Raw genomic sequence first — 72,089 nt, 5'->3', positions numbered from 1 at the left:
GCTGCAGCAGGTACCCTCGGCTCATTCATAAAGAGACAGCTCAGCTGGCCGCTCAGTGTGACACGCAAAGTGTGTAACACCCCCAAGTATCTGTCCAACTGTGTGCGTAGCCGAGCAGAAGCCCTGGCTGTACACCTGAGGGACAACTCCCAGGACTATACCTTCCTGTATGAGCTGCTGAGCTTCAGTCTGCCCCTGCTGCTTGTGTTACAAGATGTTCTGGTGCAGATGCATGCAGAGGATGTTCCTGACAGGCCAAATGCTTTACAGCCCGTGATGCTGTGGCTGCAGGAGCATATTGGCCAAAGGCTCATCTAGAAACTCCTGCTGTTAACATCAAACCCTGACCGCGCTCCAAACACAGAGGTGCTTTTAGCTGGAGCATTCTCAACATCATGTTTACTCACCGCTGTGTAGATTTATTCAGTGTGTTAGATGTGCTCTTGCAAAAAACACTGCACATTTAGAATGTTGCCCAAAAAAGTATCATGAATTTTAAGGATGCACCAAATAATAGGGCAGTATCTTTATAGAAAGATAAGTTAAACAAATTTTTGCTTTACTGCAAATAAATAAGTGAAAACAAGTCAAAGTCAGTGCATATGAGACATGAGCCTGCTGAAATTTCAAATCCTAATTGCTGAATATTTGTTAAAAACTGTCCTGTAAAATGGATCCTGCAGTTCAACTTTACTCAGGTCACCGTGACTGACTGAAAGACTTCATGCACTTTATCTTTGGGAACTGCCTCGTTAGACATTGACACTGAACACTAGGCAGGTTTGATTTTTCTGGTTTGAGTTTTTTTTTCTTACATTTACTTCCTTTGTTATTATTATTTTTTGTGTGGAGGTTTTGATACTGTGGACTCAGTATTTAGTTTTACTTTGCTGCCATCTACTGTTCACTTTCAGAAAAAACATGAAGGCTGAAAAATCTGCCCGTTCATTTTTTTGTCCTCCTCCCTGTATAACAGGGGTAAATATTAAGTAATTGCTTTAGTAAATATCCTCAGTTTTACTGTAGACAATAGAAGCTGGCAAGCATGCTGTGAAGTGTCTGTGCTGGCCACTCTTGCCTTACACTTCTTCGACTGGAAGCCGCCCAGTTGCTTCCTGTTCAGATATCTATTGATGCTGATAATGCACTTTAGATGATCTTGTTTTTATTTAAAATGTTTGGAATCGAGCAGTTTTATATTTGTTTACCGCATGCAATACTGCATAAGAAACACACTCTCCTAATTTTTACATGAATTTACAAGAAGGGGATTCATATCAGGTTTACATGTATCAGTATTTTCTAATACCAAAGATGTTTTCTTACAGTTAACAGTCATGAAATCACCCTATGTACAATGGTGCCAATATATCTTTTTGCTCCTGAACATCAGTATTTTGTTTTCATAAACATTTACCCCTTTAATGCGTTGGGGTTGTCTTTATTCACGTGTCTTTCTCTCTCTTCCTGTCATCAGCTGAAGCCTTGTATGAAGTGTGTGAGCCGGCGGGATGGTTAGGAGAAATGTCATGTTGAAGGTGATCGCTTGCATGGTCACTTGCGTGTGTCGTAGTTGTGCTTTGGCTGCAGAAGGAGACGTTTGAGAACAGTAGTGGAAATGCAGAAGAGAAAATAACGACAGATGCCCCATTAACGTTGACCTCTGAACCCGTGATGACTAATGAAAAGCTTCGGTGTTTGTCACTGATCCTCTGGCTGTTTAGGGAATGAACATGAACTAACTTCCTGAATTGCTGCCATATTGTTTGTTCGTAACTGATTCAAATGAATAACGACGGTTGAGTTTATATCTCTGGTGCTCACAGGTGAAGAGCTTTTACTCTGATTTACTCCTCTAAATGGAGGAAATAATATTAAGGGTCTGTGTCAAGAATTATCTCAGAATATTAGTTTTAACGTCATGATAATTGGAACTCGAATGAAGTTCTGCTCACGTTCTTTTCCTGTAAAAAGGAACTTCTTCCTGTCACTAAATTCTTTGCTCCCAGAAGAGTCGTTGGGTTTCTGTAAATTATTATTGTATAATTCCGTTGAGCCTCTAACGCTCTAACAATTCCATGTTCCAAGGTCAGGTCTATCAGCTGTTCTGCAGTTTTTGATCATTTATGATTATGATCTCTCTCCATAGAAGTTACTGCCTGTTGGGATTGATTTACAGAAATTCAAATGTTAATTTTCTGAAAAATACATATTTTCACATCGGGATTCAACAACTTCAGCTGAATGGTCCGGAACAACTGATTCATTCAGTATCGGAATTTCACGATCATGCTTAACTCACAACATACATCGTGACTACTGCACGCGTGTACAATACTGAAAAGATTTTTCAATTCAATCCAAGAAGACAGAGTACAAAAACAGTTGAAAAAAATTGAGACAAAATAATCTAAATGAAAAGATGATAAACTAAAGCCGATTTTGAAAATGTATTTAAATTTAAATGCAACATCATTAATATTTGGATAAAAGATGCCATATTGATGAGTAAACACGCTATATTGTAACATAAATACAATGGAACGGATCGCTGTGAGGACTTTTAGTAGAATATTCTGTCAAAAGGGGTGAGTTTGAAGTTTACATCAACACCTGGAGCTGAGAGGTCACACACTTGGACAAATGTGTTAGATGAGCAGGCAGATGCTCACATTTACAGTGGAGTACTGGAGTTTGTACTAAAGCTAAACAACAGAAATCCTGGCAGAGCAAGTATGGACTTCTGTGAGTTTAACTTGCAAAAACGCCCTCTTTATTTGTGCAACTCAGACTGTTTGAGCCTCAATTGAGCTTAAATGTAGTTTATGAAAACACCAAAACAAACTCATAGGCCCAGCTGCCCAGTGGTCAGCAGACTGGTTTCACTGGGTATTTCTCCCAAGGAGAGTGCTGCTGCTTGGTTTTAACAGCGATTGAAAACTTTTTCCTGGTGATGTTACAGTACAATGAACCACTTTCTCTCTGAGCCATTGACCTCCAAATCTCTGTGTTTTCATTGTACAACAGTGCTAATACTTTCTTAATAGCAAAACACCTATTATGTATTTCTGTCTTCTTCCCTCTGTGTTGAGCTGAAAGCTTCCCTCTCAGTTGTGTCGTCAACAGCTGAAGAATGCATCTGCGGTTTAGAACACTAAACCTTCACTGACTTAACAAATACTCTGGTCAGGAGAGAACAGTTTTAGAACAAGTGCTGCATGATTCCATCTATTATGTCAACTTAAAGAAAAATCCTAGATTTTTTTTAAGGCCATTTAATATAGTGTATGTTATATTATGTATGTGTGTGTGTTACCTTTGCTTCCACAGTGTTGTCCATTTTTTAAATATTTCAAATGGCACCTTCTGTGAAATGCCTTCCTCCTGTCCTTTCATGACTGCTCCCATAATAAGAATAATACCAAAACAAACCTTCCGTTATCCCCTTAATTGTGTAAAATCCAGGCGTTCAAGGGCAATCTGACGGTGTACAAAAATCTGCAATACCTAGATAAGATAGCACTTGAGCAAAAAGTAAAAGCATTCTCGTGTTCAGTAAAGCACAATGACGTACACAAGCTATTTACAGCTTGCAGTGAATTCAGTCTTTATCAAATAAACCACAAAGAAACAAAGACAATTAAGTATTTGAAATAGATTTTAGTCAAATATCAAACGTAAAAATATATAATACCTAATATTTGTGCATTGCAGTCCATTGTGGCATTCATGAATAGAATCTTTAGCTTCTGACAGTTGCATTATCGTGTGTTGCAGTTGCGCTGCTCTGATTCATTCTTCTTGATGTTGCATGGCAGGCTTCAAACTGGAAAGCAGGTTTTTTCAGGTTTTCGAGAATGTTACCTTTGATTTGTTGTGGAGAAAAAAACCACTCATGTTTATATATGAATACGATATTAACATGAGCGTTTTTTTTTTCTCCACAACAAATCAAAGGTAACATTCTCGAAAACCTGAAAAAACCTGCTTTCCAGTTTGAAGCCTGCCACTCATGTTGATATATAAATATGATATTGTACTCAAGCAACAGAGAACAGTACTGTTACTTGTACAGTACTGTATACTTTCCGCTCCATTTTAATCAGTATATTAAAGTAGATGGGCTTAGATAATGGCATCCAGAGTCAGGCATGTTATTAATATCGTGAAAGACACAAAGGTTTTTTTTTTTTACTTTCACCTTATAAATAAAAACCTCTGTGCTCTTAACTCTGGGTTCTCTGACAAGCTCACAAATCCTCTTGATAATCCATCACAAGGTAAATAATACAGTGAAACACACTCACTCTCTCTCTCACACACACACACACACACACACAGTGTTAATAAAACCACCACATCGTCAGATTAACAGCTTGACTAAATCTGAATGATCTCTCATTCTCACATATGAGTGTTGCCAATGACACCTTTGTTTTGAACCTCGTGGAGAGGTTATAACAAGGATTTGAGTCAATAATCTTCTGAATAAATACTTCCACTTTCACAGCACAGAAGGTTGTTTGATCTCCATTTTCCGATGTGTCCTTTTGTTTGTCTTTGTAGAAGCTGACACAAAACTGAGGTACCCCTGCTTCTTCTCAGGAACGGCAATTATATCTCTGAATACTGAAAGTTTTCATAACGTTTTTATACAAAGTGTGTCATTAATGGCAACTTTTTGAAGGTGCGTTGTAAATCTGTAGCTTTTGTGTTTCTGTACTGCCTCTTGCGTAATAAATACATGCATTGTTTTAGACTTTTTGGGGCATTTTAAGATAAAAAAAAAAAACTGAATAGTTTGAATAATCTTTAGCCTCAGTTTCCTTTCACTTCCACACCTTCACTATGGGGTGACCGATGCTTTTATGTGTAGGTTTTTTTTTGGGGGGGGGGGGGGTCTTTATTGTGCAAAACAAGTCTTTAATTGTTTCAGTCAGGCTTTTTGAATACCATACTGGAATACCAACATGATGATCTGAAACAACTTTGTGCCAAAACCATTTAAAAAAATCATCAGACTCATGATTATAGCACAAATACTATTTTGGTAAGGTTAATTTTTGAGAAGACCTGAAGCGCAAATTTTCAGAATCTAAAAGTTGGTTGTTCAAAATTGTCACTGTGCACATGTTGACTTAGCATGTGAGTTATTCTTCAAGATAATAGCCTGATGTATGGGTCTCCTAATCTGCATCTCCTCTTTAGTTTTTCTCAGTAACAGGTGTGTCAAGGAATGCTCAGCTTTCAAAACTAATCCTCTGCCACTCTGAGAAGAGGGTTGATTATACTTCTAGAATAGGTATTCAACAATTACGCTTCAGAGTTTGAAATAAAAAGTCCTTGACTCATCAATGACTTGAGTCATTTTTCTAAATTAACACGTGTTAAGCAGTAGAGGTGCCTGGAATTGAATTACAGAAAGAGAGAAAAAAAAAGAGAGAGAATACTGTCAGGTATGAGATAAGGGAGTCACTTCAGTTTATCCGACTTTATTTAAATTCAAAGGCCATTCACCGCAAGGGAAGCTACATTTCTACATTATTTCTGATAACAGGAAGTTGCAGTGTATGAAGCTACGATACAGACTGAATCTTTATGTTCTGGTGTTCATGATGACTTCAGTATGAAAAACCTCAGATTGCTTTTTTAAAGATTAGTTTATGTCAAGTGTCTTAATTGGCTTTACAGAACTTTCCACATTCTCATGTTGAATTTTTCATGTTTGGATTTGGTGTTTCACGTCTTTGAGGGCCCCTCCTCTTTTCCAAAATGTTCTGCATCAGCCTGGTAAGATCTACACTGCCCTCCTGGGACTTTCCCAGCCAATCAGCTCTATCCTTGCTCACCTGTTCTCACTCTCCTTATGGCTCAAGGCCGTTCAGTGTCCATCCTTCCATCCATTTTCTTCTGCTTATCCTGTTAAGGGTCTTGGGGGGGCTGAAGCCTATCCCAGCAGCCTTCAGGTGTGAGGCAGGGTTCACCTTGGACAGGTCACCAGTCCATCACAGGGCCAACACATAGAGACAGACAACCATTCACACTCACAGTCACACCTACAGTCAATTTAGAGTATCAATCAGCCTCGTCCCCTCTTGATGTCTTTGGACTGTGGGAGGAAGCTGGAGTACCAGAGAGAACCCACACAGGGAGAACATGGAGACTCACACAGAAAGATCCCGTGCTGGAGCCAGGACTCGAACCTGGAACCTTCTTGCTGTGAGGCGACAGTGCTGACTACTTCACCACCGTGCCGCCCCCATTCAGTGTCCTCTCTTCTTTCCTTCATGCTCTGTTGTCTTCTTTGTTCTGCCGCTATTATAAACTGAAAATAAAAGACTAAGATTACGCTACTGTGTTTTCTGCTATTTCCTGTCTTCCAGTGGTGAGTGTAATCCACAAGAAATGATCAAATCACAATAACAACGAGAATTTTCTATTTGGATTTCAATTTTTCATCTTTCAGAAAAGTGAGATATTCAATATTCCTGATTATGATTTAGACTGAGGTTATATTTAACAGCAATGCACACATCTTGAGTTTGACCGACTGCAACAATGAGCTTGTGCACTGAAAGTTTGGGAGCTATTCTGACACAAAACAGCTCCAATGTCTCCACACTCTCACTCTACCTTTAAATGGACCTCCGGAACTCAATAAACCGAATCTATGTTTGAGTACACAGTTTAGCTTCTGAACTCCAGTCTGACTGTAAATGTTTAATTTTGAAAAATAAGTGAAAGTGTAGAGAGTATCATCTGCAACTGAAGAGTGTCATGCTTAATGCAATGTTTTTCTAATACAAGATGTGCTATTTTTGCATTTTCAGTTATGGTTAACTATCAATTATCTTCTATATACACTTTATATTTAAAATGTCACTTATTTAAGTTTTTTGTTTTTCTTATTTAGATTATTGTAATTTATCCATCCATCCATCCATTTTCTTCCGCTTATTCCTGTTAAGAGTTGCGGGGGGGGGGGGGGTGGAGTCTATCCCAGCGTCTACGGGCAAGAGGCAGGGTTCACCCTGGACAGGTCACCAGTCCATCACAGGACCAACACATAGAGACAGACAACCATTCACACTCACAGTCACACCTACGGTCAATTTAGAGTATCAATCAGTCTCGTCCTCTCTTGATGTCTTTGGACTGTGGGAGGAAGCTGGAGTACCAGAGAGAACCCACACAGGAACAGGGAGAACATGGAGACTCCACACAGAAAGATCCTGTGCTGGAGCCAGGACTCAAACCTGGAACCTTCTTGCTGTGAGGTGACAGTTCTAACCACTGCACCATCGTGCAGCCTATTTTTGTAATTTGTTCTTAAAATCTTTCATCATCTTAATTAACGTGTGAACAGCTTCAAGTTCCTGGGAGTCCACATCTCTGAGGATCTCACCTGGACGACCAGCTGCTCCAAGCAGGTCAAGAAGGCTCACCAGCACCTCCTCTTCCTGAGGACTCTGAGGAAGAACCACTTGTCCTCAGATATCCTGGTGAACTTCTCCTGCTGCACAATCAAGAGCATCCTGACCAACTGCATTACAGTATGGTACGGGAACTGCTCTGCCTTGGACAAGAAGGCGTTGCAGAGGGTGGTGAAAGCCCAGTGCATCGCTGGAGCACCACTTCCTGCCATAGAGGACATCTACTGGAAGCGGTGTCTGAAAAGGGCTGGGAAGATCATCAAAGACTCCAGTCACCCAGCACACGGACTCTTCACCCTCCTGCCCTCTGGGAGGCGCTACAGGAGCCGCCGGACTAAGATCAGCAGGTACCGGAACAGCTTCTTTCCCATAGCTGTCACACACCTGAACTCTGCCTCCTGACATCTGAACAACATCAACACTAATGGACTGAACACACACACACACTCACAACCACCAAATTACTTACAATGACCTGCACTTTATATCTGTTAACTACTGTAAATCAATCCAACATTGCACTACTGCATAATTGATCTGTCATATACTTATATTTATAATGTATTATATTTATCTGTCATATACTTATATTTATAATGTATTATATTTATCTGTCATATACTTATATTCATAATGTATTATATTTATCTGTCATATACTTATATTTATAATATATTATATTTATCTGTCATATACTTATATTTATAATGTATTATATTTATCTGTCATATACTTATATTTATAATATATTATATTTATCTGTCATATACTTATATTTATAATGTATTATATTTATCTGTCATATACTTATATTTATAATATATTATATTTATCTGTCATATACTTATATTTATAATGTATTATATATATCTGTCATATACTTATATTTATAATATATTATATTTATCTGTCATATACTTATATTTATAATATATTATATTTATCTGTCATATACTTATATTTATAATGTATTATATTTATCTGTCATATACTTATATTTATAATGTATTATATATATCTGTCATATACTTATATTTATAGTCTGTTTACAGCCGTCATATTTATAAACATATGTATAATCTGTTCATAGCCTGTACATACTTACAGTTATAGCATATTCATAACAATGTTCTTTACCCGTGATATACCCATGTATATATCCCCTTCATACTTTTACATTTGTAAACATATTTATTCTTGCTAAGCACTTCTGGATGGATGCAAACTGCATTTCGTCGCTCTGTACTTGTGACATGTGCAATGACAATAAAGTTGAATTCCATTTTATTTGATTCTATTATAGAGGATTATTTGCAGGGGGAGATCTACAGAACAAGTGTTACTGGAGAATCTCTTCAAATAAAGGAGAAATCACACGGCCGCATACCTCAGAGAGCTCCAGTGCAATGATGTCTTTATGTGTTTTTACAAAACAACTTTACAGCAAGTGCATCTCTCTGCAGAGTGTATCTGTTTACTGACCCAAATTTTCCATCTTTTTTTTTCTTCAATTAAATGGTGTCTCCTTAAAAAATAGAAAACAAGTCATACAGTGACAATGACGAGCTTTAAAGCAGCAAAGCAATCAGAGCTTGAAATTGCACTGAAATTACAAAAGCTGTGAAAGCTGATGACAAAATCAAAAAGCTGGGACAAGATGAGTCTAAAAATACAATGTCATTATTCGAGCAATTTCACACAAATCATCTTTTTAAACAGTCAAACGCAAATTCAGGTGGAGGAGACTTTCACCCAGCATCCAGAGTGAATAAACTGTAATCTATTTGAACATGTACATTTCCTCTAAGGAGACAAATTACATCCAAATTACAAGAGAATAACGGCTGTCATTTAAAGGGAATTTTCCAATTCTTAGCGATAATTTTTTTTTTATGGTTTTGCTATTAAGAGGGCACAATATTCAAAGATAATTATACTTAACAAGTGACAAATTAAAATACGAAATACGAAACATAAAAATAAAACAACAAAAAGTAGAACGTAAACTAATTGAAACAACTGTAAGGGGAACTGGCAGCAGATGTGATTTTATTTTTGTAGGCTTTTTCAGTAAACTACGTAAGTAACTCAAATGAATCCCCCCAACACCCTCCAGCTCCTTCTGAGGATCTCGAGATGGTGCTGAGTACGAAGAGCTATATGATCCCTACGGTATATAAAATCCACCAGCACCATCCGATACCTGAACCAGCAGTTGGCACCGTTTAGCACTGTGACACCGGGACTAAAATTCCAACATGTATTGAGAAATAAAAGATGATCATTAAAAGAATATGACTGATATATCAACAGAGAGTGAAATAATCACAAATGAACAATAAAAAGCACATTTCTTTTCATTTTGTTACAGTTAATTCAAAGAAAAGAGAGAAAATCTGTCCTTTTTTAACCAAAATTTGTTAAAAACTTGTTTTCTGGATGTGCATGAACATGCTTACTTCATGATTACATGTAAGTTCAGGTGGACTTTTTTTTTTGTTGTAATTGGTTGGAAATAAAATCATAAATTTTTCATTACATAATTATTGTGACCAAAGTAATTAATCAAATTAAATCAAATTAAATTTGTTCATTTAGCACAAAAGAAGTAATAAAACACAAGCACATCAGAAGAGTTAATGGTGATGCTAATAAAACAAGCACACAGGCATAAACACATACACAAAATACACATTACAGAGTCCCTCATATCAAATATGAACAAATCTATAATGATATTGAACATATTCCTTTTTTAAATTTGGTTCTTTGTGGGGGTTTTTTGGCAAAAAAAAAAAAGACGCAGAGAATATGAGGGTACTGAGAGGCCAGAACCAGCACTGAGGAGAAACACAGCCACCCACTATAGTTTGGTGTGTGAATACAACAGTTACTGGTTCTGATATATCAACAGTACTATCAAGTGTATATTATCAACATAACATCAGAATTTCATTCCAATACAACCAGTAGACCCTGTTTAACTCTCTTTGTAGGGTGGAGGATCCACAGCTGAATATTAAATGTAGAGCTCCTCTTTTTTTTCTTCCTTACTGGCGTATTACGGTATGTGCCATACTTTGTATTAACAAAACTTATTAATTGATGGAATGTTGTTGAAGGTCCTTGAACAAATTGCTTTCTGCCTCTTATTAATTGAACTGGTGCTGAATACAGAATACAAATAATCACTGTTGCATATTTCAAAGCTTATCAACAAGTACAAGCGCCACAGCCTTCAAATGATTCACTTTCATTTGAACTTGAAAATTCCATCAACCTGCTCAAATCAATTCTCTGCAATTTGTCTGTTAATATTAATAATGTGGACTGTGACATTGCTCTGACAGGGTCACTCAGTAAAGGTCACTGTCTTGCAAAGCCATTTTCTGATGAATTCAACCTTCTTTTTAAAATATCTGTCTAAATTAATATATTTTTGTCTCACAGTAACATTTATGAATTCTGCTCACCTACACTCTTTTATTATCTCTGGATAAGGGTGAACAGACAGGTTAATAAGATCAAATGCCAATGAAAGTTCTGATTGGCTCAAATAAAACAACCCATCTGCTTCTGTCTGGTATGTGTTGCTCTGAGTTTCGACAAACTTCTCTCTAAAGTTGTCAGGAAACACGTCTACCATGCATTTGACGGTGAAATACCCAGAAACCCTTCACCAGTCAGGGAGACATTCATCATACACCTGGAGGGATTTGTTCTTTGAAAGAGATACCAACCTCACAATATGGAAAGGAACAAAGGAACAGAACACAGTAGAAGATGTTGTGTGCGCATACATACATACATACATACATATACAGTACATATATGTGTGTGTGTGTGTGTGTGTGTGTGTGTCATGACATTTAAGCTGAGAATGTGACAATCCATCTGCTCCGTTGTTTCTGAACCACTACCATCAGTAAAGCCCAGGACTGGCGATGTTCTTTTTTCACCAAAATGAAAATGATCACCCATAATCAGACTTCATACACCAAGATGTCTTCAACAGAAGCATTTCCAACCATTACGTGTAATTACACTGCTGTGTCCGCCTTTATATACTACTGTATTCATATCAAATAAGCCTGTCTGCACGTGCTAAGACCATTGCCTTGTCTGTCCTTTATATAGGACAATGTTTGCTCTCACAGCATTTAAGAAAAATACCCACAAAGAAGTAAACTCAGAAGGGCTGAGGATGAGTGGTTGTACCTATTAGAGATTCGGGAACTTAAATGCATTTGTTATTGATTTATGAGACTTTGGATTAGGAGAATTGTATATATGTTCTCCTCTATTATCACTGCATTTAAACAGATTCACTTTTGGTACAAGAGGTTCAGATTAAAAAAAAAAATCAATCACTAATTGCACAACCACAGTGAAGCACTGAGGAGCCATATGAAACACAAACTAGTAGCTGAAACAACTAAGTATTCCGTCCTAATTTGTGTTTTGTTTTTTTTTATTATTCTTTGTTATCACAATGTAGGCCCAACTATATTTTGCCAAATGGCTGAAATTCACCGGTGCCATACATAAAGCCTTGCTCTAAAAACATGCATCTGTGTGATATCACAAAATCCTCTGCCTCTGCTACAATCTGCATGCACATCTGGTCATAATCACATTTTAAACATTGGTTATGCAATAATCTGATTTTAACGTCTGTAGCCTACTGGCAGTACCTTCTGTTGAACAGGCGACTGAGCTGCCACCCAGATAAAGAGATTTGTAGGCAACCTGCAAGTACGCAAACTGTTTAAAATTGCAATAAAACCACCCAAATGGGTAAACCACGTATTTAACTCCAAGCAGAGTTTGTAACCACCTTTAGAACTTAATTGCATTTATTTTCTGTGAAATACATCTGTGGAGTACATTTATGTGAAATGTAATTTCATGCTTTCTATTTTTGTTGTTTTTTTTCACACCCATAAATTGCTGCTGCAAATGAATGCGACTATGGATAATCATAATGTACATATAAAAAATATTGATGATTCACAATCAGAGCAGCACATTTCTAGCTTAAAGCAAGTATGAATTCTTTATTTCAAGGTTCATACACGCTTCTGCGAGATATAATCATCACACTGTTGCCTCAGTGTCCTCTCCCTTCCAACAGCTCGATTGCTCTGCAGGTCTTTCTGTATTTTGATTGATCCTTGAGGGAAATTGACGCTTTAAAATTTGAGCCATTCATTGTCTGTCATCGATACAAACTTCTTCAACTTATCTTCATGTGAAATGTCACAACGCTTTGCCATGCTGACACAATTTCAGTTTAGCACCCTTTCTCTTAGTTCCTGCTAATTTTGTTTCTTTTAATATTACATTTTGCACGTTTTCCAAAAACTGTATTTTATCATTTCAGTCACATTTCACAGAGGAAAATAAGCTCGAGGGGGACGTATTGTATTAGTTTAGTATAGCAGAATAGTAGTACCTTTAAAATACGTAGTTACTACATTATAAAGTTTGAGTGGTTATTTTATAATTAGCGTTCTTCTTGTAATAGGGGGCAATAAGAAGGCCCAGGAGGAACATTTAAAACCATTTCATACATTAAATCATCTTTATCTCCTTGTCTAAATACATTTACATGGTTGCAATAGATAATAGAGAAGAGTAATATTCCAATTGGATAATTCAAAAAACAAAAATTTAGCCAAAAGCATTGTAAATTCATTGTTGTAGATTATTTTACCTTTTTACTTCTCATACTAGTGGTTCAACAGTACAGGATTTTGAAATTTTACCTTTTATCCTTGTATTCATAACCCTGTTAGGCTGATGCTGATTCTGCCAATATTTACCTTCATCAATATCATTTGTATACGATTTGATATGATATTCAGTACATATAATAGATGTATGCGTATTATTTATTCACAAAACATTTTGAAAAAGTCCACAAATCATTTATTTTGTGATATTCCAGAAGCACATCCACTGTCTACAAAACGTACACGAAGAAACAGCATAAATATTTTTTACTGCCTTAAATCGAATGTTCAAGCAACAAAGCTGTACATAAGCTCTTAGAAATACGCCGTATCAGACGGGTGACTGGGATGTGGCCTGTCCCACTCTTTTTCATTTAGTTAGTAAGTGGCTCTCTCTCATCCTTCTCTTATCTCTGAATAAAACAAATGAGAGTAGCTGGCTGAGCGGAGGGAGCAGAGAGCCAGTGAAGCACCTGGCCTTACACGGCTATCTGATTAGAGAAGGTTGCAGGCCAGGCTAAACCAGGCCAGGCAGTGGCAGCGACTGGCCAGATCTGGAGGAAAATGAACGCAACCAGGCTAATTCTATTGTAGCGTGGCCCCCATCAGAGGCTTAAAGCTGCAGGTTCAAATCAAAGCAATGCCGTAGCACAGCCTGACAATCCCTTATCAACCCAGGAGTCACAAATGAGGTCTACTGCTGAAACTGGAGCTTCACTGGTTCAGAACAGATGATTTGTGTTCTCTGGAGCATATATTTAATGATTAAGTTGTTATTATCTATTCTATGGAGTCCCAAAGGTTCATAATTGGTTTGTTAAAAAAAAAAGGAGTCCCAGAACATATTTTATCTCAGTTGAAAAGAATAGGAATGTTGACAGCAACACAGCAGAGTGAAGGCAACGTGCCGCACACTGCATTTTAGTGGATTTGAATCCAAAAATACTGAGCCTACAAGCAGATATTTTTTCATAGCAGATATTTTGACTTAAAAACTCAGGACAAGTTGTAATCTTGATTACGGATGCATTTGATTTAGATGAGCCAGACTGACTAAGAAAGAGCACACTATCTTACTGCTATGGTTTATTGGAACACTTAATGGGATGGAGCCACTGATAATGTTATTTATGTGCTTTTTTTGCTTTGACAAGACAAAATGTGGGACGTAAAAGGACCTACTGCTCAATATGCTATACTAGTACATGTACTATTAGCCGCTTTGCCACTGGCCACACCACCTACTTTTGCAGTGGAAATAGCTTCAAACTGCATCCATCAGCTCAGCTCCCATCAGCATATATGGGAACACAAAACCCTGTAAATGTGGTAATTTGTGGCCAAATTTCGGTGCTTTATGTCTTTGACAGACAAAAACAATATACACGGAGGCAAAGAAAGCTTGTCACCTCCATCAGTAACTTCCAGGATTCAGCCACTAATTCAGCCCTGCAGTGACACTCTCAGCAGCTACAAATACAACAGAAATATCATCACTGTCCTTCATACTGCTGTAACTTCACCAAAGACGTTATCTTTGCTCCACGCTGGTGCTTTTTAGACAACAGCGATCATTTACCTCTACTATGGTGACTGCATTCATGACATTGAACATCACACACCAGGAAAATAAAGAGAAAGGTAACGCCTCGTCTTCTTGCAAAGCAAACAAGATCAATCTGCTTTCATTGGCAGGTTTACACTGAAAAACCAATGCACTGTAGGAAAGGGGTTTCATTCAAATTGCTTTTTAACCAATAACAAGTAAGGACATTTTACTATAATTTCAACATCGGATTTCCTTGGAAAACACTGTGTCACACAGGAAAAAATAAGGATTTAAAAAATAGCATTATGTGACAGGGTATGTTTGGTTGTTTATTTTGATTTGTGGTATGTTCTGAGTTGGTAGGGAGTATTCTGCCAAGAAACAGGAGCACTATCTGTTGACTTACATTGATTTGAACTATGAATTTTTTGTATATAATTTATTCTAAATGTCTATTTGGACCATCTGAACACAATATGAGTTTTGGACTGTCCGTCTAGCATAAGGGAGTGTGGAAAAAAAAATAGTGGATGAAGTGTCATGGTTGGACAATTGCGGCTGATATATGTGTGCCTCAGACCTGCATTCTTTCTGATGACCAGCAGGAGGGTCACTCGACTGGCTACAGAGAGAAGGCTGACTCTGTGTAAGCTGACCCTACTTCTCACTTGATTTATTACTCTGGTAAACATTTAACTAATGAGTCTTTTGGTCTTGTTTGGTATTTTCAAGTCTACTTCGATATAGTGTGATGTTTTGTAAATTATGGTTCCATTACAGGAAAACAGAAAGATGAAACAACTTTTGCTTTAGGGCATAGTTACCATGTGATTGACAAGTTGCAATTAATCAGAATGGAGGCATAGAAGTGTATATTAAGACTGTACAACTCCACTCCATCATCAGAATAGGGTCACTTCTAGCTCCCAAACCCCCCCCCAAAACAGAGAAGTACAAACTTGAGACTTGAAAACAGCAGCCCACAAACCAATACATGACGTCATGTGGCTTTGTCTGTTACAGTCGATGTAATCTACCCACGCACGCACACACACACACACACACACACACACACACACACACACACACACACTTATTTGAGTATCTCAGTCCGTTTACTGTTTGACTAGTTTCACTTTACGTTTATCAACAAATTTATTATCCTGTTTCATTTTCTCGTCCTTTCATTTACTTCCATACCCGTCATTGTTAGCTTTCTCTCTTGCTTCTGTTCTCCCCATTTCCTGTTTTAATGAGAACTCTTATTTTAGTGCTTTATCCAGTGATAAAGTCATCGATTTGATGTTTGTGTGTGTGTGTGCGTGTGTGTGTGTGTTGCATTTTTTTTTTGTATGAAATTTGCTCAACCAATAAAGTCTAATTGGTTGATTGCACGATAGGACGAATCCCAAATCCTCATCTTAAGTTGAACCTGAACCCAAAAATCAAGTCTTAACTCCAAAATTACACTTGATGTCTAAGGAAGTGAGGACTTTCAAAAAGCCCCCCAACCCCCCCCCCCCCCCCCCCCCCTCCCACGGTGTCCTCACAATGATGGTTCAAATATTGACTCAGCCTTCAAAAAAACAACTGTACAAGTACACACACACGCACGCACACACACACACACACATACACACACTAGTTTTGTGTTTGCACAATGTATGTAGCTTTCACACAGTGACAGCTGATGAATTACTGCGTTACAGCTGAGGTGCTGCTGTTACATACTGCTACATTCATCATCGCAGAAAAGCAGCGACTTTTCACTTCAGAGGTCTTTAAGATACAGTTGCCTTCTGAAAATAATTCATTTACGACTGAGGGAACAACCAAGAGAGAAAACCTGCTCCAACCAGGCTTTATCATGGCGAAATGCAACAAACTCTGGCATGAAGGGATGGTTAAACAAAGTAACATAAAAATGTATTGACGGACAAGTCGTAACAAACATTCTAATCACACCCCTTCTTCTCTCGTAAGCAAACGTGCACAGACAGGTGTTAAGGGCTGCTGATGGATGGATGTCTTCAGAGGGGTCGTTCGTCTTCACTTTCTTTTGAGGGATCGCTGTCAAAACACAGGCTTCTAATGGATGGCTTGTTCAGACAGGACCACGGTAGTGTCTTCGTGTTCTGTCCACATGTGTTTGAGCAAACCGTCCAAATGGCTTATGTGCATTTTGATCAGAGTGAAAAATGTTTGTCATGTCAGAACTGGTGGCTTTTACTGTAGCATCATATTAGATTATTAAAAAAATGCTTTCAATTGGAAGACAATCATTTGCTTTTATGGGACTCTGGTATGACGTGGCAGGTGAGAATATCCTTTAGTAAATATTGAAATTTTAAAAAGAAAAACTGACCCCAGGTCATATAAATATACCTCAGTACTACAGGAGTGTGTATTAATGCTCTTTTATGAATCTGCACTTGGCAGTGACACAACTTTGGGCCATAGATTTCCTATATTTGCTCTTATAAAAATCCATTTTACAAACATTATCATGTAGGACAGTTTTATATTGGTTTACTGTCTCAAATATGCAGTGATTTGCTGTTTTGAGACATACTATAAGATTAATAAATCTATTTCTTTACTTTGAAGTATCACAACTGAATATTATTTTAAAACCTTGGTGAAGTAGCTGTCCTGGTTGGCCGAGCTTTCTCTGACGTATTGTTTATGTCTTTGAACAGTTCAGATCACGGAGTAACATGGATATTTCTACATTGTTATATAGAAATATTACAAATTATATCATTAATCTGCACAGATACCAATGGGCCGTATTCATGAGATCGTTTTATATTTATTCTTAAACATTAGTCAGTGGGACTTCTTTAACCCTCAGTTTAGTTTTACAGACAGGAGGAAGAGCCTGATGTCAGGAGCACAGGGTGTGGAAGCCTAGAATGTATACACTAGCAGTCAAAAGTTTGGAGACACCTTCTCATTTAATGGTTTCTCTTTATCTTCACGACTATTAACATTGTAGATTCTCATTGAAGGGCATCAAAACTATGAATGAACACATATGAAATGATGTCGTGAACAAAAATGTGAAACAACTCCATCCATCTTCTTCCACTTATTCCTGTTAAGGGTTGTGGGGGGGCTGGAGCCTATCCCAGCAGCCTTCAGGTGAGAGGCAGGGTTCACCCTGGACAGGTCACCAGTCCATCACAGGGCAAACACATAGAGACAGACAACCATTCACACTCACAGTCACACCTACGGTCAATTTAGAGTATCAATCAGCCTCGTCCCCTCTTGATGTCTTTGGACTGTGGGAGGAAGCTGGAGTACCAGAGAGAACCCACACAGGAACAGGGAGAACATGGAGACTCCACACAGAAAGATCCTGTGCTGGAGCTGGGACTCGGACCTGGAACCTTCTTGCTGTGAGGCGACAGCGCTGACCACTGCACCACCGAGCAGCCTGCGAAACAACACAAAACATGTTCTATATTTCAGATTCTTCAAAATTCTTGCTTTGATTACTGCTCTGCTCACTCTTGGCTTTCTCTCAATGAGCTTGGTTGTCACCTGAAATGATTTTCTAACGGTCTTGAAGGAGTTCCCAGAGATGCTGAGCACCTGTTGGCTCTTTTGCCTTCACTCTGCGGTCCATCTCATCCCAAACCATCTGGATTGGGTTGAGGTCAGGTGACTGTGGAGGCCAGGTCATCTGGCGCAGCACCCCATTACTCTCCTCCTTGGTCAAATAGCCCTCACACAGCCTGGAGGAGTGTTTGGGGTCGTTGTCCTGTTGAAAATAACAACTGAGAGTCCAATATCAGTAATAGTCCAATATCCAACTAAACACAAACCAGATGCGATGGCGTGTTGCTGCAGGACGCTGTGGTAGCCATGCTGGTTCAGTCTGCCTTCAATTTTGAATAAAACCCCAAAAGTGTCACCAGCAAAGCCCCCCCACACCATCACACCTCCTCCTCCATGCTTCACGGTGGGAACCAAGCATGTAGAGACCATCCGTTCACCTTTTCTGCGTCGCTCAAAGACCCGTCGGGTAGAACCAAAGATCTCAAACTTGGACTCATCAGACCAAAGCTCAGATTTCCACTGGTCTAATGTCCATTCCTTGTGTTTCTTGGCCCAAACAAATCTCTTCTGCTTGTTGCTTTTACTTAGTAGTGGTTTCTTAGCAGCTCAAGGCCTGATTGGCCTGTTTGGATTCTGAACAGTTGGTGTAGAGAGGATTCTGCTACTGAATTCTGTGTGGCATTTATCTGAGCTCTAATCTGAGGTGCTGTTAACTTATGATTTCTGAGGCTGGTGAAGGATGAGCTCATCCTCAGCAGCAGAGGAAACTCGCGGTCTTCCTTTCCTGGGGGGTCCTCATGTGAACCAGTTTTGTCGTAGCGCTTGATGTTTATTGTGACTGCACTTGAGGACACGCTCAAAGATTTTGCAGATTTCCCGACTGACTGACCTCCAGTTCTTAAAGTCATGATGGACCGTCGTTTCTCTTTGCTTAGCTGACTGGTTCTTGCCATAATCTGAATTCTAGCAGTTGTCAAACAGGGCTGTCAGCTGTGTTCCAACATGACCTCTGCAGAGCACAATTGATGGTCCCAACCCCATTAAGGAGGCAAGAGATTCCACAAATGAACCCTGACAAGGCAAACCTGTGAGGTGAAAACCATTTCAGGTGACGACATCAGGAAGCTCATTGAGAGAAGGCCACGGGTTTGCAGCGCTGTCAGCAGAGCAAAAGGTGGCTACTTTGAGGAATCTAAAATATCAAACATATTTACAGTCATTTAATTATTTTGTCTTTGCTAATTCCATACAGTATATCTTGCTTCAGTATGTATATAGAGATCACACAAAGTACCTTTTTTCCCTCAGTGTGGTCACTTTTAGGCCACAAGATATAACATCTATCCATCCATCCATCCATCCTCAACCACTTATCCTGTTAAGGGTTGCGGGGGGGGGGGGGGGGGGGGCTGGAGCCTATCCCAGCAGCCTTCAGGCATGAGGCGGGACTCACCCTAGACAGGTCACCAGTCCATCGCAGGGCCAAGACATAGAGACAGACAACCATTCACTCTCACAGTCACACCTACAGTCAATTTAGAGTATCAATCAGCCTCGTCCCCTCTTGATGTCTTTGGACTGTGGGAGGAAGCTGGAGTACCAGAGAGAACCCACACAGGAACAGGGAGAACACGGAGACTCCACATAGAAAGATCCTGTGATGGAGCCGGGACTCGAACTTGGAACCTTCTTGCTGTGAGGCAACAGTGCTGACCACTGCACCACCATGCCATCCCAAGATGTAACTCATTCCCATTCCAATTATTTTGCATTCATGAGTTATAACCTGCTCTCTCAATCTATTTTGAGACTACAAGACACAAATAGTTCACACATTTTAGATATTTTGAGACCAAAGGATAGAATGTGTATCATCAGTTTAATTGATTTGTGGCTACAAGATACCATAACTTATTCCAAAATGGGAAATAACTAAATTGAGGGAACGAGTTATATTTCATGGCCTCAAATTAAAGCAACATTTTCTATATGTCCACATTACTGTCTCTCTGTGGCCACCGTAAAGGAACAATGAGTAACAAATAAACTTCAGGCTCCTCTCTGTGTCTGTGAGACTAAATTGAGGACAAAAGGGTCCTGTGGTGTGGAAGAACAAATTCGTGTAGGAACATTTCATGAATGAGGCCATAGGTTTGGATGTTTGATAGCACAGGTGGCGACCACATCCTCAGAGCTGTGAAGTCTGACTTTCGGCGTGTCCCTGAAGGCGTCAGTTCCCGGGATGTTTGTTCACCCTCCCTGTCCCCGCTGCCCAGGCAGGCTGCTGGGCTCGGGATGACGCCACCTCTCGCTCCGCCCCGGCGCAAACTCGCTCTTTGCGTTCATTTCATTCCTCTTCTCATTCCGAGCATTCTTCGCATCTCTGTCAATTCGCGAAGCCATTCACCTACATCTTCCTTGCTGGCCCAGAAACACCAGAATAACTTGACATTGTATTAAAAATACCCAGTAACATCACACTACCAAAAAAGGGACATTTTTATATGAGATATCAATAACGAGGTAAGTTTCAATGGTAGTTGCGGGTATTCAAACTGGTTGTAGACTTCTGCTTGTGGGGTTTAGTTTACGTCTTGGCAAATACTGGATAGTTTATGAAAATGTTGGCATATTTTGGTGTTTTATTTATCCCACAGTAACGTTAGGTCGTGTTTCCATCGCTGGGGTAGATGGCCGATCCTGGTCGCTGTTGCAACAGGCACTTACACTCGCTCTGTCGCCCGTGGCTTTGACATAGCAGCGAAAATCTTTGACATTTTTCACATTTTTTGAAAAGAAGCCTGCTCATACGCCGCTATAAAGCCCCAGATGCCGTGTGCTCGGTGTCACATCCCCACAAACAGCCAGTTGGATTCGGGATGAACTAAAAAATATTCGGTACGATTAACAATTTTTGGACAAGATGACGATTGAAAACGTTGCTGTTTTCCTCTCCGTAGTTGGTTCAGCCGGGAGTTGGGAGATTTTACCGGAGCATTTTCGGACCACCTCGACGAAAACACAGTGGAGGGACTTGTTGCTCCAACACGCTGGACGTTGCGTTTTTCATCGCCATCGAGGTTTTGTGTAAGTATGTATATTTTGTTTGTTTCTTCCCTCTCTCTCTTTCTCTGCTGCTCTCCATGTTGTTACTGTAAGTTACCGACTGAACTCGAGGGAACGGTTAGCACCAACTACTTTATTGTTTCGTGTTGCTCCTCTATGTCCGCCCTTGAATCATATATATATATATATATATATATATATATATATATATATATATATATATATATATAAAATGAACTAGCTTAAAAAGTGGAATAGTACTAGTACTATAAAACTGCACTTTTTCAAGGTTGCATTAAAAATATCAAGTAGGTTAACTTGCTGCTCTCCTGTAGATTTTGTTATCGATCAGGTTTTTAGTTTTGACTGTGTTTTTATTAATAGACAACCCACTTTAATCTTAAATGGAACCACTAAAACACACACACACACACACACACACACACACACACACACAGTATGATGAACGATTAGAAGTTTCCTTGTGGAGTTTGTGGCTCTCCTACTTTCTGTGTTTTCTTTCAGAGTCCCCCCCCCCCTCTGTAGTTTGGGAAATGCCTGCTCAGCTAAAACTCAAGTCTCCCCCATGTAGGCCAGCTGTGGCAGCCATCTGTGTGTCACAAAGTTTTCAACTCGCCCCTCTAACTCTTTGTAAAAATGCCACATGCTATTATGCAAAAGATGAGAATAAGGTCAGTGGCGTTCTCTAAAAGTTTGCTCGAAAAGTGAGTGCAAACCCTGCTACACGTCACTCTGCTTTTGCAGTTTCATTGTTTTAAATGTCTGTGTGTGTGTGTGTGTGTGTGTGTGTGTGTGTGTGTTTGCGTGTGTGTCTGGGGGGGCTAACTTTTGCCCTTGTTGTGCCAGAACTCAAACTCAATGATGGGCTGTTTGTTAAAAGCATACATGCATTGTGTTGTGAAGATGCTTTCTCTGTTCGTGTACCACTCTCTCCTCCGCTGTCTGATCAAATAATTTAAAGAAATATTAGGGATCTTAAGAGAGCATATGAAAAAGAAAACTGCTATTTACAGTATTCTTCTTAAAATAAGTTATGGTTTTTATTTTATATCACTATTCTTATTTTTACATGTTTTTTTTTTTTTTACATCTGTCTGGCCAAATTGACCATCCGTCCCTCCTTTAGGCAGCCCTGCTTTAAACACACAGCCCGGTTAGGTCACCAGGTCAGCGTTTACACAGCTCAGATATGCTGCTGTGATTCAATCAAAGTGTCTTAACTTCATTTCGCAGAGAACGAAAAACTTAATCCTCGTGTCACCCCATTCATTCTGTCCTGAGCTGTGTGTCGCCACACTCCACATCTCGTCTTGCTTTAACTGTGCTTCAGTAACTTACCCATCTTTGTAAAGGCAATAACTCTGAGGAGATTGGAATATTACAAGCACATCAAAGATGAGAGTGATGCAACTTGACAACAGCGGTAAAACTTGCATGCTTTAAAAGATTGCCTTCCAAAAAAAACCCAACTCATCTCCTCCATCACACAATACAAGTTATTGGCTGCAGCCTCCTACCACCGTGTTCTCAATAGAAAAGCCGGCAGTTAAAGCAGTTGCACAACTTGTGTGATGTTGAGAATAAAACCCGCGAGGAAGATACACATTTTCTCATCTAATTAACCTAAAAGTCTTGGAATTATTTTTGGTAAACAGTTGAAACTCAGTCAGGCATAACCCCAGACATGTCACAATGTAAATCCGCTCACCGGGTAGAAAAAAAAATACGGGGTAGGGGGGCGGGGGGTGTTGAAATAGATGCTTTGTTTTCAGCTCATGGAAGCAGTGAACCTGTTGGACTGAAGCCTGCATAACATTTGTGCAAGAATAGGATGTTGTCTTTGTTTGGCCATATGAGAGAAATGAGCGGTTCACAAACAGCCTCCCCTGTTTGATGAGTGGAACGCATAACAAGACGGAGCAGTTGAAGTTGGTGTGAGAGAATATAACTTTAACCTGTGCAGGTCCTATTATTCTATTTTTACTTTCAGGCTCTAACTGTCATTCTGTTACTCGTCTGTCTATTTCTATCTATTTTGAAATAATGATGAGAACAAAAAGGTGACCTCTGCTGTTTAAAATTAAATTGTAAAATTGTGATGTAATCTAAAACCTTTGTGTTGGCTTTTCTTTTTTTTTGGGGGGGGGGGGGGGGTATTGGTATCAGTGTGTTGGCCAATATTTATACCAGCCCAGTAAGAGTAAAGGCTCTTTTTCAACACCAACTAGATGATATATGAGCTTTCAAATACGTTTTGAAAATCAAGAAAAACTTTCTTTTTCAAATTCACTATATTTACATGTGTTTTTGAGGCCTAATATGAACTTGTTAAAATATATCAACATCAATAATTACCTGCTATCTGCCAAAATTAGTTGGAAAAATATCAGCATATTGGACATGAACAAATAATCCAATATTGTGCATTCCTGTACCGAGTAATTCAATTTGATTTAAATTGGCCTTTATTGTGTAGTTTGGCAAAGTCTGGTTATAGAACCTCTTAATATGATCAAACTATTTCTGAGTTCATCTTGTTTCTGGATAATAATCCATACAGAATAGACGGTGTAAACAGGACAGGAATTCTTGAAATAAAGGCTGATTTTTACCTGACTGAAGATAAAAATGTACATAGACGAACACAACAGCATATTTTCTATTTGCTGTAAGGCTCAGTGACATTCCTCATGAGATTGCGAACACTTAATGTGTGACATATATTTAAATGAAATGTTCAAATGCGATTGTTATGTTTTTTGTGATGAAAATTCTGTCGAGAAAAAAAGACCTGTGGTCTGTAATTGAATCTGGACTCAGAGTCACTAATTGTGTAATTAGATGTGATGTGTGGCAGCGGTAGAATCACATCAAAACATCACTTCTCTGTTTGGTCAAAGCCACCTTTAAAAAGAGGACACCCCTGAAGGCTCCCAGACTGTTTGTGCCCTGAGGTAAACCCTGGTCTAGAAAGGGAATTTTAGAGTATGGGCTGCTGCTGCTCAGCAGTTTGAGCAGGGCCCGCTGAGGCCAGCCGAGAGTGCCACCAAAAAGGAAAAGCTGGCTCAAAGCCACTGACGTCATCTAAGTAAATCTGCTTCATACTGCAGCCATAAAATGACTGCCGGCTACTGAATGCACTTTGGCCGTCTCAGCCACCTTAGTAAGTGCAACACAGTTTTTTTTCCCTCCTCCTTGTGCATTCTCACGGAAGACAGGCGGCGTTTAAGTCTACTCCCACTTTGCTTGAGTAATTTCATTCACAAAAGACGTCCCTGTTTCACATAAACCTGAACCTTTGAAGTTAGACTCTTTAAAGCTGCAGCTTTGTAATCTTTACCATGTGTGGATGAGTTATTTATACAGAAGTACAGCGAAGTCTAATATCTGAATTGCAGGGACTGAAAAGATCTTGTGGCACTGGAAAATTTCAGTTTTCTGTATGTTCTTCTTTGTAAGGAGAAATGAATGAGCCGCCCCCTCATCAGTTACATATGAATATACCAATATATACTTCATGAGTGATGACATGACTCAGTTTCACAAACCACTATAAACATTTTGAGTTCCTAGCCACAATTCAAACAGGAAATCTCTGCTTCAACAACTTCCTTTCTCAGTACTGGCTATACAGCAGTGTCCCCACTAGTGAGAAGACAAAGGCACACAATCACTTCATTTACTGAAACAGTTTGTAATTTGTGGCTTGTATTCAAATGTGGGATAGTCACTCTTTCAGGCTTCGTAGACCCGAGTCATTGCTTGTAACAAATTCCCACAAGACCTTTCATCAATGGTGGCTGTATTGTTATCAAGGCTGACACAGATAAGGCTCTCTGCCCTGAAGGTGCCCTGGTTTCAGCCCAGGCACAGATCAACTGAAGGGTAAGCTCCAATCATTAATATGCAGGCTGTAGCCACTAAATTAGTTTGGAACCTTGGTCGGGACAGCAGTGGAGAGTGGTATCGTACAAACTTGGTTATAGTGTGTTTAATTGCCTCATCGAAGGGAGCCCTGACGATTATAGAATTACATCATTTACAGGGATTAGCCGCTCTGTTGAGAAACAGTGCGCTTTTCTTTCTCTATTTTTTGAAATAATCATTACTGACAAAGAAAAGGTGTGTTAGTCAGCGTCTTCACAGTTTACGACTTCCCAGCGGTTCACACATATTACAAACTGGCCAAACAATTAAACCTGACGCGGTAAAATACAACAGCCCTGCAATAAATCCTCCCTTCATGAAGATTATAATGGACTCCGTTGTACCCGACTAGCACAGCTGATTCTTTATGAATATGGGTTTCCTGTGCCTGTGGCCTTTTTTTTCTTTAAAAATAGAGATTTAGGCTTTGTTGATATGTCAGTTTAAAAAAAAAGCATGATTTATGAAATAGAATTCAACACTCAAAAGACCTACACAGATACTTTTATGGACGTCATTCATGTTGTGAATAGATGCGAAGAAAGTTGTACATGAAAATGAACAATGACTTCATTTGAATTCCGTGAACTGGTTTTACAGTATTTGTCAACCTTGCACTGGGGGACAACAGCCTCTCACTTCCCCCGCTCTCCCTCACGTCTTCCTTCATGAGACCTGAAGCGGCTCTCGCTCTCCGCCAGCTGCATTGAACACATAACGTTCATGGAGCAGCTCAGGCAATACTACTTTTCCACTGTAATCAATGAAACTGTGTGAGAGCAGTGTGTAGTGGTGTGTTAGCTTTATTTAGATCCACTCAACAAATATAGGTCAGTCTTCCATATTCAGACCAGGTGTCTGTCTTCCTTTTCACAGTGAAATGGGTCATTTTTAACACCACATTAGATAAACAGATCTGTTCATTTTAATGTATCATATTTATCATAGGTGATACCTGTATCTTTAGGTACGTAAAGAGAGCTTTAAAATGTTTCAAGTATTAGGCCTCAAAAGTCACGAGAGAGTACTGATTTGTGTGATCTTAATTTTCACCAAAATTTAAAAAAATCAAATTGATTGAATTGTTACTTTCTATTCCATATCGTTCACGCTTACATCCACACTCCTGCTGTTACGACTCGTTTAAAGCCGTGACTCAACCTGTTACTTTCCCTTAAGCTATGTAACGAAGCCATCGGACTCTAACAAACTTTTCAACCACATGCTACTTTCCTCTTATAGTTAACGTAGATTTGTCGAAAAATTAGTCTTAGATATGGTCAAAAATGACCTAGAAAAGGTGTTTAAAGCATTAAACAGAAGTGTCTGATGCCCTGCTGGAAGCCTACTTAATGAGTCAGAGGCAGTGCCGCTATAAAAGATAGTGATGGTAACTTAACATCCAGACAAATTATTGCAGCTACAATTGTTAGATCAATATTGCTGTCCAGAGCCAATAGTAGCAAACAGTAAATTGCCAAAAATCTGCTCGGTCCATGTTCCTCTCAGCCTGGCGATACTTCAAGCATCACTTGACTTTCAGGCAAACTAATGTGGCAGCTACAATTGTTAAATTTGATCTGCGTGACCAAGATTTGTCTTTCAAAAGGAATTAGGTTATATAATCATAAAAATTCAGCCAACAGAAAATTAACAACCGAGGTTGAGGGAAAGAAATAGAATGTATTTAAGAAGCAGTCAGTATATGAAAAGATAATTAGGTATAATTACTTGAAATCATGTTGATGTTACCTGGCAACATTTGTATATGATGTTATTGAGGCCGATGATGAAAAGCATCCATGACGTCATCCTGACAGCGGGGGCATTTTTGATACATATTATTTCAGGGCTCCTGCTCTGCATTACTGAGTGTATATTTAAAAAAAAAATGTAACAGATTTTAAATGAAGTATTTGTAACTGAAGTAGTCAAATGAGTACAGTAGTGTATGTCGAATTTTGCCAGTGTGAACGACATGAAAGTTTGCCCAAATGACCCCATGATTAAAAGGTTAATTATGTTCCAAAAATAAACCATACAGAACTTTCCTGGATGACTTAACGATTAACTAAACATTTTATGTGTTAAGTTGTTCTATCTACTGTTGATGACTGGGACCCACTGATTGTCAACCCTTGAAATAAAACCACTTCATTGGGAGTTTTTAGCAGTAAACTTAAACATTAGCATAAGGTGTGATGTTTTACCTGCCCACACCAGCCCCCCTGAAGAGACTGATAAACAGTATAATGATATCGTACATTTGAGTAGTGTCCAAGCAGTAGCTGGCAAGAAAAAAAAAAAGAAAAGAAGAAGACAGGCATGAGAAAAAAGGAATGTAAGCGGAGAAATGATAGCTATGGACAAAGAGAAGAGATGAAAGTCAGTGTGAATTGGCAGAGCCAAATGCAAATAGTGGCCCTCCTGCTCATCACTGTGATTTGTTTTTTCATGCCCATCCGCACGCGTCCTGAATGAGCCAGCGGCCAGCCCTCGGCCTGCTCCGCTCTCATAACTGTCAGGAGATCCTTTATCTGACGGACCTTTATTTACAGCTTTAATTTCCTGAGCTTTATGTGTTCCGCTCGCACTCCGCACCACTGTGACACGGGCATATGCTGTCTGGAATGCACTGCAAATTTTTGATGGGCAAATATCATTTAAGCTTTCATTATATTTCATGTTTGAATGGTAAATGGTAATTTTTTTTCCTATATGTATTTTAGTTGTAATGGAAAGAGAGACGTGTCTACTCAGATGAGAAGTTCTTTTGTATTTCAGATTTACTGTCAGTCTTCTCCAATGCCGTGGGGGACCTTCAGCAATGTCTCTTTTTCTTGAGCTGCTGACATATCTGATGTTGTCCAGGTCATGTTGTTGCTACGTGTTTTTCAGTCTGAGGCGGGTAGAGAGGTCTGCTTTGACAGAACCTGTAAATCAATCCCATTCTCTGGCAAACAAAGATTGATCCCACAGTGGCCTGATGGTTGCTGGGCGGTGGGATCCAGGCCTCAGATTTGAGTGGGATGATATCAGACAGATTCACGGCACCTAAGCCTGCCGGTTCAAAGAGGCATGAAATAAACACTAGGCCATTGCCAATAAGAGAGGCAGTATCAGCAAGCTTTAAAGCCTCTCCAGTGCACCTTTGGAAATTGGTATTGGAAACCTTGTTTATTCATCCACACCTCAAACTTGTAGATTTCCTCATGAAATCTAAAGGAAAATCAAAAAGAGAATCATTAGTTTTTTGCTGAAAACCTTGCACGCTTTAATAAAACACCACAGTCTTTTTAGAGTTGCCTCCAGTATGACTTTGGTAATTAAAATATTTCTTGCCAACCAATTTTCTGCAATAGTTTAATTCTGTGCACCCCGAAACACTTTTTGATTGAAAGCTATGACTCATATTCATCAGCTCACCTGGTTGATTTTAATTTATTTTAAACAGTGGTTGCATGCCTGACGGGAAAAGATTTCTAAATCAATTCAATTCAAAAGGTATTTCCATGGATTTATGATTTTTTTTAAAAAAGTGTGTGGTTATTTTTTTAGTTTTTTTTAGTTTTTTTTAGCATTTTTGTGTTCCCCCTACCGTGTAACTCCAACTCAAGGTCCTCAAAGACTTAATCCCATAAACATGCTTTACGAGAAGCTATTAATCATTTTTTTAATAACAGAATCTTAAATGGAATTTTCGTAACATTGGTTATTCCAAATGCTCATGGTTGGTTGCATGTTGCTCTAAATTAAATACTTCTGAGATCGCTGTTATAATTATGCAAAGGCCAGGATATGTCATCACAACATGCTGAAAATGTTGAGTTTTGAAATCACATGGTAATTATAGTTTTACACACTGTGGCCTTAACTACTGTGGGCCATTATGGAGTGCACAAAAGTCATTCACAGAATCATTACCGCACCCTCTGAGATAACGGCACAAAAGAACTCCACATGGAAAATTACATTTGAGACCTCTCATCTGCTATTTCATTACCTTGCTCTGTCTGATGGGTGAAATGGGTTCTCTTAATTTAAGGAGCTGGATTCCAGCTTGGTGAGTGGTTTATGTAATCTCACGGTAAGTGTAATTTTCTATAATGTCATATCACAGCTACTAGTCTGCTTAGCTACCACATTCACTCATTGCATTGCCGGCCATCTCTTCCTCCATGTCTCACAAATAAGACCATTTCTATGGTGTGCACTCTGCAAAGACAGAAGTATGCAATTATCTGTGAGCCACAAGTGTTTCTATGGGTGACATTCATACCTTCCTCTGACAAACATAATTAGTCCAGAGGTTCTACGCTATGGTCATTGACAACTCTGCCAGGTTATTCACACATTGCGCATAGCAGAAGCATCCAATTGATGCCACAGGATGCAGAGAAACACATCTACTGGGGATTTATGTTTTTATTTACAACTACTTCTTCTTTGTGTATGGTCACAATAACATAAAGCTAAGTTTTAATTAAAAACGAGAAGATGCAATTAAATCATTTTCTTAGTTTAACAAATCAGCAGTAAATAACACGATAACTACTATAACTTTACTTTGCAGTCATTTCAAGTTTGTTTAGTGACTGACAAAGATTTGATGTGTGCTCAAGGGTCTTATCTCTCTCCAATGTTTGTTCACAGATCTGGTAATATAACAGTTAGCAAACGTTTCCTTGTTGCCAGGATGATCCATCTCTTACACAGGTGTGAATATCAAAATAGTGATTTAAACTCCATGATCTCTGTCCAGATGTTCCTGTTGATGGGGTCAGTAAAAGGTCTCAGATCACATGCAGTTGACTGTTCACTGTTAGCAGATGCTAACAGGAGCGAGTCCAACTGACATGTTTAGTTTTTCCTTGCTGAAGAGGGCAAATGCATATTAATGAACATTTCATAATGAAATGTAAATGCACACAAAATACATCCAAATTGCTTGTTTGTATCGGTAGACCAATCCTTTAAAAAAAATTCTGTAAAGATACAATAAAACAAAAACAAAATAATAACAAGTGCAAATATAGAGCTTATACAGTCATACATCAAGATGGAACAGCCAAAAAGGTGCAGATCGTGCCATGTCCACTTCTCATCAAAAAAAAAGTCAGTTAGGCTACTGCAATTTTGTACTTAGGCCAACTGAATGAATGTCTGCCACGGATGTGTCACAACACTGGTGTGTGTGTGTGTGTGTGTGTGTGTGTGTGTGTGTGTGTGTGTGTGCAGAGAGAGAGAGAGAGAGAGAGACATAATCAGGGTAAAGGTTTATTTCACATGAGCTTAAAACTCTTGTCTGGGATAGCCAGTTAATGAGATTGTGACTGCAGTAGGGCATCATTAGGAAAGCAGAACTCCATAAATAATAAAGACTTAATTTTCTATTAATCTCCCACCATCGAACTCTCACAAATATTCTCCTCAGGAAGAGGGAAGCGGCTTGCTGACACTTTTGCTTCACTTAACAACTTGATGATGTGAACGGCAGGACTCTTGCCACAACTATCAGAACTGTAATCACTTTTCATTCCTGGCATGATGCAGAAAAAAGGCACAAAAAAAAGAAACAAGTTATTAGATTGCATTGGTGTAATGGCCATAGCTGCAGTCAGTCAGAATGAGAGAATTATTATAACAAGTTTGAGGGTAAAATTATCCCATTTGTAAAATATTTGTATATGAACAATAAGCTCATGTTTACATTTCTTTATGATCTTTCTTTATGATTTTTCCTTGTGTGTCTTTGATACAGGTATGGAATAGTAACAAGAATTGTTTGGCATTGTGAAGATTTATAAAGCCATATAAATGTTTAATCATCTGTTTTTACCATTCCAAACTACAGCCTTGACACTGTGCATGTCAGCATTTCATTGGTGTGATGTTTACCATGTAAGATATTTTCTGTTGCTGACATTCTGCTAGCTTCATCTGACAAATGTTAAGTTCCAGAAATTAATCCTTCCCTGTAGTTGCTTGCGGAGGCACAGCACAACTTCCTGTGTAGGTTTAGGCTCCTGTCTTTGAGCAGTGAAGAAGAAATTATTTCCTCTACATATTAGTTAACTGGGTTAAGAAATTCTGCAATATTATATTGGTGCAAAGCCTTGGATACTTCCCGATACTTCCTGCATTTTTCGCCATATTACATCAGAACAAGTATGCAATAGCACTATACTGTGGCGGCTGGTACAGAGGAGGGTCCTGATTCTTCCTCTTCCTCCAAATCAACAGACAGTATTTTTTCTGGTTGTGTCTTTGTCTTTACTTTCTCTGATTTTGTAGCAACAATTTCAACAAGATTTGTGCTGTTGTACACACAGACAGCCCAGTTCTATGAAAAGATCATCTTTCCTGTAATGAAATATTAGCTTTTAAAACTACCTCTATATATCAGTTATTCAATAATTTTGTTTTGACTTGATGAGGACTGAAACATTTTTTGCTGTCTGGCTATAAAATTGTAAGCTGGAAATGATTACGAGTAGTTCATCATTGGGTTGGGATGGGAGGAACACATCCAGAAAGAGTTCCAGCCTTTTAGTGGTTGAAATGGGAATTTTTTTCCCCTCCCTCATCAGTTTGTGAGTTAGTTTTGCAGTGTCAGCAGTCAGCACACAAAAACGGAATTCAGTAAAAGCTCTCTGGTAGTTTTTTTTCCCCCAACAGCTTGCTCCCATCCCCCCCTCCTCTTCTTTTCCCCCCATGAACTGACATGCTGGAAGAAACATATGTTACTATTCCCACTTCCTCACAGCTTGTGCTGCTTGAATAGGATTTTGCTCAGAGAGGAAACGGTTATCGGGAAAGAAGGGAGAGATTAAGTTTGGAGAGAAACGGGGAATTGTTAGTAAAGGAAGCCAAACATTTATGTACTTTCAAGAGTGATTAGAGGACAACAGTTTGATGCTTCAATAAAACTGGTGCACTTTAAATGTAACTTTTTATTCGTCTATGTTAAGCTGGAGCATACCAAAGAGTCAGACCTGGTATTAACATGCATCTGGGGTGATCCAGTCAAAAGTGGTCAATGGACGACTTAGAATGCATCGTCACATACTTCTCGAATAACTTCCATGTCTATTAATGAATAAAATGTAACCTTTTCCTTTTGCAAAAATGTTTGCAACTGCCAGGGTGCAATAATGCTCATCTTGTGAGTAATATGTTGGAAATTTAATGAGAAAAGAAGAAAATTAAAACAATACAGAGGGTCTATGCCTTGGCTTGTGGTAGTTAAACTTACGCCTGCACGATTTAGATAAAAATATGTGATTGTGATTATTTTAACTGACATTGAGCTATGATCTGTGATATAAGAGAATGTTACAACCCATAGAAGGGATAGTGGTGTGATTTTTTTTTTGGTATATGTATCAAATGTAAACACTTGCATAAATCTGTAGGATAAAATGTGTATGGAGGACATGTCTGCAGCACCACAAAATGTACTTTTAAATTGTATTTTGAAAAACTATTGCACCATCTTACTGTTTGGAAAATTGCATTAAGCCACATTGCAATTTTGAGTCAAACCAAATCTTCAAGATGTCTTAAGTAGGTGTAAAATATCACTATGGGCTTCAAACAATTTCAAGGGTTCTGAAAAAAATGATTATTAGAGACCATCTCATAACTGAATCATACCAGCCGTGATTCCAGCCAGGTGTTGATGTTCTGACCTGCAGTCATTACCACTTTATTCCATGAATCCTGTGGCTGATCTGATCTCAGTTTGGGATCAAGATCATCTTGAATCATCTTGGTCACAGAACTGTCCATTTGTGGTAGGATCACTTGGAAAGGAGGTTCATGCCATGTTTAATCGGGGCCTTTGATTACGTGGGAGCACAGCGGATGCGAGTCGGGTCAGGTCACCTGACACCTCGTTGACACTGTGCATGAAATTAACAAGTCACAGACACAGCACCAGCAGCTTCAGTACGTTGGCACTATGCATACTGGAACTTTTCAACCTCAGTAGTTTCATGTACTCAAGTACACATTCTTGTATGAATAAACTATGGAGATTTTTATCGGAAACAAAGTTATGCTCAGATTCAGGCTTCTCACCAAAATCAACAGTGTCTTTTTCTGCACGTACATTACAAAAAGTGAATGGAAACTGCAGTTTTTTGAGAAGTTCTGACTCGAATATCGTTAAGTCCTTTGCTCCTTTCTGGAATGCCTTGGCTGTTTACCTTTGACCACCAAAATCTATTCCTTCATCCTTGAGTTCCAGTGGCAAATTTGGAGAAATTCCCTTAAAGTGTTCCGGCAGTTTTACCATAAACAGTATAGGACAGATATCACACACATAAGGTAACAATTACCTTGCCCTTTTTCAGAAAATTTTTAATTGACATTTCTTACATTAGTGTTGGCCATCTAGTTATTCTTGCTTTTATTTTGTGAACTCTTGGGTGTGATGTGTAACCAGTCCGTACATAAAAATTGCAAGGGCTGTACATTTACACTGTACAAATAGTTGTCGTGTCAGTCTCCTGTGCTACCATCTCAATGAACTTTTTGCTCTTTTGAAGTTCTGGGTTGTACTGATAACAATACTGCTGAATCTCTTTTGACCACACACGTGCTTCACTCGTGTCAAGTAGAATGCAATTATGAGTCACATTTATTATCACTGGACCTGTAGCTCTTAATGCTGCCAGCCACTGTGTGATGATATAGCGGTTTACCTGAAGCTTCGCCCAGGAGTTTGTTGTTCTCGTTAGTAGCTGCTCGTGAGATGTGTCAGATGAAACTTTGTCCTGCTGTCTGTCCATCCATCCATCCATCCATCCATTTTCTTCTTCTTATCCTGTTAAGCTTATCCCAGGAGCCTTCGGGTGAGAGGCCAACACATAGAGACAGACAACCATTCACACTCACAGTCACACCTACAGTCAATTTAGAGTATCAATCAGCCTCGTCCCCTCTTGATGTCTTTGGACTGTGGGAGGAAGCTGGAGTACCAGAGAGAACCCACACAGGAACAGGGAGAACATGGAGACTCCACACAGAAAGATCCCGTGCTGGAGCCGGGGCTCAAACCCGGAACCTTCTTGCTGTGAGGAGACAGTGCTGACCACTACTGTGCCGCCCGCTGTCTGATCAACTTGGTAAAATGCCTGAAGGGGTACTGATTGTTGGTGACAGTGACATGCTTCAAAGACTGTGAACCATTAAGTTTTGAAGATGAGTGCCTTTGCTTAACGTCACCAGCTATTCCAAAACATGTCTGTCTTCTTGTTCCTGTAGTTGAATGTTTGAGGTTCATCGTGTAGAATGATGTGCGAGCAGAGTTGGGGGCGTTTTAAGAGATTTAATGTGGTAATTATCATTGTTTTTCTCCTGATTGTAGTATTTGCTTAGTGTATTTTTGTACCTTTTTAAATACATGTGTGGAGGGGCTTTGCAGAGGCTGCTTTTTAGGCGTCAGACCACTGTTTTATAATGATGATGCAGACAACTCTTGTAACAGAATCTGCTATATAAAAATTTTACACAAGTTCAGTGGCCCATCTGTTAATCACTACATGACCCACTTTTGTGTTTGGACCCACTGATGGGAAATGTTGAGTGTTTTGTTGACCAACCACAATTTTCAGGCTTGGTGTTCATTTCTATCACAGGATCATTGATATACTCAGGATTTCTATTTTACAAATTACATCATAGCACTACATTTGGAAGTGTCAAAAGTCCATCAGCGAAAAAGTGAAAGTCATACCACATCCAAGTGTGTAATAAGTTCGTCCGGCTGTTTTTGCTGGTCCTGATATTATGTTTTTGTGAAAGCAGATGTCCACTGTTGTCTGAAGAGACTGACAGTTTTTGTTGGGGTTGTGTGTTGGGAATTACAGGTCTCTCCCTAGTCTGCTCCAGGCTTCAGCTTGGAGAGCCCAACCGCCACGATTGATCCCAGCAGCTGGAGCGGCAGCGAGAGCCCTGCCGAAGACATGGAGAGGATGAGTGACTCGGCTGACAAGCCTGTGGACAATGATGCCGAAGGGGTCTGGAGTCCTGACATTGAGCAGAGCTTCCAGGAGGCCTTGGCCATCTATCCTCCTTGTGGACGCCGGAAGATCATCCTGTCGGATGAGGGGAAGATGTATGGTGAGTACAAATGTAATGTGTGAGGTTCTTTAAAAGTTTGAACCTAAAATTTAAGAGTTTTTATCGCTTTGTTGAAACTGAAACTGCCTGACAGAAAAACAAAATCAGTTAATGATTCAATGGAATATTAACCTTCAGTGATGGCGGCCATACAGACGCAACTCTGGTTCACAGAACTGCAAGTTTGTAAGGAAACCAGCATGAACTATTAGTCAGTAGCAGATGGTACTGCGGCTGCCACCAGCTGTGCCCCCTCTCCTCCCTCCTCCTCCCCCATTCCTGGCTGGGTGATGTCATGGAAAGAGGGAATATTTTCTCTCCGTGGTGTTGGACTGTCTCACAGCCTGTCAATGTCAAGTGAAAGCAGAAAGCCCCACAGAGCATTCGCTTGCAGCTGTCATGTGACCCCTACAGCCAAACAAAATGTAAATTATAGGAGTTGCATGAAACCCCTCAGCTGCCACTACAAAGATGTGGGCTTGGGCAGCAGGACCTTCCCTACTGTCTCTACCTCCAATTTTTCCACCCACGTACATATTGAGATTGCCAGAGAAGCTCCCTCTTTGCTGTGGATTAAAGCACAACAATTTGTTTTTTTTTTAGTGTTAAAAATAAGCAGTGCTAAGTGCAGGCCCCACTGTTACTCAGTATGATGCAGTTATTCAGTATTCTAGTGACCTGTGACAATGTCATTTTTCACAATTTTTTTAAGTCATTTATTTATTTTTACCAAATTCAAATCCAAAGGCTGATTAATTTTGACCGGTAGAAACGGGTAATATAGAATAAGATCACCAATTTATTGCAATCTACTTTGTGAAAATGGTATAGAGACTTAAAAAAAAAAAAAAAAAAAACTTCAACAAAAAAAGGCTCTTTTTTGGGGGGTGGGGGGTAAAAGAAAATGCAGTCATAATATAATCCACAGCCCCCAATAACAAAACCACTGAAAGGTTTTGTTTTTGTGGTTGAATACACCTTGAAATTTGCTGAAGAGAAAACTGGAGGTTTGAGCATAGCTTTGACATGGCAGATGTGCTCTGCATCCGTCCTGTTAGAAGCACAATCCTTGGACTGTCTGTCTTACTCTCCTGAGTCAAAACAGTGGGAAATGATTGTAAAACAATTTTGTTGCATGTTAAAGATGTGGAAACTGAAATACTGTGGCTAAAGCATTGCTACATGTAGTAAAATTGTAATGTTTCCTGTGGAAAAGAGGTTGTTTGGAGATAAAAGGCAGAATTGTGAATGCAGCAGTCGTTCTTGATATATCAGTTTGTTGGGATCTGTAACAGGGAACAGATTGAAATCAATCTGATGTATGAGTGCTTTTTTGGGGAGGGGGTTGTTGTTCAACCCCGCAACTGTTGCTGCAGCCCAGTGCCAATCTCATCATGCCATGAACTGTGACAATCCCCCAAAAGCTAGGAAGGCATAAGCAACCATCAGCTTGACAAAAACAGTCATGTTCACTTTTGAATAGAAGGCGTCAGTGCATCGTTGGGAGTCACTGTTTAAAGAAATGTAAAATAAGGACGGGGACTGTGCAGTGAATCTTGGCCATTTTTGCACTGCTAGGCTGCTGCTGTCTGTTGAGCAGTATTTTGGACTATCGAGCAGTACGATATTGCTGAAATGAAACACTGCACACACACGCTTTCTGTAAATAAGTTTGTGAGGATTGTCTTTCTTTAATTTCAATTGCAGTGCTCTTTTTTTTAACCCAGCTACAATGATGAAGCCTGTAACATAGTACACAACACCACGTAAAACCAGACATCAGTACAGTTTTCATCTGCTTGTATCCAGTGTAACTGACTAGCTGACAGTACTCTCAGGAGCCAGGCAGGAGAGATGGGCTGAGGTGTAGCCATTAGCAGGTGAAACACTTGAATAATATTTCCCATAGTCGCATTTAAGAATTATTAAATAAGGAAGAAAAAAGCGTATTAGTCTAACGTGAGTCAATGAATAATAGGGACACTTCATTCAGTCTGAAAGCATTTTTGAATAGTTGAGTTATTTTAATCTACAGTCTGCTGATGTCACACCATCACACACATCTTTAGTGTATAAGTTTACTGCAGGCTACATTTTGTGATATGGATAAACACCTGGGTAAGACATCAATGCAGATCCACCTCCTGAATCATAGGCTGTGACGCTGGTCAGTCAGGCGTCATTAGAGTCATTTCCTGCCATATTCCTACTGGTTGGTAGTACATGTAGGTGGTAGCAGTGGACACACACTGATATGGTTATCCTAGATTTCTATCCCTGTCAGACTTTTGTCCCAGGTTATCTTCGGTGATAACAGCCGTCTTTGAAAATCTCACACACTGTGAATTAGGACCAATGTTTTGGAGCCACAACTGGCGATATTGCCACCTTTAGTCATCTTTTGTCTGATACTGCCAAAATTACACAGTATGACCTGTATAAGAGTGGAAGGGCTCTGCTGACCATAATGAGGGTGACATTGTTGTAGTCTGCAGCAGAAAGACAGAAAACACACAAAACCTCTCATGGCATCCAAGAGCAAAGTTGGGCACAAGGAGACTGGTATTTTGTTGTGGAGACTCTAGGGATGGCATAGTGTTCCATACACAGAGCTCATCACAAGAGGAGTCACCCTGAGTGCCCTTAAGCCCTTTGTCATCCTGGGGTAGAGTGCAGTTAATTAGCAACAGTCTCTATAGCAACTGTGTTGCGGTACAAACAATTTCTAATTTCTCCTTCTTAGCTTATTGTGGTGTTTACCTGAAGTGTTTCAGATGTGCTGAGACTAGAGTTGACTGGCGCTGTGCCCATTCTCTAAGGCTAATTGTAACTGGGATGGCAGACACTACATCTGCATAGTCGACTGCATCCCCATGTACTCACCTTGCCCCAGAGTTTACTTAGAAGAATATTTTAAAAAGTAAAGAGAAATAAGAGGTGTTGGCTCTTAGCCAAAGGCCTACAATTCTGCACTGGCACAGTTCACCTGCTGTGCTAGTCTGCATTCATTTATTCCAGAAATACAGTTGATAAATGAAACAACACGCTTCACTCAAATTGTATGTTTATTCATTGAGTTATGTATTTGCACTTGCCCTGCAAGCTAAATGACATTGGTGAATTTCTCTCAGTTACTGTTGGAAAAAACAAAAAGAAGTGATTTTTGTTCCATCCACTGAAAAATAAATATGCAAATACATCCTTGTGGGCCATTGCACACCTGTATAGTGTTTTTGTTGTTTTTGCTCTTGACAGCCAAGAACACCATTTGTTTTAGATGTCTGAGCTTGAAAGCCTTTTCTATTGATTATGACTGATAATCACCTCTTTACTGTCACCTTATGTTGAACAGCTACAGAAATCTTAAATATAATGATTTTGATGTATCTTCAAACAATAAATGCAGATACCCAGTGAGTGAAATCCATACATTGTAATGTTCATCCTTTAGGTGGACTGCTGGACACTATACCTCCCTCCTCTAATATCCTTTTGATATACAGTGTCTCCTATCTCAACTCTGCAATTTGCTCTCCCGTCTCATCAGTGATCCAGCCCAGGACACCCCCCCCCCCCCCCCCCCCCCCCCCTGTGGGAACTAAGTGGTACTTGGTTTGCAGAGATGCTAAAGATGACTTGGATATAATGAGCAGACCTGGCTTGCCCCCGATGGCCCAGCTATGCTCCTCTGGGGCTCGTCTCACTGGGCCGAGAATGCTCTGAGACAGAGCAAGCGGACCTGATCCTCCCTGCTGGGCAGATAATGAGGAATTCTGGGATCAGCTCAGGCTCCCCGAGTCACCTGCATTCACTCAGAATAGAGTGTGAGGAACTTCATTGCAGGAGAGGCATCACTCACACCTCCAGAATAATCCCTCATTTGTTCACCTTCCATTGTCAGTGTAAGACTACCTTGTTTTCACACACATGGTTGTGACAAAAATCCCATTATTGTACACCTTCCTCAAAAGGAGTAACTGTCAAAAGTGTAAATAGTATTGATGCAGGTATGGCCAGGGAAGGAAGAAGTCATCCTGAATAAGGAATCAAGATTTTGAGGTTGAGTTGTGACAAGCTGGTTATTTATTCATTAGGGGTTTCCATGGCGATGCTGTGTACTTCTTTCAGCCTGGCACAGTGTCAGGGATCAAACATGTCATTGACTTCTCCAGATGGGACAAAAAAGTAAGAGGTGACCCCATGTCATGACCTTCCTCCTGACTAGGGAACTCAGGTCAGTCAATACAATTAAAAGCTGTCGACTTCAGATTCTTACTTTCATCAAGGAGTTAATTATTTGATGCCCTTTGTCTGTCAGCAAAAATGCTATGCAAAAACTACCCAGAAGATTTTCATGAGTGATGTAGCATCCGCCAAGGAAGAACCTTTTACATGTCGGGGCAGATCCAAATCAAGGGGCAGGTGTAGGAGTTTTTTTCATATTAATTAATAATACTTTATTTATTAAAAGCGTCATTAATTTCCATATGTCTAACCATTTGAAATCACCAGCCACTTCATCAGGTCCACTTGTATAGTCAATCAAAAAAAATCACAATCAAAACAGCTAAGCCATAAACTCTGCCTTTACCAAGGTAACAATGTAATCAGTTTTGATTGACAGAGCCAAAGAGGTCTTAATTTAACTACATGTTTGTTGTTGATTATTAGCAGTAATGTTGAACTGGACTCTAGTGTTGGATTGCAATGGCCAGTGAGTGTGTAATGGCTTGCATTTCATTGAGAGAAAGTATTACATTTATTATTACAAGATTTAAGCATATTTACAGTGATTATGTCTATTAAGCTTTTTATAAATTATGAATAAATGTAATCTGATAAACATATCAGAGAAAATGTCATTTTATGCAATCTGTACACCAAAACCTATCTTTTTAATTTACTTTAAAAAAGTGGTCATATTGATAAATTTATGGTGAGGTGTTAGCTGCATCCAGGAATTGATGCTCCTGTCACTGTTGGAGCTTCTGTGTGGGAGGCTTCAGTTGCGAAACCTGTTTCAGGGCTTTGCTCACTCCTGCAGTCCTGCTCACTCTGAGCAAGTCCGCACGGTCGGAGAGCAGCTAGTTAGCATGCACCATTGCTATACTGTGTCGGGGCAGATCTCGGCTTATGTCCACGTTGTAGTGACCAAGCATATCACGTTGTGACCCGTGTGAGATGTGACCACAGCTTCAAGTTACTGGAAGTTCATGGCTCACAGGGCTGCTGAGCTAACAGAGTGCAGAAAGGGGCTCGGTGTGTCGGCCATGCTGTTGCAGACCAGGTTGTGAAGGGATGTCGGTGGAAGACGTGAAGATGAGATGGGCCAGAGATTTTTGTGTTGTATTTTGGCTGCTTGGAATTTAACCAAATGTGCTGTGTATTATTAATACAAAATGATCTTTTCACGCTTGAAAATGCATATAATCTCATTCTGCTGGTTAAAGTTAATAGAAAACCTCAGGGCGCTGAAGGCTTTCCCAACCAAATGGTTTACTGTGGTACCTTAAAATGTTGCTGAATCAACTGTGCTGCATGTTTTTCATCATATTTCGACAGTATGGGAATGAACTAGATTACTGTTTTTTTTTCCCTATTTCTAGAAGTATAGAGTAAAGATGCCAAACAGAATGATTAGTGTGTGTGTGTTTGTGATGGCTTGACTGTGTGTTTGCACTAAGCTGTTGGATAGCAGGCCGTGGCTCTCTGCCTGCCTGAATCAGGAGTACATGGGGTGTGTCTGCTCTGAGGTCTGTGTGAGGCCCTCTGAGCCAGGCTTCTGGTTTCAGGTTGCATGTTCCCAATTGGCTGCTTTTGTTTGACTAAAACACAGAGAGACTCTGGGTTTCTTAAAGATGCAGTGTCACTTTTGTGCTCTCTTCAAGGAATCATCTGTCTCATGCTGATTACATCATATTCCACTTATATTCAGATGAGATCATCTCATTCTGATGGGACCATTTTGTGTAATCAGCATATGAATGAAATCTGAATGCCACTGTTCTCTCATCTTGAGGACAGGGACTCACAATCCAGTGCTAACAGAGCCTGTCACCTCTTTCTTTGCTGTTTTTTGAATAGAGAAAGATCTGTCAACACTGAAAAATATCACTGCAAACAACAGAACTGTCTCCACAAAATTGTCATACACAATATTGCATTATGGTTTGACCTGTGATGTTGTATATGATTAGTATTATTCGATTGTTATGCAATGTTTCGTGACCATTTATTGCACCTGATAGCTAATTCTCCTGTTGAGAGGCATCCAGTGTTCAGGACCTGTCCTCACACAGAAGTTGGGCTCAGTTAGGACACAACTCCCTCTGCTTGAGCTCATGATTACAAGGAACGTGGTACAAGAGTCCCATAAGAGTGCAAAGTTTGACTTTTCATTTATATATATTGGTAGAAGCCAATATGTCTTCCATTGTGCTCAAATGCTGAATTGACTTAGAGATTGCAAATATTGATTTGACTCTGTCTTACTTTGTTGAGGAGTGGGGACCAGTGCACCTTCCTGACTGTTAGTGCCATGTTCACACATTGGACTTGCCACACCGCCAGGTCCTCTGGAGACTCATAATTACAGCTGTCCTTTCAGATTAGTCCAGTAGCCTGTCCAACTGTGGCTTCACTCCCTGGTCATTTATTTCATCCCTTTTCCTCTCCTGAGAGGCACAGCTCAACACAATGACCAGGCCAGCCTCTACAATAATGTATGTGATGATAAACACAGTGGCTCCTAATTGATAGAGTGATTCAGACAAGGGCTGGCTGTGCAAATTGGTCCCCTGTGAGTATATTGCACAGAGTTGAGCCTAGCGAGTTTCAGCCCTGGCCTCGTTTGAGAGGCGAAGAGAGAGGAAGTAGAATGGGTTGGACCTGGCCTGGTGATAAAGAGGCTGTCTTTGCCTTCTCAGCCCCGTCTGAATCCAGGCACAGTTCAGCAGAGGTTGGCTGCTGTAATCCTCTCAGTGTCTCCAGGAAGGCTCAGGTTAGTGACCCGCTGCTTTGTGATGTCTTGTACGATTTTGAGAGAACACCTCACCTTTAATCCCCCACTGTTCAACTAACACATTAGCTCAACCGCTGCTGACCCAGCCCCTGCAATAAAGCCTTTTATCCAGCTCAATAAGGTCATCTGAAGTTAACTATTGATTTCTTTAGGTGTCTAGAGAAAAAATGGATTTTTAAAGAGCTGTTAATTACAGTTGCACACAGCGTTATAAAGAGAACTTATTTTGCTGTAGCTAGATTTTTAAAACCTCTGTGAAATTTGCAATCATTGATTACCTTACAGGTCTAAACAGCTTTGTATGTTGGCTGAGCTCCATTCAGGTGGAATTTTATAGGTGAAATACACCAAGATTAATCAGATCACTGCCAACTGAAGATGTTTGATAGACCACTGCAACCACACACATTTGACTGATCGACCGCTTACTTGTTAAGGGTCATGCGGGGGGAAGTAAGGCAAGAGTTGGGGTTCATCCTGAGCAGTTTCGCCAGTCCATTGCAGAGCCAACACATAAAGATATATAGACAGACAACCATTCACACTCACAGTCACACCTACAGTCAATTTGGAGTATCAATCAGCCTCGTCCCCTCTTGATGTCTTTGGACTGTGGGAGGAAGCTGGAGTACCAGAGAGAACCCACACAGGAACAGGGAGAACATGCAGACTCACACAGAAAGATCCCAGGCTTGAACCCAGAACCTTCTTGCTGTGAGGCGACAGTACTAACCACTGCACCATTGTGTTGCCCTGATTGAGATTTTGTCCAAGAATATTAAATGACAGAATACCACAGTGTAATAAAAACATGCATAATCTGTTAAAAAATGACTAAACAAGATTTTAAGCAAGCATGAAAGGTATTTAACACATTTTGACTCATGTATGTTTGATGAGACCAGCATAAAGAAGGGTTCAGCGTAAATGTCAATTTTTTGCTTTACTCTATATATACTCTTTTATTTTCTTAAAAAGATAAAGTTGTGATATTTAATCTTGATTTTAGATGAGAACTAGAAAACTCTCTTGCTTATCAAAAATGTTGTAATGATCCCTCAGCATTAGAGGAGATGGATGGATGGATGGATGGATGGATGGATGCCTGCATAGATTTTAGTTGCATGCAAACTCTCGCAGTGGGGAAAAAAAATTGGCCCAGTGAATTTGCAGATATTACAGTTGATGAGATTGGTGCTCTGTAATTCTGTTTTGTATGAGAGCATGGATATAAGCTAACAGTTCCCCAGAAAAATTTGTTGCTTTCTTAGCAATGACACACTATGAAACCAAAGGGCAGCTGCCTTCTGTGCAAATGAAAGAGTTGTTTTCTGTGCATATAGTAAGGAATACCCATGTACATATGAGACCAGAAATGGAAGAGCCAGTGAGAATTTTTTGTAGATATAAAATAGACTGTTCTGTTTTAATTAAACTGAAAAGTTAACCCTGATAAGTACCTCTTGAACTAATTAAAAATATGTAAAATTATCAGCTATGATACTGTAAAAACACATTACCACACATGCTCTAAGAACAAAAAGTTATATTCACAGGAGGAGGCAGAGTAAATGACAGCAGACACAGCAGAAGAGTGATGACTGTCCTGTCATTCATTCATCAGGTATTACAAAACTCTTATGAAATACATGCAACCACATGATATTCAGTGTTTCACAGTGGATTGAATTTTTAATGTCTAACTCCTGGTTTCCGTCTGTGTGCATCAGTAGGAATTAAATTAGTGTAAATTGATGAATGCAGAGATGGTTTAATGAGACGATAGTCAAGCTTGAGCTTTTCCATTATATCTAGCTGTTGTGACCTCACTGTTCACACAGCTTACATGTCACGCGGGCCTCGTGGTGACACGACCACAGCAGCAGTGCCCGATACTGAAGGAAACCTAAGACTTAGAATAAAATGTACATTTTACACAGAGATTCTGCAATACTGCCATCAAGGGTACTCCATCATTATGATGCTTTGCTCGGTTCCACAGAACCAAACAAACCTGACCTAATGCCTCCCCTGTGTGTGTGGGTTTTGGGTGCACCCCAGCATTCCACAAGAATCCACAACAGAGTCGTGATGTGTCACACAACAGTATTGGTGTAATGCTATTCTGCGCTGGTCTCCCTCTAACACAGATGTTAATTCACCTACCTCCAGTCCCTGCAGGACAAGAATGCCCTTGAAGTTTTCTAATGAATTTGCGCTTCTTATATGTGGGGACACAGACACAGGAAAGCTGTGGAAACAGGCAGTCTGTTATGATATGTTGATATTGTCCTCAGACTTCCACAATAGATTCCTCTGCTGAAGAGGCTGAATAAGTCCGAACTGGATTATTACCCAGCTTTCGATAGAAAAAAAGGTAAATGTTGGTGCTAGTCCTTCCTGAGGAAGCACCTGCAGGGCCTGGCCAGCCGCAGAACTTTTATATTTAGTTGTGATTGTTTAAACCTGCATAACTGACATACACTGTGTTCCTAACAAAGCAGTTGTGAGTATTCCTGTAAATTTATTCATCAGAAAGCAACCTTGGTCTCTGGCCTCTTCTCAACCAGGGTGATATGATTTCCCTGCCAAAAGGGCACTGTTATTTCTTTTCAAGCCACAAGTCACAGGTTCTCCTCTACTTGGCCAACAGTGGTTCCCCATTGATATTTCTGGTAAAAGGCTTTCTGCTCTGTGTGCTATTCCCCAAACCTTGGACCAATGCCTTCATATTGTCGGTTTAGTCTATTGTGATGCTAATGTCTGCCGGAGACCCTTGAGTCATCTATCACGGATGACAGGAAAGCTGGAGCCATTATGTTGGCCCATGAAACACACACACATAAACACATGCACACGCATACTGGGCAGACAGGTCAAGATAACTTACAAGTGGAAATAATTGATCAGCACAACAGTTTTAAATTACAGGTTTGTGGAAAAATAAACATTTTTGTAATAATGTAATGTTATTGATTTATCTGTTGCTTGTAATCTTTGATTAGTAATACCAGAGGAGTTAAAGAAAGAAAAATGCTCATCAAAAAGCGCATGATAAGCTTGTGGTTACTTTGAATCTTCAATTAAAAGGAGAGAGGAGAAGCAAACTCTCAAACACACGGAGGGTTCAGTTTACACTTTTTGATTCTAATTCTTACCGATTCTTATTCAACTCCAAAATGGTAAAAACAAAAGAGGTCAAAGCGATGATAAAGTTTAAAAAAGAAAAAAAAATTGATTCTTCCAAGTAGTGTTAACATAGGATTTCATAAACTCAAGGATATCCACTCTGCTAGTATTCACTGAGTAAACCTGTTGACATAGATGTATGGTCATCTAGGGGTGGGTATGGTTGTTTGACCAGCAGTAGGTAGGGCCATATGCCTATAAAAAAATCAACTAAAAGGAGCTGGAGACGACAGACTGAGGACAAATTTAAGTCGGAGAAGATATCAAATCCAGTAGGTGGTGGTAATGTAACGTATATGGATGCCAACCGCTATAAAACTCCAAGGAAGAAAAGGATGAACAGGGAGCATGTGTTCGCAGCTCAATAGTTGTTAAAGCTGCCCTCAGTGTTCTCTGTGGTCAGCTTGCCCTTTATAACCAGTGAGATCACCGTCTAAATGTGCAACCTGAGGGGCAGCTGATTAGCTGCCCACAAGCATCGCCATTTGCCTTCTGAGCATTTACCACGGTCCATCTCTCACACTGTGGTAGCACGACGCACAAATGTAAACAAACCACTCGCTGGGTTGTCGATGCATGACGTACTCATGGAGACATGGGACGTCCTGGTGTCCTTTGTTTACAGTGCCACACTTTTAGCGATTCCTACCAGGTACATGTTGACTTCAAGAACTGTTAAACAGAATTAAATTGAGTGTGTTCTCAATGAGTGATCATCATTTTTATTTTGATTCCCAACTCTGTATACAAGAGGCTTGAACTGGCAAATATGTGGTATTTGTTCTTGGTAAATGATTAACTTAGAAATTTGTTCTGTCAGCAGTCAAAAATATTTGAACGCATTTTTCTTAGACGACCCACTTCGTCTGAGAATGTCATTCAAAGAGGCAAGAACTGTAACAAGGACTTAATGATAGCTTCGTCCCAACAGGTCAGGCAGAGTCACGCATGTGTTCTGGGAGGCTGCTGCTGCCTCAGACCCAGCAGAGACGGAGAGAGATCTGCAGACTGAATCTCAGCGAGGCCCTGCACTGTCTCATGGCAGAGTGCTGGTCCAGATGTGACTGTGGTCATGCCTTCATTAGGAAAAAAAGCGCTGTTACAGGAAATGGATGCTTTTAAAAAGAGGAAAAAGAAAATGCTCGAGCTGAGCAGTAAAATATTGTTATTGCTGCTCAAAGGATGTGACCAAGCCAGTTAAATTGTTTTCTATCCTCAAATCAACCTGTTACACAGGCTCATACAGACTTTACAGAATTCAGAGATTTTTTTTTTTAATTAAAAGTCAACACTACTTTACTCATGATTAATCAAGGAATGTTGGTTTGTTTTGAAAAATGCAAAATTCATCTATTTTACGTATTTGCTCTGTATTTGGTATTGTAAATGTGTGTGTGTTTTTTTCTTTCTGTTGATTAAAAATTGAATCTCAATCCACTCATAGAAGTTTTTGGGTACAGTGGAGTATCAGAGATCGGGGCCCAGGCTACAATAAAACACTGACGGCATTTCCACAGGCTGGCCGAAGGCTGACCAAGAGGCCCATGTGAACCCCATACCTTCATCTTAACTCCATTCAGCCAAGAAGCATTTTAAGGTCATTTGCTTTGAGACAGTGTAACTAGAGTGAGATATTAAGCCTCTCCAATTTTGGATGGATGGATGGATGGTTGGATGGTTGGATGGATGGATGGATGGATGGATGGATGGATGATTAATTGCATCTGATGATGACAGCAGCTGTACAAACATTATGGCCGAGGATATGTGTTACCTCAAGTCAGAGCTTTATTTGTTGTTAAGGTTCATGAAATGTAAATTTAGTCCCCAGTGGTCTTCAAGAAGCTTATGGGAAGTTATTTCTGGGTGTGGTATCTCTGAGGTTGGTCGACATTGTTAATCACAGTCTCAGTGGGTGTCTGTCGCAGGTTCCTTGGAGAAAGGATGTTGAGAGCCAAATTGGATTTCTGACTGAATGAGGAATTGGCTACTTGGGGAAGGTTCGGGGAAAGTTGAGCCACCATCTCTTTGTGGGGCTGCAACTGGAGTGTCATTCATATATCCTAGCTCCTCCATAGTCATTGAGATTCAGAGGAGAGTTTGCTCTGGCCAGGTGGTCGTGCACATCTGCTTGGGGGGTCACACAGTAAATATTTAATCCTCTTCCTGCTGCTCTGAGTGACAAGATCAGCCCATAAAGAGTTAATTTTCTCAGCTCTCTTGAGGACTTTACAACACCCTGGGAACTGACTCACTTGTAGCTCTGTCGATTTAATAGACGCTAAGATAGCGTTTCGAACAGCTGTTTTAGTTGAGTAGATCACCAAAGGGCTGATTTTGAGATAACTTCCCCTAGTTCAAAGATGATATGATCACTTCTGCTTTGATTCTTTGCTTTGAGCCATATTAGAATTGTACCAGTGGAAACCTGCATCTTATAACTGTGCTCAATGTGTTTGTGGTTGAACACAATAAACCTAAAAGTATCAACAAATCCAAAAATGTAGTGTATCTATTTTGTTCCTCAATAATTTAAGGTTTTATTGTGTGTGAACTTTACAGTAACATTTAAGACAGATGCTTTTAGTTGACTTGGTCTGCGGTCAAAGAAATCACCATTTTGAAATTGACCTCAAAGAAATGAAATCTATTTCTGTATTACAGTATTACTATTCATTGCAGATGGACGTATGACTTAAGTTTCCAAAAACCTTACATATCGGCCATGTTAGAAACATCTGAGATCGCCCTGAAGCAGTGTTCTTTCAAACATATTGCTTTGATTTTTTGAGTCACAAGACGTAAGTTGGACATTTTGGTCAAATGTCAGAGGCAAATATCTTGTTGGAAGCGTCCCAGCTCAACATTGCACTAATGGTGTTTATGGCTTCACTCGACTGGTCCAGAATATTTATTTTTCTGGGATAATGTTTCAGGTTCCTTTTGTCTAGTGGATTATGAAATCTGCTAATGAACAGTCAACAAATATATGAAATAAATTTCAAATGCTTAAATTTCACACAAATGTTCATACATGAATGAATCAGAAGTGTCTGGTAGCTTCAGACCGTCGTCATTGTCAAACCTGTGAAAATACAGTTGTTGAAATTTGCAATTTCCATCATCATTATGTGATTCTGAAATTAACATCAAGTCATTTTGTGGCTAAACTCTCATCTTTAATTGGGCTTCATTGAAATTCTCTTGAACTGGAAAAAGAAATCAGTCAGGAGAATAGAAAGATCCCTGAACGGTGTGTGAAAATGATGTGAATGGACCTAAACACACTCGTGGTCCATTCACATCATAATAATACACTGGATGGTCTTTTAATTCTCTGTACTTTTTCATCATACTTGCAAATAGTTTTTTGTCATGTATTTATTTCAAAAAGCAAAAAACATATGTGAACAAAATGAAGTAAAACCTCCTGAGTTCCTCCTCCATAGTGTGTATGCCTGCTTGGATTTAAAATCATTTTCTATCGGGGTCCCACTTATTAAAATATTCAACTTGACCTGATTGCCAATACATTAAAATTTCTCTGGAATAAATCAATGGACTTTTCTATTTCATGCATAACCTACTGAATTTATCATTGATTCTTTTAAACAGTTCAGCATGAGGACCAATGTGTTGCCTTCTGAATTGTTTCTGGTGCTTCAAATGTTAAATGTTTTAAAATCTGCAAATAGTAACATTTAAATTTTGACGTTCTGAAAACAATTTTCTTTCAGCCTCTACCGGATCTATGAATCCCAACATTTCCTTTAGTCCATACGGTGCTTTGGGATGAATACAGTCGAATCAGTACAATTTCTGTTTTAGTTTCCGAATCAATTTGCACCTATAAAATCCAGGTGGAGAAAGCAGACTTTAGTATGTGCTAAACATTTCGGTCTTAAATGTGGAGTTCATATTTTTTCAGCAATTGTTGATTTGCTGTACTAACACAGGACACACTGAGCTTTTTTTTTTTTTTTTTTTTTTTTCTTTTTCCCCCCCAAGCCTGGTGAAAAGAATGAATTATTCAACAGCGAGCAAGCTTTCAGCTGACCATTTGTGTGCTTTGATCTTGGAATCAGGAGTTCCCATCAATGCTTGTATTGTCATGTTGCGTTTCCATTGTGTATGAATTATTGAAATCTTTACCCATCTGCTAAAGTTTACGAGCTCGCTGAACAGGTAGACTGGAGCTGTAAAGCCCGAGATGTTGCTCATTTATCACGAGAGTTATGTGGTTGTGTTTGCGGCCTGAAATCCCTAAAAGGTCCACTGTTAAAAGACTTTCTGGGTCAACGCTTATTCAACTTTTTGTAGAATACACCTGAAAATAATGTAGTTGAAAATAGAGAAATAGAGCAGTGAATCCTGTTGCCATCATCGTTAGGCTCATTTTTGAAGCTGTTGTTCTAATCAAGGTTTATTCTGTTTTGTCCACTCTATTTAGTCCGAACCATTAGACACTTCATTTGTGGCAATGTTGCGATTTGCTTGTGATTAAATTGAATAAATAAAATAAACAAGAATAAAATAATAACAGAAATGAATAATACAAAATTTGAAAGATTTTCTGTTTTTGAGATTGGCACATTTAAATAGAAAGCCTTTTATCGACTAATCTTGCAACCAAACACTTAAAAAAGCTTCTCTTTTTTTTTTTAAACAACAAAAAAAGAAGAAGCGCTAGTTAAAAGGAAAGCTATGGGATTAGACTGGGTCTGGGTGCGCTAGCGACTAGAGGGCTACATAAGGCCAACCACGTCCTTCAGTTACTAGCCTCTGTGTTTTGCCCTCTTATACCATCAAGATTTACTCTTTTGTCACATTTTGCGATCTGTGATCTGCTGCTATTGATAGAAAAAAAAAAAGCCTTTTCCTGTGATACCTAATAAGCAGCTTATTAGCAGTGTGGTATGTTGTGCTCCCTTTGTGTCCTAATGAAAGCCAGACCTTTAATTGATAGTGAAATAAATGTAGGAAAATGCTTCATTGTATTGGGGGTTTGGTGCATTTCACAGAGGAGTCGAGCAGATCCATGGCATTGGTTGGCTACAGATGAACACGTAATTAGAGTGCCTCCTTACCTATAATTTGTGTAATAGTTTTGGTTGGCGGCATGTTATTACCATATGAAAGGGCTAAGCAGGGGTCATGTGCATTGCAACAACAATTAGAGCAGAGCTGAGGGCAGAAGAATGTTTGGAGCCATTGTTAATTGGAAATCTCTACAAAGCTATGCGTTAATTATAATTTAGTCAGCGCCGCACTGTTTTAAACCCAATATATTCAGTTGCTGCTCTGTAACAGTATGAACAGCAAGGTCTGTTTCCTTTCAAAGTGTCAGGCTTTGAAGCGAATGAGATTGAATTAGATTCATTTGAAAGGCTGTGCTGCTGCAGGTTTTTTCATGCAATGTCATATTACGGGGAAACTGTACCTGGCTTGTTTTATAACCTGTACATATCTGGTGATTTTTAGAGAATATCATTTACAAATTGGGTTGTTTTAAGTTTTTGACAAGAGGTCAGTGTCGATGATGGAAAAGCATATCACTAGATTTCATAGTCCTTTTTGCAATATAGATAAAAATGATGATATAGACAAATATCGTCTTTTTTGGCCAAAAGTCACATCCAAAAAAATGTAAACATGGATCTAAAATTTTTTTTTAAAAATGTTGACCATCGATTACTGAATAATAACAAATTATTTAACTAAAAATGTAAATCAAAAATCAAAATGTACACTCCAATATTCAGAGTACTAACTTCAGAGTACTAACTCTGGATAAAAATGGAGATGTAAAAAAAATACTTTTCTTCGATAAACATGCAAATCATTTTTAAACTGTATAGAAAAAATAAATCGGCACAATATGAAGAATTCTCATCAAGAGGAGGATTTGTCACTGAGTATCACATCAGTGTTAAGATATGCCAAAGCCCCACTGTGGCTTGAAGTTGTAATCATCAATTTGCTAATAAGTCCGTTCACTGCGTCGTTCACACGGAGGATTCTAAAAGTGATTCAAAGAAATATCTACCTGAACCTGCGAACACTATTTATCGGGGTGTTGAAATATAACACTGACCTTTTAATCAGTTGTAGAGGTGAACAACGTAAATTAAAAATAATTTTGCTGTTCACTTCAGTTGAATAGTCGGAATTATTAAGTGTATAAATGTCTGAAGGAGAAAGGAAAATCTGAAGACGTGTAGAAGTTGAGTGATTTCACGTAGTGACAGACGTTAAAAACCCCCCGTTATTGCTCTTTCTGGTTTGCGGTTGATGTGTTGTGTGCTTTGCTTTCCAATGTAAACTCAGGTTTTTCTCAAAATGTACATTGGGGTTTGAGTGCTAAAACCATGAGCAACCATAGTCTATATATGACTGCATGAACACAACTCTGTTTATTCCATTTTCCAATCTGTGCAGGTCGGAATGAGCTGATTGCCAGATACATCAAGCTGCGGACCGGGAAGACGAGGACTCGGAAGCAGGTAAGACGAGAGAGAGCTGGTCTCCATTACGTGAATGAATAGAGGGCTGCTGGACATAGAAAGGGACAATGCTTGGCTGCTGAGGGGACGGACAAATCCCCTGTGAGTGCTGTGTTGCACGAGCAGATGTCCCTGGATTATGACATACCCCAAATTGTCACTCTTAGTGGCACTTAAAAGCAAATATAAGAGCTGTAGTTGTAGTGAATTTGTGAAATAGTAACAACAATACAATTATTTAATAGCAGTTGGCAACCTTCGATTTAAATGTGACCTTTCATTTACAATAAAACGTCGGTGAGATGTCACTGAGAAATAAACAGCCGGTGTTAGTTTAGTTTTCTCTGTCATGACTACATCAGAGGCCGTGCGCTGCAGTCGAAGGCTGTATAAATGGGAGGATGGAGGCTGCTGCCATCTCCGATGAAAGGGAAAGTATTTACTGTAGACTCCTGCTTCATCTGACCAGCTCCATCTCTGGACCTGCTTTTTTTAAGATTAGTGGTATTACAAATAAATCAAATCGCCTGATAATGAGTAGCGTCGCGCTGTTACACTCATCTTTGGGGCGATCGGGAAATCCCCTCCGTGACCAGCACTCACTTGAACAGCAATGATAAACAAGCTGGGGTCTAAAGTGACATCGGACCACTGTGTGAATTGATGTGATTGATCAGTCTGAACTAGAAAGGACGTGTGGTTTTTCTCTCTCTCTCTGACTCTTTTCCCTCAACACCAAATCAGATCGGGAGGAAGAGGAGTGCTGTTGTTTAGCTTCAGTTACACCAAGAAATACGTCTTTTTATGTTGTGCTCAGTTTAAATGTGTGAACAACTGCTACATCTATTTGTGTTATCATAGGTTAATGTGAGGATTGTCTTGATTAATGAAGGAGAGTGACAGTGAAAAATGTGGATCTCTATTTTTGCAGGGGGGAGGGATGCACGATGCCAAAATCACACTTCTGACTTTAACTGATGGCAGATGTTTACCAAGGTCCATGTATTCTGGGTAAAACGTGATTACATAGTTTTCACATCATGCAGATCTAAGAAAGACATTTAAACATTTGAGACCAGATTTGCTCATAAATCATTTATTGTTGTTTCTTCACTGTGGTTGATGAGCAAAGAAGAAGAGACTTGGCTAAAAATGGACAGATACAAACATCAGCCATCAGACCGACACAGCATCAAAGTGACAAATATCCTTCGATACCGACGCTGATGTTATCGGGCGTCCCTTCTGAAGATGCTGTCTTCTGATGTCTTGTTTTTTCTTAGCAACGGCCAAAAAGAGGGCTGGGCAACATGCATATGTTATATCAAATATCGCCTCACTAATAATATTGAGAATTTTAACACAGATTTGTGGTCTCAATCAGTGCTAAAAGCAACTATTATGGCAGATTTGTTGTCAGAGTGTTTTGAAATGTCACACTTTTCATCAACAATACGACTGACATGATTTTGGGATGTGATATTCGAGAAGAAACGTCATATGTACATACATACAAAAATTATATTTTTGTGATATTAATTTGTGCCCCATATTTCCAGGCCCTTGTCCAAAACTCAGCTATTAAATGATCAGTGATTTAAAATCCTCATTCTGAAGAAGCTGAAAATGAATGGAATGAAATGGCAAAAAAGGCTAGAAAATGGTTGACATTCATCAACAGTGAATTATTGTGTTGTTATTTGATGAATTTTTATATATCGACAGATTAATATTGTTGCAATCTGCTCATCAGTTACTCCACTAATAATACCCACTAAACACTCACCTTGGGTGTGATTTGTGTAAATGATGATGGAGGACAAACCCCCCCCCCCCCCGCAAACCAGTCATAAATACAATATTTAACTGCTGAATGTTTCATGTGAGAATATATAATAATTTTGGACTGTGTGAACACTGGAAGTAAACTTGGCCTCGCCGGCTCCCACCAGAATACTAGACCAGCCAATTGACATTCAGTACACAGCAGATCACATCTGTGTGCTCTTAATGTGTGCTAAAGGGGCCTGCATCCCCCTTAATCAGTTCACTTAAGTGACGACAACACACAGCATAATGCTTTATTGGCTGTTAGCATGGTGTGTGGTTTAGAAATGTTTCTGTCATGCACCTTATATCCCTGAAGTGTATTAAAACAAAGAGATGTGTTTGTATTTTTCTTTGGCTTTTTATTGTTTTGTTTTGTTTTTCTTTTCTCCTTTTTTTTAATGGAGGTGTCTAGTCACATACAGGTCTTAGCAAGAAAGAAAGTTCGAGAAATCCAAGCAGCCATTAAGGTACGTCTGGCTTTGCCCAGTTGTAGGGGGCTTTTCATTGCCATGGTTACAGGCTCTTCCTTTGTTTTCCTCCCCTCCCCTACCCCGCAGGTGTCTAGTCACATTCAGGTTCTTGCCAGAAGGAAATCTCGTGAGTTTCATTCCAAGCTAAAGGTATGCGCTTTTCTGCTTTTGGGCTTGTTGTTGCTATGCGTCTTAACTTCCTGTTTCCCGTGGTGATGCTCTGATTTCCCCTAATCAAATCTTCTGCTGACTCAAGTCCCTTCAAACGTTGTAACAATGACCTCGGCCCGTCTTTCACTCACACTCAGGCACGCTGTCACCGTCTACTTGATCTCACCTTGATTTTACATGCCTTTGCTTTGAGAGCAGCTGTACGTCATAACAATGATAAAGAAAGACATTGTTATAGATTAATATTACACACTCCAAAGGTATCATTAGATTTACTAGATCCTGACTGATGAATTATGAAAATTTATGTTTGAGGAAAAATAAACCAAGTATTTGCTGGTACACCAATTTGAACCCCTCATATCTAAAGATACAGAGAAAAACTGATTGAATTTTTGTAAACGGATAAAAACCTTTATTTTTCTTGCAGGTTGAAACTTGAAAAGTAACTCATGCCTTTGGCATCTATTTAAAATGACCTGCTTTTGCACTAAGTATTTAAAAAAACAAACAGTAAATAACCCCAAAATGATGTTGACATGCCCACATGTCTTAAGGTTCAGCCATGCGATGCAGTTAAATTATTAATTCAATTTGCTCTCACAATTCTTGCAGACAGCTGCTCTGTCAGGCAAAGAGGGTGTTTGAGCTCAGTGCAAACATCGCTACTAACAACGCTAATACGGACAATGCTAACATGCTATTAGTGGGTACAGTGCTCAGTATGTTCACTATCCTAGCATAATGTATTAGTCTGCTAGCACCACTGGTAAAACTGAATCAGATGGGAATGTCGGCCTCAGTTTTGCAGATAAATGCAAATATTGTTTAACATTTTTGATGAAGTTCAGTGGAAAACCAAAGTCATCTGTCCAACTGTCATTGAGATTTTCTGAAAACCACAAATGTGATCACTACCTTTCAGTCATACAGCTCCTCCCTGTTACCTCATTCTGGAAATGGTGCACTGACTGATGCACTGATGCTGATATGCACAGGGTTTATACAGCATGAAAAGAAAAGACAGAATTTACATATTGCAATTTTCAGGCTTAAAAATATAAATGAAGCTGGAAAATGTATCTTTTTAAAAAAAACATGTATAAATATATATATATATATACATATATACAAATTTATATATTTGAGTGTATTTGGTTTGAAAAAAATATTTTTGTTAATATTGTTTTACTTCAGTAAATGTAAAAGTTGTATTAAACCATTTTGTTTGTCACTTCAGATAAATGTATAATGCTAAATTTGGACATTTAGATTTCTCTGCCTTGTTTATGAGTAAACAGACATTTCAGAGACTGAATGGTCATGAAAATGTTCCTCATAATCATGGAAATTTAAAGGTACAGTTGTATGAAACCTGTGTATAATTAGTGTAAACTAACATTAATCAATACAGTGACCCCTGTGAAATGATTTTGGTCAGGCTCTTACTTTGACCCTGCACATATTTGTAATATTAAAACAAAAATCCAAGTGTGTACATGTTGGGAAGCATGCTGGCATTGGCTGTCGGTGAGTGGCTGAGAGCTGAAGCTCAGAGGAACTCTAAGCAGACTTCATATGTCAAGGGCATGGCAAACAGGTCTGTGTTTAAAAGATGAGGGGTTACGACTCTTCCTCATTTGACAATGTAACCTAACCACACCCCCACACCCCACCCCCCGGTCGCTGTCAGGGGCTCACCGGTGTGCACTGAGAGTGGAGAGTGGCCGTGAAGCTGGCTGTTTCTGAAATGTCCTCTGCTTTCTCATCCTCCTCTCAGTCTGTTGATAACTCTTGGCACTCACAATGCCATGGCTGACAGTTGCTTTCTTCCTGCTACTTCAGATGTCTTTTCAGGGCGTCCTCATTCAGAAGTTGGGAAATATTTTAAAATCAAGAAGGATTTTTGGACGATCACTAAACTGTCACTGAAGGCATTTAATGATGTAATGCTTGTCTACAAAAGGGAACCATATGTCATTCATTTCAGTTTTTCTTGGGCAGCTGACTATACATTTTGACTTTCACACTTTGCTTCACTCCCAGTATTCATCAAGAGTTAATGACTCCTCATTAGTCTGCGTGTGTTTCGGCGTGTGTGTGTGTGGGTCGGTGTGTGGGTGTGTGTGTGTGTGTGGGTGTGTGTTGAGAGAGGCCAAAAGAGTCAGACAAGCCGCTAGCCACATGAATGCCTGGTCTTTCACAGGCACAGGCAGCTCTCTGAGGAAAAACAGACGGCTTTTGTATGAATCCCTGTCTTTTCTCATTTAAAGCAAATTAGAGTTCAGTGGCCAAGAGAAATACAAGTGTGCCCTTCATTTTAGGAGGCATCAATGAAAACCTGCTGTTTCTGATCTTGTCTATGGCATTTCAGTGAAATTACGGTCATTACTGTCCTGTTGTTTTGTCTCGAGTGACAACGACTGATGAGATTAAAAAAAAGAATTATAGAGAGAATATTTGCCTCAATTATCATGTGTAAATACAAATACCGTAATCCTTTGTTACCAAGTGTAGCACGTAAACTGTCTGATGATGGCCTTGCAAATTGAAATGGACTGATTTTCAAATGTTTGGAGCTGCATCTTTGAGAAGTTGCTTAGCACAGACCTTAACAGTCAAAAAAATGATGCACGTTTCACAATATATGAACTGCAAATTTACACTGTAACCTTGTTTGTTCACATTTAGGTTACAAGTATGGTAAGTATTTCCGATCTGTCTGTGTGATGCCGTCTGCTGTTATTTTGGCCTGCCTCGTTCTTCAGCTGCTAGTTGTGCATTTGTGCTCCTGCCATAGTGACACAGTAGCTGCTGAGTGTGATTTCCCAGTTTTTTGGCGTCTTTGTGTGTCATCATACTGTTGTCATAGTGTGTCTGGACTCCATCAGCACCTCTTGCCAGCATGCTTACCTTTAGCTTCTGCCACCAGTGAGTCTGCATGGTTTTGCTAGTGTGCTTTGGGTTGCTCAAGTGTGCACTTTCCTGCTGTATGTAAGCTGAATATACAGCATGTCTGACTTTTTTTTTTAAATTCATATTAATTCTGGATTTGGGTCATGAGATTGACAGGTGGATTGGTCTACAGTGATTCGAACTCTGCATCGGTCCATTGTGGGGAAGAGGGAGCTGAGCCGAAGGGCAAAGCTCTCAATTTACCGGTCAATTTATGTTCCTACCCTCACATACGGTCATGAGCTTCGGGTAATGACTGAAAGGACGAGATTGTGGGTACAAGCGACCGAAATGAGTTCCCTCCTCAGGGTGGCTGGGCTCTCCCTTAGAAATAGGGTGAGAAGCTCCGCCATCCCCTCCTCATCTGACTCCTCTAGATGAGGAGGAGCTTGAAGTAGAGCCGATGCTCCTCCTCATCTAGAGGAGTCAGATGAGGTGGCTTGGGCATCTGGTCAGGAGACCTTGGGGAAGACCCAGGACATGTTGGAGAGACTTTGTCTCCCAGCTGGTCCCGAGAAATAGCTGGAGAGAGGGAGGTCTGGGTTTCTCTGCTTAGGCTGCTGCCCCCTTGACCTGACCCCAGATGAGGGGAAGAAGATGGATGGATGGATATAATTTTGGAGTTGGACTCAAAAAAATTGAAATACTCACAGTACTACCCATGCTCTGAGTGTGATTTAGCCTTCCATTAAGTCAAACCGTTTACCAGAACACAGATTCATCCTGCTAGTTTTACAATCCTCTCGTCCAGGCATGAACGAAAAAGAAAAAAAAAAACACAACTAGCAAGAGCTGTGAAAGACTCTTACCTGAGTGGGATTTGTGTCCTTCAGTTTCACATCACAAATTCTTTGCAATGTTTAGATGTTTTTTTCACATACATTGTGCATAATTGCAGCCTTGATAGACGTAGTGCTGAATGAGTTTTTAAAAAATATTTTAGTGGGGCATTTTAGTGAACAAGCAAACTTTCATTTAAGTGCATACCACCGCTAGCCTTTGTATATAGGAATCCGGTTGTCATTGTGTGGCACATTCCATTTAAAAAAAAAGCTTACATGCTGATGCATCATCTTTTCACCTGCTTGCTGTTGTGAGAGAGGTCAGTGGTGCTTTCAATGTGTTGTTCAGAGTCTGGCTGTTGCTACCTATGCAACATGCCCCACCTCCCCCTCTTTTTCTGAGCGAGCGTTAAGCCTTTTGTGACTACTGTTAAAGGACCAGGCTGTGAAGGACAAAGCCCTCCAGAGCATGGCCTCCATGTCCTCGGCTCAGATCGTCTCTGCCACAGCTATTCACAACAAGCTGGGCCTGCCAGGGATCCCGCGCCCAGCCTTCCCTGGAGCAGGGGTAAGAGCCTCGCCGGCACCCCACTATTGATCAGTCCTGTCCAGCTTCACCCAGGGCAGACAACCACGCCAACACCCGGTCCAAATCACATTACACACCACAGCTTTGCACAACTGCCCCCATCAGATAAGCATATGATCAAAAGGAGTGGTCGTCAAGATAACTACGTTCCCTGAACAAAGCCGTGCTCATCTTGTCTTTGTTTGTCTTTTCTCTAATTCTCTAGTTATGGCAGGGTATGATATCGACTGGTCAGCCAGGATCCTCACAAGAGTAAGTGTCACACTTTGTTGTCTGATTAAATTGGGTTTTGAAAAAGTTGTTGCCTCAGATAAATAAACAGCTGAAGCCTCCCTTTAAGTGGTACATTAGTGTTGAGCTATGCTGTTTTATGGTTCTGTTATTTTGTGTTCCAGCATCAAGCCTTTCACCCAGCAAGCCTATCCCATCCAGCCTGCAGCCTCAACAGCTATTTCAAGTAAGAATTTACACTATTTACAAAATAATGCACCAACACTGTACTGTTTACTTCGGTACGCTATGTTGAGCTCGGTCATGAGGAATTTTAAAACCTGGGTAGGTGTTAACTTGTATTTCTTTTGTCTTACTAAGAAAAATGTTACTTGTTGTAACACAAATATGTTGATAGATTGTGAAATACTCGGGAGACATATTTACAAAGGCATGTTTGAATGCTTTGAACCACCAATAGCCACCCCACAACATACCAGATGGCTCAAAAGGTCGCTGGTTTGATCCTCACTTCCCCAAAGTGTCCTTGAGCAAGATATTGAGCCCCTAATAGCTCCTGAAGGGCCAGCAATGGACTGGTGACCCTCCCAGGGTGAACCCCTCCTCTCACCCAATGTCAGCACGGATAGGCTCTATCGCTGACCAACGCATTTAACAACAAATGTAATTATCCTGGTGTCACTTCAGGCTACGAGCCCACAGCAGCTGCAGCTCCGACGGCACCAGCGTGGCAGGGCCGCTCTATTGGTACATCTAAACTCCGATTGGTGGAGTTCTCCGCCTTCCTAGAGCAACAGAGAGACCCAGACTCAGTAAGTAAAGCATTATTCTAAAACATGAAGTATCACTGTCTCATGGTGTTCATTCCCACCTCTTATCATGCTGTCCTTGCTTCTATAAATACACTGGGACATTTTCCCAGGCTAAGAGTCAGCTGAGGAGGCCAAAATAAGCTGAGGGGAGAAGCATGACCTGTAGGGACACATGCTGCATGAAAACCTGCAAAAATAATGAATGATCAGATCTTTATCAGTTCCTCAAAAAGCCTGCCAAAAGTATATGTATATTGTAGACAGCAGCAAGACAATCTGAAGACTCATACGACTTATCAGTCGCCTCAAATCTCCTGATTTGATCTAATTTCTGTCCACATTCTTTGCGTTTTTCCTTTGTTATTGATGCCACATGGCAACCGCTATCAATCATACATTCAGTTTAATGTTTTAAAATTGTTACATTTGCCCTGAAGGCTGAATGCTGGAGAAGCACCACATGATGCAGCTTCATATGGTCACAACAAGGGCAGCAAATCTCTGAAAATCAAATGTTATTCACTGATTGGCTGTTTTTCTCTCTGCTTTTGAACAGATCAGTTCTCTTTCATCATATCTCTAAAACAACCCAAGTAGTCTTTGTACAGAAAGCAAGTCCTTCAATAAATTGAACAAACCTACCTTGGGAAAAAACAACAACAAAGGACTCACCTGCTTTTATTATTTGTTTTTAGGATAATTGTAGTTGCACCTCTATCAAACCTTTCATGTCCCCTTACTCTTTCATGGACAATATATACATTAGATGCCCGCATTACAAACACATAAAGATATCAGGTTGAGGGTTGCTGATTTTAAAGGCAGCTTGTAAAATCAAATACGCCTGATTAACCAGTTTGTTAGTATGAAGTCTGAGTGTTGTCAGGTTCAAGTGATATTTCACCAAAAACATGGTGGCCTCATGGCCAGCGATTACAACAGAAAAACTCCAAAAAATTTTTTTTTTGACAAACTCTCCAACACAGTAATCAACAAACACTTTAAAGATTTCAATCAGCCTCCATTAGCTTTAAGCTAAATATAAGTGTTTGCCTCTTTCTGTATTTTGGAGTCACAAAGAAGTGATGCAGGAGGAAAAAGTGTCTTTATGTGCTCAAGGTAGATTTGAGTACTTGAAAGGCAAAATACACTTCTTTTATTGAAGTATTGCGCTGAATGGTCTGCAGCTGTCAACTGAATGATGTTTGGGTGAATAGTTTTTTGTATTTAATCATGTGGGATCTTGAAATTCAAACCATAGATTCTGTATAAATGTGGACGCAGCTTATAAATGTGAACAATGAAGCCAAGTGCCTCAAACCTGCAGTTTTGAGTATCGCAGGGGGCGCATACATCTGTAAAAAAAACAATATCTGCTTTTGTTTATGTCATTACAAAAGGACCCCGAATTTGAGTTCTGCCCTCCAAAACAAATTTGCCCTATGACTTCAAGTTCTCAATCACTAGTTTACCATTTTCTTCGATCCAGTAGTGATTGTTTTGGTAAAATAAATAAATAGAGATAACTCAAGGAAGTCCTTTGGGTGTGGCTACCTTGGGACTGGCTAACTTGGTGATCTCTGTGTATCCAATCCAAGAGGATAGCAAACTCAGGGCTTCAGAATGAGAGTCCATCGCACCAGATAAGTCCACCCTTTTATACAGTCTATGATTGAAGCCTTCTGTCAATCTAAAGTAAAAGGATTCCACCAGTTTCATCTTCTATTCAACTTTTTTTTCCCCAGTACAACAAGCACCTCTTTGTACATATCGGACAGACAAATCATTCCTACAGTGACGCCCTGCTGGAGTCGGTGGACATTCGTCAGATTTATGACAAATTCCCAGAAAAGAAGGGAGGACTGAAGGAACTGTATGGAAAAGGCCCCCAAAATTCCTTCTTCCTCATAAAATTCTGGGTAAGTATGATATGTAGAAATAGATAGAATAAACAAAAAACATGTTTGGGATGTTCCCAAGCAAATAAACATGTGAATGCAAATGGTGATATATGGAAGTCAGCATAATGAAATCTCAATAAATTCATTAATTATGCAGTATGTAAGGCCCAATGCTAACTCACTGATATGATATGATATGATATGATATGATATGATATGATATGATATGATATGATATGATATGATATGATATGATATGGTATGGTATGATATGATATGATATGATATGATATGGTATGATATGATATGATATGGTATGATAGACGTTCAGCTTGAACATGTTTTACATGCATGGCATCGTAGCTGTTTGCTGGCATAATGCTGCCCAGCTCCATCTTCAGTGATTGGGTTTAATCAGTCCACATAGAGAAGATTGCTCACTAAATGTTTGCTGAATGCACTCACACAGAATGCTATATTTGGACTTGCATAGCAGGAGAGCTTTTGATCAAAGCACTCACTAATTCAGTGTAATATCTCCAAACAATGGAGTGACCGGGTTGCACTCCTAATGGCTGTTTAAACATTGCATGTATTTCCTCCCTGATGCAAAATGCTAACTAGCGGCAGCCAACAAAGTAGACATGATGCACTTGGACCAAGTCCCCTCAAATTCCTTTTGAAGTGACCGACCAATCTAAATTTCAAATGAAAGACAGAATCTGCACAATAATGAATGTATCTGCTTTGCTTAATGAAGGAGGAGAATGTTGTAGGAGGACGTCTCCTCTTTTTGTATCCATAATGAACAGGATGTTCGGGGCATAGAAAGGCTGCCCTCTCGGAGCATACCCGCTCAGCCTTGTAAATCAGTCTTACAATGTATCTCTGCCTAATCCTCTTCAGAATTTTCTTTTGGCACTTAAACATACATACTCAGGCACGGTCAAAATACACTACTTTTATATTCAGTGCACAAGGATGATCTCAAAATCTTGTACCAGATATTGTCCAAGAAGTGATTACAGCAGAACTCAATTGACGATATTCCTCTAAAAGACCAACTCCAGTCATTTGCTGTGTCCCAGTTACATACTACTGTTTATGTATGCACTGAAAAAAGTTGCTCTTCACAGGAAAATGATGTCACATGTCTGTCCCTGGAAGAGGGAAACGATAAGAAGTGATTGAGTTTATCTGAACATGATCAAATGTAATAGACTGAGGTGTGTACCTTTAATCCACCGTGTTTCTGCACCCTGTTCACCTACGTTGGTTCTGCTCTGAAAAGTGACCAGGAATCTATAAGGGAAATGACAAATAACTTGACAATAATCAGATCATCTCTGCACATGCACTGAATACAACCCAACCCTGGCCTTCTGTTTGCTACCTAAACCCTCTATAAACTTAGGGGAGATTGCGCTTTTGCAGTAAGAACCGCATCCTGTGGGCGTATGGTAATGCTGTCAAAAAGCCACCTCACTTTCCTAACAAGTGTATGATTTATTTTCTCAGAAAGCTGTTTAAAAACTGTTACCACTGTTATCCACAGTATAGTTTTAGTGCAGATTTTAGTAACATTTATTTGGTTCGTCCCACAGCTCTCCCAGCCCCCCAAAAAATAAAAAACAAAAAAAACAACCACATTTTACAATTATTTTTCCCAGGTTATTTGTTTTACATGTGAACAGCTATATAAATCAGATTTTACACTCTGACTGACTGACAAATGCCAACCAGTTATCATAAAGTTTGGCCTGGTGTTTATCTCAGTGTCTCGGGGTGCAGTTCAACACAGAAGCACAAATGATAACAGCCTGCCACAGGAACCTCATACTCAATCAACCATCCCATTTAGTTTAATCAGTCATGTTGCATATTTCAACTGCTAAATGTACTTTGTTAGTTTTCAGTGAATTGTGTTTGTCATCCCTGGGTGGCTCAAGAACATTTACACGCTATAATTTCAGAGATTTATGAAATATTACAATATATCCTCCGGATTATGGTGATATTTTAGGGTTAGGGTAACCCTTGGTTTAGCAGCAAGACTGACTGATTTATAAAGGAATTCATAATATGTTGTGGTGAAGGTTGCAGGATAAAAGGTGATATTCCCACTTCCAAAGATGTGGGAAGAAATGGTTTTATCAAGCCTGAGTGTGCTGAGGACTTGTGTTTGGCTACTATGACACCTGTTGACCTTGAGTTTTATTAGTTATGTGACACATACTTGCTGAAGTGCTACTGCATATTAAACATTTTATTACGAGTATTTGATATTATTCACTTCTTCGACTTCAATGCATTTGAAAAAAAGATTTAATTTATGTAAACTGCTTTTCACTTTACTCATTTACTAGATTTGTCTTGTCTATGTGTGTGACTACAACTCTGTGGAGCCTCAAGATTCACCAGCAAATGCTCTCTGCCTTGCAGGCTGACTTAAACTGCAACATTCAAGATGATACTGGATCCTTCTACGGAGTCACTAGCCAGTATGAGAGCTCAGAAAACATGACCATCACATGTTCGACAAAGGTGTGCTCCTTTGGCAAGCAGGTGGTCGAGAAAGTTGAGGTATATGGACTCAAATCCTTCCAGTTTTTTCAATAAATTAAACTGATTTTTTTTTCAGAGCTACTTTTGTATTTTTTTTATCCCTTTGAACACATTTCTCTGTTTTCTCAGACTGAGTACGCACGGTTTGAGAACGGACGATTCGTCTACAGGATAAGCAGGTCCCCCATGTGTGAATACATGATCAACTTCATCCACAAGCTAAAACACCTGCCAGAGAAATATATGATGAACAGCGTGTTGGAGAACTTCACTATCTTATTGGTAATCACCTCACTGACCTGAGTGGGCCAGACCCCTCTCCAGAAAGCTCATTCTTCTTCTCCTCTGTGCTGTCATGGTGTGTTGGTGGCTCCAGCTGGCATGAAAAGAAAAATGTGGAGAAAAAAAAATGAAGCAAGGTTTGACTGGGCTATGCGATGAGTTTTCTCGACATTCCTCTCATTCCACAGGGGATGAAACGCAGTGTGAGGAGCCTCATTATCTGCAGTGGGAGAGGCAGGATAAGAGGGGGCAGGGACCCCTGTTATTAGCCATCACATGGGGTCTTAAAGTGTCATTCACCACCAGTGAGGAAGCAAAAAATACACAGGCGTAGTGTCATAGGTTGTTATTTTGAAAACACAACTTCATAACAGTGCAGATGAATAAAGGACTCATATACACCTGTCATTTCACACACAAATGTGTATTAATCCTCATGCACGCTTTAGACCTTGTGCAGCTTTTACATTTTTGGTGATGACGTGGAGAGGAATAAAAACGGTCAGGGGTGGAATTTGCTCAGGAATTATTTTCACTGATTAGGGGTTTTTAGTCTAATTATCTGTAAATAATCACGTCATAGGTGGCAGATATGCTTTGATACACATAAGGCAAAATTTTATTCAACCTGTCTTTATTTAGAAGTGATTTTGAAGTTTTGATAGGAGCCCAGCGAGATATATTATTACCTCTCATTTGTTGGTCATGAGTAGCCTAGTAGTACTGATATTCTTTTCTCTTTTTACTCGACATGTCTCTATGTCCAGCTGATTGTTTGGGTATGAGCTCAGCTACTACACTCAACCTTGCAAAAAAAAGAGAAAGAAATAAGAACATCCATACCACATTTAAAAAAAACAGGTTTAAACACTTTGGTTTTTATCACTGGTCTTATTTCTGCTCTAGAAGTTGACCATAAACACACGTGGTTAAGCCCTTTAACACTGTTTTGCCTGTTAGTAAAAATGTCTGCTAAGTGTTGGCGAAAGTGTCTCAAATGATTAATAATAATAAATAATTATTATTATTATAATTCATAATAATAATCATACCAGTCTGGTTGGAGCACCAACTGTTGCATGGTTAAACTTCAGGTCAGGGATTTTTTTTGACTGCCTCTAAAATAAAATGAGTCTAAAGTGATAAAATTGATGTCAAAAGTCAAGAACAACAGTATCAAGTAAATGAAATATACAGTATCAAGTAAATGAAATATACAGTATCAAGTAAATGAAACATACAGTATCAAGTAAATGAAATATACAGTATCAAGTAAATGAAATATACAGTATCAAGTAAATGAAACATACAGTATCAAGTAAATGAAATATACAGTATCAAGTAAATGAAACATACAGTATCAAGTAAATGAAACATACAGTATCAAGTAAATGAAACATACAGTATCAAGTAAATGAAATATACAGTATGTAGATGTGAGTGTGAGTAGTATTTGACCGTCTGCTGTCTTGCAGGTGGTGACAAACAGGGACACCCAGGAGACCCTGCTGTGTATGGCCTGTGTGTTTGAGGTTTCAAACAGTGAGCATGGCGCCCAGCATCACATCTACAGACTGGTAAAGGAGTAAGAGGCTCCAGGCCCAACCCCCAGCACTCCCCCAACCCACCCACCCCAGCCACCCCCCCCCCCCTAAAAAAATGCCCTCTTTTCATAGACTTTCCAACCTCAAAACAAGTGGCAGTGCCTCTACCTGAAAGTGACACCTACAATGCTTTTTGGTCATGGTATTGGGTGAAGTCAGTTGTTATCAATTTGTTGTTTTGTGTTATATGACTTCAGCTGTGAATTGCAGGACAGTTGTTTAAATTTTGAAATATGTTACGTTCTGTTGGGTGTAAATGTGGCCGTTCCTTCAAGAATTTACTAGATTAATTTGGTAAATGGAAATATGTGTGTTGTCTTCTGCTTTATTATGTAGAATAAGAAAGAAAAAAATAACGTGCTGGCCTTTTCTACCAGTGGCCTGATGTGGTATATGTAATATGTTGGAGTGTGTTTTGAATGTCTGTAGTTCATAACATGTGATCATACATACTGCGTACAGACATGCGCCAATAGACTTCCAAAGAAACAAAACACTACATAGACAGTCGTTGAAAGCAAGTCATCATAAATATTGCTAAATTACTGCTATTTCTTTCTGTCTCTTAAAAATCCCTAGTGTGGCACTACGAGTCTTAGACACTAACAACAGAATGAATGCACTGTGAAAAATACTACATTCACTTAGCTGTCATCTTCTCCTAAATGTAGGAAGTCTGACCACCTGCTAAGCATTTAGGTGCTGCACACGTGTCTTTCCTCTTTGACAACTGATAAGATCATTTTTAGGTTTTGAGGCAGGTAAAAGTACTGCTAAAAAGGACTTGAAAGTGACTCTACACCGCAGAAGTGGATTTGCTTCTCAAGAACTCACAAATCGTGTTTTCTTTTCTCTCCTGCATCACTTCTTTGTAACTGCAGAATGCAGAAAGGGTCGTGTATAACTTGCTTAAATCTCAAGGGGACTGATGGCGAGCAACGGCTCCAGCAACAAAACAACAGAGAAGCTGCCCAAAAATGTCTGCTTACAAGCTCTGGAATTCATCGTCCGGTGTAAACCAATTCTTCTTTGTCCAGCTGTACGCTCAGTAAAGCACAAAGACTTTGGTCTGAGCTACAAATTCAAAAAAAACACTAGTACCTCTCAGTTTGGCGCTCATCCAGCTGGAGCATTCTGTTGAACCTTATTGACGCTCATCCACACTTGATAACAGTAGAATTAAACTTAAAGTGTTATAAATGTTTTGTTTTAGCTTGAATCGAAGTGTTTATGGATGATTGGGCGTCCAGCCAGATGAAGAAAATGTGGATTTTAACAGATGGCTCATTTGTCAGCATATGTTTTCGAATAGTTCCATTGTTGTTGTTAGCCATCAGTCTCCATTAGCTTCAACCTAGATGTTGCCGGCTCTTTCCGCATTCTGAAGTAATGAAGAAGTGATGCAGCAGCAGCAAAAAAAAAAAAAAAAAAGACACCATTTGTGAGCACATGACAAGGAAACTACACTTTGTGGGTGAAACTTTGCTTTAACCAGACGCTCATCTTAATCAAAAGCACTTTGTTCTCCTTCCTGCCTTAGTAATGCTTTGTTTATTTTTTCACGTTGTTTTGATAATAACAATTTAAATAATCTCAATGCTACAACATCATTCCCAGCCAGCAGGTCGTGTAATATATGCCACGGCTTTGCCCCTGAAAGACACTATCACCCCAACCGCCTCTGGGGTCTTGGTGTGATGGAGTGTTGCTGCCTACATGTTCACACTACATTCACATGTTTCTGTGGCCTACACCAATCCTGAGCCTTAAACATGTTTCAACTGTGTGAACTCCCAAAAAGCCACTAAAACTGTGATCTCTATGCGGGAAGACTCTTTACATGTTTGCATACAATCTGCCAAAGTGTTCAGTGCCTTAGCGTATATTCTAACATTACCCTTTGCTTTGTTTTAAGTCTAAAATCAGATTTACGACAAGCAAAAAAACACCAGTGTAACACTTGGTCATTTCCCTTTTAAGAAAAAAAAAGAAAGTGTTTCCTATGATTGGTACACTCCTAGTAAGGGTTTCTTTTTTTTTCTTTTTCCTTTTTCTTCTTTTTTTTCTAGAGGGCAGTACACTTAAATTAGGTGTCGTCAGGCTAAGACGCTTCAGATTCAGATTGTTTCTGTTCCTCAATTATCAGCCTTCTTCTAAGGGTGCACTAGAAATACAGAGTGGCTGCCTCTCCTGTTGAAAAAGACCAAAAAAAAAAAAAAAAAAAAGAAGAATTAAAAAAAAACAAAAACAATCTTTTGTCATGTCCTGCATGGTAGCAAGGAAGTGCCTTTGGTTTAAAAATTTCCAGCTTCAAAAATAGCAACACAAATTAAAGATAGAATCTTGCAAAACCAAAAACGAGACGTACGTGAAACCAATCACCACATTGCCTTTTTTAAAGGATTGTAATGATGGCAGGGCACAGCTGGTTACTCCTAATGATATATTCCTTTACGTTTCATTGTAATGAGTTCAGAAACGATGTATTTGAAGATTTTTGTTTTGTTTTGTTTTGCTTGAGGTCAAAGGCTAAACACTGCAGCTGTCTGCTTTCTGCACACTTGCAGGTTCAAGTGTTTCTTTAAAAAAAAAAAAAAAAAAGGGTTCTGAGAAATATTGTAGTTTCTTTTTCTGCGACGACACATTCACACGACGTGAAAAACCACAGAAATATCCAACTTTGTTGCCTTTGATGATGCCGACGAGTCCGGCACCGACAAGCTTTTATCATTTCTATTTCACTTCAGAATATTGACTTGATAGAGGATTCTAACGTAAATGTAAGAACAGTTTTAATGTGGTGAGAAACCGGCCCCTTAGCGGGCGAAAAGATTTAAGAGCAAATTCAGAAGTGTGGACGAGCCCTTCGAGGTTGATACTTTTCACCATAAGGACCATAGCTATCAGACACTTACTACTTCTTAAAAAGAATTATAATCATCTGAAATATTTTACTATAAAAAATGCAGACAGTGTCTCTGGTGAATGCGAATAAAGTTCAGTCATTCAGTATTTTTCCACAGTCCTGTGGACACAGTGGACTTTCTGTGTTTTCCCTGTGTATCCGTTGACATTTATTGATTACTTTGTGTGTTTTCTTATCGTTCTTGTATACAGATGTGCTTGCTTTTGTGATGAACTTTGTTTTTTTGTTTTTATTTTTTTATATTTTTTTGCAAGCCTGACAAGATGGTAATTGTTACTGCTGGTACATTCTGACATGTTTCAACACTGATAATAACAGCAGGACTGATGCCTTCTACGGCATAAATGTCTAGTGGACCGTTATGATTACAAAAAAAAAAAAGGATGCTCGATTAAATCAGCTGAGTTGAGATATCATGCTACAAACATATCAGAAGTTTGGCTCTTTTTATTTGTAATTTTTGTCTCAGAGTAGGTACTGGTACCTTTTTTTGTTTTGACCGTTTTCAGATGGTGGCTTTAAAGTGATTTTTTTCGGCTCACATAGTCATATATACTTTTGGGTTTTGTGTGCAGATGTTTTTTTGTTTTTTTTTTTGTAAAAAGGTGCTTTGTACAAAATGATATCTTAGCTTTTCTTGGTACAGATGTGTGATATCTTTTCATATCTACGACAATAATGTGTAAGGAAGAGAAGCTCTGCAGTGTCTCTGTGTTCTGCATATGGTCTTGTCTTTGCTCTGTAACATTACAATGCCTTCTTGATAATAGTAGATATTTTGTAGCTTTCTAGATACTTTGTATGTATGCAATATTGAAGTTAAATAAATTTGAAAACTACCAGCTCTTTTTCTTTGTCAGTAAATAGTCTGTAGCATTAATGAGCTGCATGGACGGTGTGGCCCCATCCATTGAACTCTCAGTAGAAAACCTTCAGCGCAACAGGAGATGGAGCGTCTCACTGGGTGTTAAAACTGTGGTTCTGCTTCGCATGTGTGAAGCTGTAGTTGCAGCATCCAACACCAGAGGGAGACATTGCTCTGCTCGAGGCTTGCTGGTTACACCAGGTCCACAAGTGAGGACAACTAATGTTGATGGAGTTTCATAAAAGTGCAGTCATGTCACATTTTAATAGCAGAAATAACGCAAATACTAAAAACCAAACCAGTGATTATATCTGGACTTTTTTGAACAGCAGCTAGAGTAATGAGCGATCAATGATGTAAACCGTTTCAGTTCAATTCAAGCTTTAATACACACTCAAGTTGCAGAGAATAAAATGCGAATGACATAGAATTAGATTTCATTTCACCAGCAAATGAATTCATTAACACAAATGAAAAACTGCTTGGAATGTGGTGCCCCCTTCTGGCTGCTGTCATTTTTAACTTTGAACCTTTGGTTCATTGATCTCAATCCTTTTTTAATTGATATTCTTATTCTTTTATTTTCACTCTTTATTACGTATTGTACAGTGGGACATCTTTGGGTGCTCTAAAAGGTGCCAATGAATAAAAACAAATAATATTGTGATCATCATCAAATATAATAGTTGTATACACACACACACACACACACACATACACATACATGCACTGGTAGTTCATTAGCTCCGCCCTCACTGAGAGAGTTCAGGAAGAAGTGCAATAAGAACCATAAATGACAACAGAAGCCAGTGGTTTTGTTTATGTTATGTTCTCATCCCGGGGAAGCGTTCAAATCAAAATGAACACAAGAAATGTAAAAAAACTGAACCTTTGGTTTGCTGAGCTCCCTCACAGACAACATCCTCTCAGACATTATCGCCATCTTGTATTTTTCTTATTGCTGCTATTTGTTGTTGTTGTTGTTGCTGTTGTCATTCATATTGTTTTGCGTCGTTTTCCATGTTGCAAGACCCCCCCCTCCCCAAAAGGTGAGCTGTCACACCTCAAGAGTTTTTTCTTTAAAATGAATTCAACTTAAAAACTAACTTACCAAAGTATCATCAAAACAAAAGTTTAGATTGATTTTAATTGAAATATGGAGTCCAGGGTCATAAGGAGTGGAGAGCACCACCATGTGGTTGTCATTAGAACATTTAACAAGTGACATTCAACACTCATTATTACTGCAAAATAATGTAATATATAATGTCACCTCTAGGTGGAAGTACACAGCATTATAAAGGATGAATACAGACAAAAAAAACAGCTGTAGTATCCATCCATTTTCTTCCGCTTATTCCTGTTACGGGTCGCGGGTTCACCCTGGACAGGTCACCAGTCCATCACGGGACCAACAGATAGAGACAGACAACCATTCACACTCACAGTCACACCTACGGTCAATTTAGAGTATCAATCAGCCTCGTCCCCTCTTGATGTCTTTGGACTGTGGGAGGAAGCTGGAGTACCAGAGAGAACCCACACAGGAACAGGGAGAACATGCAGACTCCACACAGAAAGATCCTGTGCTGGAGCCGGGACTCGAACCCTCAACCTTCTTGCTGTGAGGCGACAGTGCTGACCACTGCACCACCGTGCACCCCTACCCTACCCCTACCTCTAATATCATCTATCAAAAATCACTAAGTGACTTGAGGTTTAAATCTTAAAGTATTCAAATGTATCTTAATCAGTATCCAGCTGTCCAGCATCTGGTTTAAAACAAGCTTTGGATCATGTTCCCTCAATGGAAACGACTAATAGAACCCCAAGAAGAATTGAAAATATCGTAAATAAAAACTCTACTCTCATCATCACGTGTCTCTGCTCGCTCCTCTCTACTCAAAAACATTAGTTTGTCAATAGAAAGTCTTTCAGTCGCGCTTCCAAGTCACGTGATCACAGCA

The 72,089-nt window shown here is 39.5% G+C and overlaps 2 protein-coding genes and 1 long non-coding RNA gene across 17 annotated transcripts in view; 2 read left to right on the top strand and 1 right to left on the bottom strand.

Annotated features, from left to right (window-relative positions):
• Positions 1–3,832, top strand: part of mical2a (microtubule associated monooxygenase, calponin and LIM domain containing 2a) — a 36,380-nt gene extending 32,548 nt beyond the window's left edge. For 2 of the 5 annotated variants that reach the window (XM_086183364.1, XM_086183353.1), the window contains one exon: positions 1–3,831. This exon is cut by the window's left edge and continues 81 nt beyond it. In XM_086183364.1, coding sequence (XP_086039490.1) covers positions 1–318 — 318 coding nt within the window. In that variant the 3' untranslated portion in view covers positions 319–3,831. The other 3 variants (XM_086183388.1, XM_086183372.1, XM_086183380.1) reach the window with 3 other exon arrangements.
• A 16,761-nt stretch (positions 3,833–20,593) lies between these two features.
• On the top strand, positions 20,594–70,115 carry tead1b (TEA domain family member 1b). 11 transcript variants are annotated; one of them, XM_086183259.1, is made up of 15 exons: positions 20,595–20,807; positions 21,245–21,371; positions 35,174–35,426; positions 52,075–52,139; positions 54,374–54,436; positions 54,527–54,589; positions 57,302–57,313; positions 58,784–58,915; positions 59,142–59,188; positions 59,332–59,393; positions 59,855–59,979; positions 61,725–61,898; positions 64,323–64,463; positions 64,575–64,727; positions 66,203–70,114. In XM_086183259.1, the coding sequence occupies exons 3-15, from the start codon at positions 35,270–35,272 to the stop codon at positions 66,314–66,316; spliced, it is 1,308 nt and encodes a 435-aa protein (XP_086039385.1). In that variant the 5' UTR covers positions 20,595–20,807; positions 21,245–21,371; positions 35,174–35,269; the 3' UTR covers positions 66,317–70,114. The 11 variants fall into 11 exon arrangements, with proteins under 11 accessions (XP_086039370.1, XP_086039385.1, XP_086039355.1 ...); XM_086183244.1 differs by having other exon boundaries at positions 20,594–20,807; positions 21,245–21,375; positions 54,374–54,589; positions 66,203–70,115; XM_086183229.1 differs by having other exon boundaries at positions 54,374–54,589; positions 66,203–70,115.
• On the bottom strand, positions 60,131–64,789 carry LOC147269347 (uncharacterized). Its single transcript, XR_015109878.1, has 3 exons — positions 64,745–64,789; positions 63,115–63,182; positions 60,131–60,166 (listed from the first exon to the last, which is right to left on the bottom strand). It is a non-coding gene; the product is annotated as an uncharacterized LOC147269347 (long non-coding RNA).
• Positions 70,116–72,089: the final 1,974 nt, after the last annotated feature.

This window comes from Aulostomus chinensis, chromosome 2, assembly GCF_037954235.1.
Source record: "Aulostomus chinensis isolate RoL2024-O1b breed Wild chromosome 2, RoL_Achi_v1.0, whole genome shotgun sequence".
NCBI lineage: Eukaryota > Metazoa > Chordata > Actinopteri > Syngnathiformes > Aulostomidae > Aulostomus > Aulostomus chinensis.
This window is presented reverse-complemented; position numbering and strand designations above follow the sequence as displayed.

Excerpts from the sequence above, each read along its gene's own strand:
- tead1b (XM_086183244.1), top strand. The coding sequence starts at position 35,270 with ATGGAGAGGATGAGTGACTCGGCTGACAAGCCTGTGGACAATGATGCC. Across the intron at positions 59,189-59,331 it reads CAGCCAGGATCCTCACAAGA|CATCAAGCCTTTCACCCAGC; the intron begins GTAAGTGTCACA and ends TTTGTGTTCCAG. Across the intron at positions 61,899-64,322 it reads TCTTCCTCATAAAATTCTGG|GCTGACTTAAACTGCAACAT; the intron begins GTAAGTATGATA and ends TCTGCCTTGCAG.